Genomic DNA, 71,930 nt, shown 5'->3' with positions numbered 1-71,930 from the left:
TCTTCCATCTTTAGCTTTTATGATGTCACCTTGACTCTGGAACTGTGATGACAAATGCTTACACACCCTGGAACAGCTTCTTCGAGTCACTCCTCACTTCTTTGGCTTCTCTCACGTTTTTTGTCAAGCCAGGAGCTGTTATTTTTCCAACACAACTTCTTTATCTTTTTTTCTTCCTTTGCATACTCCTGTAGCAGAATGCATCGCTCTTCTTGTCTCACCTGTGTTTGCCTCCTTTTTAAGGCTTTTCTTTCTTTAATCAATTTCCATGTGTGTGGCTATATCCGCTCTTGTTTCCTTGATCATGTTGGTTCTAGTGAAGATGCGGCAGTTTCTCAGCAGACATTGCTAAAGTGAGCCCATTGTTCCTCTATGTCATCATTCATTACCCACTGCTCTTGGAATCCATTTGAGAGCTGGATTTTAAAGTCCCTTCCGATTCCTGGGTTAGATGGTTTTGTCACATCAAATTCCAGCTCTCTTTTCTTATTAGTTTGCCTTTTGAGCTTTATTCTAACTGTTCCAATGACAATCACTTCCTACATCAGCCCTTGTAAGCGATCATGTATCCAGCAGTGATCTTCACCATCATCTGCTGATGGCAATGTGACCCAGTTGTTTCTCAGTATCATCTGACTTCCATGTTAGTTTGTGTTTCCCGTGTTGAGGGAAAAGTGTCTCCTCCAGTGCACAGGTTATACATACTATACAGCTTGGTAAATCTTTCACTGTTGTCTGTGTACCCCTCAATTCCACGTTTACCCAAGCAATGCTCATATCCGAGGTTATTGTTATCAACTTGGCAATTCAACTCACCCATAACCAGAATGATATCACAAGTGTAGGCCTGGTTTAATACATCTTGCAACTTCTGTAGAACATCTTTTACTTGTTCAGTAAGTTCACTGGAAGGTGTGTAGGTGGAATGGAAAATCCCTCCATTCACTGAGCTGCGTCCATTGTCACAGGCATCCATGTGCTACTGTAACTGTAGACATTGATCTGGGGAGTTAGGATCTTGCTTCGTTGACAATAAACCTGGCTGGCTGCCTTCATACCTTTAACGGATCTTGTAGTCATTGGGCGGTTCACTCGAGGTCTACTGTTTCGGCTGCCTGTGCAGAGGTGGGACAGCACACGGGGAGAACACACACTTGCAGCTGAACATCTGACGACACTTACTTTAGCATGGGTTCCCATTCTTGTAGCTCTTGAGTTGCCTTTTTGTCGAGGAGTACTCCAGTTCCCTCTGTGAGACCATCTTGCCTTCCTGAACAGGGTACTGTGATCCCATCTGAATGGAGTCCACAACCAGTCCAGCTCATTTCACTCGCCCGAGAATATTAATATTGAACCAAGTAATTTCTCTAACTACTTCACTCAGTGTCCCACATGGTTCTCACATTCCAGAAGCCAATTTTAGTTTTAGTTTTAGCTGTTAGGATCTCTTGTTTCAGGCGATGATCTCCCACACAGGTTTGGTCCACCCCTTCATACCGCCGTTCAAATTCATTTGTTGTTGACTCAGTGATTCTGAGAGGCTAAGTGAGACAGAGAGGCTGGTTAATTGAGACAGACTCTTTTATCAGGGTTGTTTCCATAACTGTGACTTTTTAACATGGACAGATATTTGGCCTGACTCACAACCATAGGTCCACACCGTGGCTCTTTATTCAATAAATTCGGAGCAGCCCATATTATGTATGGGGTTCCCTCATCCACTCCACCATCTGATCAGTGAGGCTGGAGGACAGGTCTGAGCAGAAACAGGTCAAAACAGGTGCATAAATATTCACACAAGCTCATGGGAACAGAAACCACCAGTATCTCATGCTTTCAGTAAACGCGTCTTCCAGTGACAGATCCAACATATAATGTAGCGCTTAAAATATCCCTCCTCCACTTAATCATGTTTCTTTTTTCAGATCAGTTTTTTTAGAGGGAAGTTAACCCTTTGCACATTAAAGAAACCTGCCTGAATTCGTAGCTGGTAAAATTGTTGCTTTTATTGGTCATTTGGGCCATGAATGTTATTTAATGCCCCAGCTGAGATCAGGGCTTCTGGTGGTAGGAGTTGAATGCACACAGGTTATGTCTACACTGCTAGCTAGGGGTGTGAGTCCCCTGCTTGTGTACACATACTTGTGGGTATAAATAGCAGTGTAGCCACAGGCATGGTAGTGGAGGCCTGGCTGTGTGGGGATGAGTACAAACCCGCCTGAAACCAGTGAATATGTCCTCAACACGACTCAGCCATGAGTACGCTGCTGCTACCGTGTTTGTGCTGCCATTTATACTCATGCTAGCTCCATGAGAGCTACTGTGACCATGTGTACGTGAGCAAGGGAATCACACCCCTAGCTTGCGGTGCCGACGTAGCCACAGAGACCAACAGTCTTTGCCACAAAGAATTTACAATCTAAATACAAAGGGTCTAAAGACACAGGGTCGGAGGGAAGATTATTTTCTTCACTTCACAAATGGGAATTGAGCCAGAGAGATTAAGTGGATTGACCAAGCAAGTCTGTGGCAGAGCCAAGAATTGACCTGAGATGTCCTGAGTCCGAGTCCTACTCCGGTGTCTCCACTCCACCTATCCTCCCTTTGGAACTCACCTTGCAATGCTTGAAGCAGTCGAGTCATTGTCATGTTAACCGTTCCATGCTGTTACCCAGAATGGTCATGTATTCCCTCTCCTCGATTTTTATGGGGAGCATTTAATGTGGAACATAATCCAGATTCTGTGTGCTTTGCATAATGAGAAATGAAAAGGCATGACTTTTCCCCATGGAGCTGTGAGCATGATTAATTCGCTGTTAGATATAATACCGTACTGGACACAAAGTCATGATCATGTTGTCACAATATATTAGGTGACACAGCCGTCCAAATGTATCCCCAATATAGATCCAAAGCAATTATACCAGAGTGAATTTGGCCCACTGTGTTTATTAGCTGATACTCTTAGTACATGTGATACACTCTTCATAGGTTTCAGAGTAGCAGCCGTGTTAGTCTGTATCCGCAAAAAGAAAAGGAGTACTTGTGGCACCTTAGAGACTAAGATATGTGAATTTGGACACAGTTGGCAATGGGCTTTCTTGCAAGGATCGGTTCCTGGGTTAGTGGTTCTGTTGTGTGGTGTGTGGTTGCTGGTGAGTATTTGCTTCAGTTTGGGGGGCTGTCTGTAAGCAAGGACTGGCCTGTCTCCCAAGATCTGTGAGAGTGATGGGTCGTCCTTCAGGATAGGTTGTAGATCCTTGATGATGTGTTGGAGAGGTTTTAGTTGGGGGCTGAAGGTGACGGTTAGTGGCGTTCTGTTATTTTCTTTGTTGGGCCTGTCCTGTAGTAGGTGACTTCTGGGTACTCTTCTGGCTCTGTCAATCTGTTTCTTCACTTCACTGGGTATTGTAGTTGTAAGAATGCTTGATAGAGATCTTGTAGGTGTTTCTCTCTGTCTGAGGGGTTGGAGCAAATGTGGTTGTATCGTAGAGCTTGGCTGTAGATCTTGGCTGTAACACCACCCGTTGCCAACTGTGTCCACATATCTATTCAGGGGACACCATCATAGGGCCTAATCACATCAGCCACACTATCAGAGGCTCCTTCACTTGCACATCTACCAATGTGATATATGCCATCATGTGCCAGCAATGCCCCTCTGCCACGTACATTGGCTAAACTGGACAGTCTCTACGTAAAAGAATAAATGGACACAAATCAGACGTCAAGAATTATAACATTCAAAAACCAGTCAGAGACCATTTCAGTCTCTTTGGTCACTCTATTACAGACCTAAAAGTGGCAATTCTTCAACAAAAAAACTTCAAAAACAGACTCCAATGAGAGACTGCTGAATTGGAATTAATTTGCAAACTGGATACAATTAACTTAGGCTTGAATAGAGACTGGGAGTGGATGTGTCATTACACAAAGTAAAACTATTTCCCCATGTTTATTTCCCCACCCCCCACCGTTCCTCAGACGTTCTTGTCAACTGCTGGAAATGGCCCACCTTGATTATCACTACAAAAGGTTCCCCCCCACCTCCCGCTCTCCTGCTGGTAATAGCTCACCTTAAGTGATCACTCTGGTTACAGTGTGTATGGTAACACCCATTGTTTCATGTTCTCTGTGTATATAAAATCTCCCCACTGTATTTTCCACTGAATGCATCCGATGAAGTGAGCTGTAGCTCATGAAAGCTTATGCTCAAATAAATTTATTAGTCTCTAAGGTGCCACAAGTCCTCCTACTCTTCATAGGGAATTTGAATTTTTATGTAATCTTTTAGTAAGGTTATGAAAAGAAATGTAGAAGGCTGAGTTACAGTCTCACACTTCGGATTTTTCTAGATTTATTTTTAATACAACAACAACGAAAGAACTTTCTTTTTAAAATTGATACTCCCTATTCGAGCAGCCCTTCTACTTCTGCAAGGTGCGTGAGACACCATACCAGCTAAATCCAGGCAGACGGGAGCAAACATCATAAGAAGAATGATGTTCTGGAAGGAAGACGCAATACTAAATGGGCTCAGGGTCACAAAAGCACAGAAGAAGCATTATGGAGCAACTTATGCTCGCGGAAATGGTTGCAACGTTTGTGTCCAGACGCATTCTGGCAATGGGGACCATAGAAATACCATAGATGGCTACATAAAAAGGGGTTTGCTTGATGCACTATTGCAGTTGTCAATTTCTAGCATTAACGGACATAGTGCCGGCTGCGGCAGTTCTAACTTCATGGATCAATGTATCTCAACTCTGCAGGCAGCCACTGTAACATTGGTAGGGTGACCAGACATCCCGTTTTTAAAGGGACAGTCCCGTATTTAAGCTCTCCTGCAGATGTCTCGATTTTTTCTTTAAAATGCGCAAATTGTCCCATATTTTCTGTCCCTCCCCCATTAGTATTGGTGGGTCCTGCTGCTGGCTGGATCCCTGCTTGCCAGCCGACCCCTCACCAGCTGTGAGTTGGGGGTCCAGTGACCAACGATGGGGGTGGGTGTGTAAGGCTGGAGGCGGGGCAAAGATGCAGCACATTGGGCCGGCTGCTCCCTCTCCTGGTCCACCAGCGCAGCCCCTGCTACATGCCAGCTGTTGGCCAACAGGACCCCACTCCCATCCTATTTCTGGCCAGCACTGGCTGCGCGCTGCGAGTTTGGTGAGTGTGGGCAGGTACCAGGTGGTGGCTGGTTACAGGTCGCCTCTGCTGCCCACCCATCGGCACTTTATGTGCTCCCCCTCTTGCAGTCCTCTTCCTGCCTTGCCCCTTCACCCCCAGCCCCAACCCTGCTGCTCATCCATATCCCCCCGCCCCCTGCCCCAGTGGAGCATGTCCTGCTCCCAGCACTGTGCGGAGAACCAGCCCCTGGTCAGAGCACTCAACTCCCCAACAGCCTGCCCGGCAGGTTCCTTCCTTCCCCCACTGCCTCTGGCTGGGTTGGCGCCCCAGGAAAGCCCAAGATCCTCCAGCCTGGGGCGCTGGCCAGGAGGCGCCAAGCCCTGCATGTGCCAAAGCCCCCGCACAGTGCTGGCACAGGGAAGCCTCTCTGCCCCTCAACTAAGAGTGGAGTGGTGGTGGGGAACTGATTTGCAACCTGTTCATGCCCCGAACCTACAGACTCCACAGCAGCCCCCGGAGCAGGGGCTTAGAACCCTCTTCACCTGCCCCTCCCGCTTACCCTGGGTCCTGCCCTCAGGAAGCGTGGGGCTGCTCCTTCCTGTAGGCACCTGCCCCTCCCTGCTGAGACACCTCTCTGGCCAGGTTTGCTGAAGCCCCTGCAGTCAGGTTCCCTGGGCCCTGGTGCACAGTACATCCATAGGGCTTAACCCCTTCCTGCCCATACTGTAGCCAGAGGAGGCTGGGTAATGTTGGCAGCCAGCAGCAACTTGGAGGTGTTAGCTGCCTTTCGACACTGTGCGGGCAGGAAGGGACAAGCCGCTTCCAGCAGGGGGTGGGGGGTGGTGGGGAGGGGCAAGAGGAGGAGGGGGTGGAGAGATCAGCTCTGCAAAGACAGGAGCCAGGTCACCCTTTCCCCACCCCTCCTCCCCTGAGACTGGAAGCAGCTCCTGTCCCTTCCCTCCCACAGTGCTGAAAGGATGTTGCTGGCCACTTTCTGGTGTGAACCCTGGCAGAAATATGGGAGGGAGGGCATGTGATCCTTTGTCCCCCACAAGCTATGTGTTGCCTTGGAAAGACGAGATGCCAGGTACCAGGAGAGGTGGGTCCATCCTGGGGGCCCAGCCAGGCATAGAGGAAAGAGAGCGCTGGGCAGGGAGGGTCAGCTCAGTCGGTCAAACACTCCTCCTTTGAGAGAGAGGTGTAAGGGAGTGTGTGTGTGTCACCTCTCCCGGTGGGGGTGGGTGGGTAGGGGTGTGTGTGTGTTGCTCCTCCCTATGTGAACCCTAAAGCCTTAAAGATAAGAAGGTAAATTAAAATAATCCAACTACGCAGTCTTTCTTTTTAAGAGGGGCTCAGTCAACTTGATGTTAATTTGAATGTTTGTACTGCATAGTTCTGATTGGTTTCAGAGTAACAGCCGTGTTAGTCTGTATTCGCAAAAAGAAAAGGAGGACTTGTGGCACCTTGGAGACTAACCAATTTATTTGAGCATGAGCTTTCGTGAGCTACAGCTCACTTCATCGGATGCCATTGCACTCACTTGAATACGAGTAATTTTACTTGGTGTCCCGTATTCAGCACAGGGAAATATGGACACCCTAACTATTGGGGCTGGCTGCAGGGTGAAGGTAGAACCCTTATTTGTATTGATTTTGGTGTAACTAATAATAGAGGCTCTAAGTGCCCTGACACATCATTAATAACACACTAAAACCCCAGCAGCATTAACTCATTATGTCAGCAGGAATCAGAAGCCAGAAACACCACCCTTTCATCATCTGGGAAACCCACCATCAGCCTTCTTCGAAGGCCAGGTGAACAGATGGATTTATGACAACTCAGCCCTTATCACAGAGCAGACGCTATCACTTGGGATTTTAAAAAGCGCTTGATTTCCTGTGTTATTTATTATTATTATTATTGCCATGGTTATGTCAGTTCTATTGTGAGGCAGTTCTCAATCCACTGGCCGTGCATCCTATCCCTCAAACCCTGGCAGGCCAGTGGTCCATGGCATTTACAAACCCGTGTTTTCTCCTCTCCTCTCCATCTGTTATAGATGAATGACAGACTTCCACTGTTGTTTGGGCCCTCCATGCCTGCGGGGGTAGCTTAAGATGAACAGGATAAAGGTCTAGGAGCCTGATCCTGTAAGGTGCTGAGCCCCGTGTTGGGAACTGAGGGTCCACAGCACCTCTCTGAGTCGCTCATGGTCTTGCCACACTCAGGGCTGGGTTCCCAAAGATGCTTTGATGCCCAAGGCCCAGTTTTAGACACCTCTGTGATCCACAAAACTCCCACTCAGCATGTTAAAACATGTTAAACCATGTAGGTATCTCAACTCACTTGGTGCCTCAATTTTCAGGGTAAAATTTCCCTGTTTCTGCTCCGGGGCATGTGCACTGGTGCCTCCCTCTAGGCACCTGGAGGTCTGTCTCTCACCCCAGCCCCAGAGTGATCCAGCAATCAGGGGAAGATGGGCAGAGGAGCCCCGTCTCATGTGTCGGGCCCGATCCGGGAGGCGTGCTCAGAGGATGCCTAACTCCACACAAAACTGAGCAGCAGGGGAGGATGCAGTAGCTTGCCTTACAACCTTTAGCCCAGCAGTTGGGGTACCCATGCAAGCTATGAAAGACCCCCCCAGTTCAAGTCAGTCTGGGGGTGCTGGAACAGTTTTTATAGTGGGGGTGCTGAGAGCCATTGAACCAAACTGTAAACCCCGTTTATAATGGAATCCACTTCAAGCCAGGGGGTGAGGCAGCACCCTCAGCACCCCTTGCTCCAGCATGTATGCAAGTCACCCCTCTTTCTGAGAGGGAAGAAGGGATTTCAGTGGAGAGCTGCCACCTCTCAAGAGAGTGCCACTGGGCCATAGAGTGTCTCTCACTTTTTCTCTGGCCTAATTAGCATTCAATTAAAGTGTAACAGCTTCAATCCAAGAGACTGTGGGAGAGCTGGGTCAGAATCTCTCATAGCTCAGGGGTTAGCACGCTCACCTGAGAGGTAGTAGAGATTTCTTCAAATCCTACCGCCCTCTCAAACAGACAGGGGGCTAGAACTGGGGGGGTCCTCCTCACCCCAGGTGATTGCCCTGACCCCAGGGCTAAAAGTTACCTCAGCTGCTTCCTCATCACTGTGTGTGAAGATGGGCAGGTGCCTACCTCTATTTGGCAAGACTTAGGTGCCTAAACCACCTGACTCTAAGAGTGGGGTTCCCATTTGCAGCTCTCACGCAAAGATAGGTGCCTGCCCGCAGCCTGGATTTTGGTGCTGAACTCTGTGAGAGGGGAGAGGTTTCTCATGCACCCCTGTCATCAGCATCTCCTGTTGGCTTGGGAGGGATAATGATACTTCATTTTACCCAGGCTTCATCTCTCTCGCCTCTCTTTCTTTATATAAGGGAAAGCCCCTGCTCCAAAGAGGTTATTGTGCAGACAGTCCTATGGTATGGAGCCAAGCTCCACACCTTTCTTCTTTCCTGTTTTGGAAGTGGGAGTTCCTCCTGACACACACACTCCATTTTGATAAAGCAGCAGGTTCCCAGCCTGCAGTCCTGTGAGCAAAGTGTTGCTTTTCTGGAACTGAGCCATCTCTTTACAAAAATCCCCATTTTCCAGGTGGAGAACTGAGACCCAGGGTGATTACATGATTTGCTGCAAGTCATACAAAGAGCCTATGGGAGAGTCAGGCACTGAACTTAGATCTCCCGAGCTCCAATCTAGCGCCTTAGCCATGAGATCCTCCTGCTTATAAAATTGATTGATTTTCCTTTGTTTAACAAAAGAATCTCAGTGCCCCATCAGCTAAACCACCCTCTGCACTGAAGAACTGCGGTGCATTCTTCTTTTCTTTCAGAAGCAAAATGTGTGAAGGTACCAGGTTAAGAGCTATGTGCTTTTCTCTGTGAGCTGCATTCTCACTGCCTGTTGAAGACATTCAGTTCAGAAATAGATCAGTAGTGAACAACAGAACAACAGTAGCACATTAAAAAGACTCTTTGATCAGACTCAAATACAGCACTGAGGGCACCATAGTTTGACTCATTAACAGCCTCACGGCAGCTCACATTTAGTTTGTGTTGGCCCATTCATCTAACATTTCACCAAAACCAAAATCATTTCCTGTCTAGCACCCAGCCTCTGCCCTGACTGGAAATGCACAAGAAATCTATGCATTTTATCAGATTTCATGGCTCTTCTGAGGGACTATTTTCAGTTCTGGATATAAATTACTATTCAAAGCAGAGCCACCGTCTGGCTTCCTAAAACCCACCAAACATCAGGTCCATTTATAAAGTCAGGTGCTCTGGTCTGTGTTGGAACATTTGAATCCTCTTAGGCTATGCAACAAAATCCATCTCTGTGTGTGTGATATAGCCAACAGATTTTAACAGCTTTATTGTGGCAGATAATTAAGCCAAGAGGTTTAGGAACTCTGAACCCTCTTTCAGTAAATGAATAGTCGGGAGCACAATTAGTGGTGATTTAATTTAAGGTAGGATATTGCACCATTTAAATTTTGGATCCATGGGAATATGCTCCTATGGAAGGATGATTAATAGATTCCAAGGCCAGAAGGGACTATCATGATCATCTGGTCTGACCCCCTGAATAGCACAGGCCAGAGACCTTCCCCAGAATAATTCCTAGCAGGGCACATCTTTTAGAAAAACATCCAGTGGTGAAGATGCTCCACACTTGGACTGCTGTGATGCATCTTCCAACCCTGTACTCAGTGCTGGGGTACAGTGATGGGTGGTTGCTTTAGGGCTAGATTGTGCCTTTAGGTGCAGCACGGAGCCTGGGACAGCGTATAAGCTGCATCACCCTCAGAGTAGTCCTGGGAGGCATTGTGCTTCAGAGACACCGCTCTGGGTCACAGCTCCTCCCCAGTGGCCTATATCAGCAGTAAACGACTACTCGCCCCACACTGGCTCAGCATGTTAGGAAGGCACATTGCACAGTTAAGGCACAAAGATTGCACATGCATGGGGTCCACAAGGGGGAAGGTTCTTAGCATATGTGCCAAGTTATACTCTAGCCCTTAGAGATTAGCTTGACATATTATTAGCTAGACTGTAAGACCTTCAACTCCTAATAGCCTCCGTTTAGCTAGTCAGAAGTCCCAACCAGGGCCCCCTTCCCAAAGTATTCACTGAGTCTCAGTGTTTTGAGCAAAAAGAAAAGGAGTACTTGTGGCACCTTAGAGACTAACAAATTTTGAGCACGTCCCATCCCTGTCCCCGTATCAGTCCATTGCACAAAGACTCCTTGAGTCCTGGCTGCTACAGAATAGTGTTTTATTTCTCAGCTGCCCTGATGTTGGCTCCAGACCGGGGAACTGTTTACCTTCTTGGTGATTATTTACCTTCCTGGCATGGGAGTGGCTGCCAGCTTTGCTGTTATTGTGTTGGTTTGTCTTTAAGATTGCAGGAAAAACAAATGATTAAACTGGGAAACCTGATGTTTCTTGCTGGCTTTAGCCACAGGGTGTGAGTGCAAGAGGACCTGCTAATCGCAAAAGGAGTAAGATTAGCTGGCATTGAGGGGAACATACATTTAGACAGGGAATTCTATTATTTGTTTTACTTTAACCACTAGATTCCCGACCTCAGACCAGGGTGCCATTGTGCTTGGTGCTGTACAAACATATGGTAGGAGACAATTCCTGGCCTAAAGCACTTACAGTCTAAACTGGCCATAGAAGTATTATTATCTTCATTGGACAGATTGGAATGATGCATAGGGAGATAGTTTCACCTCAGTCTATACTAGCGCTGGGAATTGTACTCCAAATTCTAGCTTCTGGCCCAGGCCAGGGGCTTAACCATAAGCCCATTGTTCCTCATAAGTATTGCACTGGTGAAAACATAGAGGACCAAAACTTACTAGCTTTACTCCACTTTTACTTTGGCAGAGCTCCAGTTGCAGCCAATGGGAGTTTATGCCTGTGCAAAGCCAGAATAAAATGTGTGCATGGACTTCAGGATGCAGCCCATATACTGTAGACGATAGCAGGATGATTATTACAGGATCAATTATATGTTATATTCAGTAACAGCCAACAAGTAGGTCGTTCCCCAGCAAGAAATGAAAGGGACATCCAGAAGCTTCATGGAAAGGTGACAACCTCCACTGGGGGCATGGCCGGGCAACTGGTCATGTTGTTACGGTAGCTATGGGTCTCCGGGCGAGGTGCAGAGAGCACTCTGGGTAACACTGTCAAAAGGCCTTAAGTGACTTAGGTGCCTAAGCCACTTGTGGCCAGATTGTCAAAGGGATTTAGGCACCTGTTCATGTAGCTAGGCGTCTAGTAGGATTGTCAAAAGCCCTTAAGCAGCTTAGGTGCCTAACTCCCCTTTCCATCACCACTCAGACACTTTTGCCAATCGCAGTAGGTGCTGATCTGCATCATTTGGAGCCTAAATAGCTTCGACACTCTGGCCTTTAGGCTCTGCTGGATATTTTACTCTACGTTAACAGTGGCATTAACCTGCAGCCACTTCAGCAAAGGAACAAAGTGTTGTTATCCCCTTGCACAGATGGGGAAACTTGAGGTCCAGAAGGTCCATCATATAGTGCACTCCCTAGCAGACCTGGTTAATTTTTTAACCCTCTGATAGATGGGCAGACAGTTTAGTTTTGCTGTCTACAGCCAATAATGGTGCTAACCAAACCTACTGGAATTATCCGTGGGGTTTAAGTACTAGACTGTTTGCACTGACGTAAGCTCTCTGGGGCAAGGACTGTCTTTTTGGGCTGTGTTTGCACAGCACAGTGAGGTCCTGGGACTGCTAGTGGCTACTGCAGTACACATTATACACACTAATAATAGTGCTTGAGCTAAACGACCTGCTCTCCCAATGCACAGCTGAAATATTGTCCGTAGCCTTTTCTGCAGACTAGCCCCTCCTCAAGCAGGACAAAGACCCATCTCCCAGCCTAGGTATGATGGGTATAAATCTCTTTCATGACATTTGTATAGATCAGTGGCTCTCAACCTGTCCAGCCTACAGCACCCCTTTCAGGAGTCTGATTTGTCTTGAGTACCCTCAGGTTTCATCTTACTTAAAAACTACTTGCTTATAAAATCAGACATAAAAATACAAAAGTGTCAAAGCACACTATAACTGAAAAATCGCTGACTTTCTCAATTTTACTATATAATTATCAAATAAATCAATTGGAATATAAATATTGTATTAAGTATCGGGGGGTAGCCGTGTTAGTCTGTATCCACAAAAACAACAAGGAGTCCGGTGGCACCTAAAAGACTAACAGATTTATTTGGGCATAAGCTTCTGTGGGTAAAATACCCACTTCAGATGCAGATGCATGGTGCATCTGAAGCAGTGGGTTTTTTACCCACAAAAGCTTATGCCCAGATAAATCTGTTAGTCTTTTAGGTGCCACCGGGCTCCTCACTGTTTTTATAAATATTGTACTTACATTTCAGGGTATAGTATATAGAGCAGTATAAACAAGTCATTGTCTGGATCAAATTTTACTTTGTACTGGCTTTTTATGTAGCCTGTTGTAAACTAGGCAAATCTCTAGATGAGTTGATGTATCCCCTGGAAGACCTCTGTGTATGCCCCAGGGTACACGTACCCCTGGTTAAGAACCAATGGTATAAAGCTCTATCAGTAAGCCTGAACCTGCTCTGTTCTCTCACCTTGCCCTGAATATTAAGTCTGATATATTGAAGCATTATATCATGTTTGTTGCTTTCCTCTGAGCTCTTTCCTGTTTGTCTTTGGTAGTTGGAGACTGATTCATTAACAAGCCTTTTCTATCCAGGAGACCAGGCCAAATCCCTGATACAGAAGACAGCACATGCCTGATGCCAATCATTCATTCACTGCCAGTTCAAATAGATATCTGCTGAAGGAACGCTTTCAGCCACACTGGCATCTAGTTTACAGGGGAGGGCATGAACAAGCAGCAATACACCTGCAGATTGCTAGGAGAGCCAGAACCTCCTCTCTGCTGATTTCTAGGGCTAAATTCTGCTCTCAGACACGTGTGCAGCAGGTTGAATTTGGCTCATAAATTTGGGATTTTTCATTTAAATTCAATGAGATTTGCTCTCCTAAGGTGCTTTGAAAATCCCACCTTTAAAGAGCTGTTCTAATCTAAACAGCCAGTGTATGGGGATCTATGTTTATTGTCTCTCAGTGTTTTATGTATCAAAGGTGATCAGTTTACGAGTGAAAAGATTTTGTTGTGACTGCCGAGCCTGCAAAGTTCTCCTGGGATGTTTGGGTCAAGCTGTGTTTGTTCCATCTCATGCATCCTCACCAGCGATGAGTTCTGTGGGTCAAAATGGGCCCTTAGCAACATATGGGCAACCCCATTGTCTGTAGCTGATGTCTTGATGATGTTATTAGTAATAGTATTAAAATATCGCCTAGAGTTCCCAACGAAGATCAGGGCTCCATCGTGCTAGGTGCTGTACAAACACATAGCAAGAGACAGTCCCTGCCCCAAAGAGCTTGAAATCTCAATAGATAAGAAAGACAAAAGCTGGGAAGGGAAGCAAAGTTGAAGTGACTCTTGTCCACGGTCACACAGCTGCAGAGCCGGTTGGAAATTTTTTGACTCTGTGTTCTCCATGGAAATGCACAGATGAGATGAGCACGATTTGGAGTGTCACTCGTACAGCTGGGAAAATAATTGATTTTTCAGTGTGGTGGCAGTTCCGGGTGGGTAAAAGGTGCAGGTCAAAGCAATCTGGACTGCCCGGTGAATTGAAGAAATCCATTTTGTGTTTGGATTGGGGATTCCAGCCTGGGTCTTCCTAACCCCCAGACTAAAGACTGTATGGGGGATGGGAGGGGAAGAAAAGAGTGTCACCAGCACCACAACCACTTCTTCCTTCTCCTCTAACTGATTCAGGAATGGCCAAAACTATTTGTGTCAAATTTGCACATAGTGTTGGGTTGACCAAAACTGCATTTGTCAGAGAAATAAACTATATGTCTGAAAAAGTTCACCCAGGTCTAGCTACTTTATTCCTTTATTGCTTGCTTGTGGTCCTACTTGCAAACATGATTAGCTATAAATGGAATCTTATTACTTGGGGAATCTTCTCTCTATATTTTGCTAACTTGAGGGGAAAAATAAAATTTTAACTGATTTTAACTCCCCTTAGCTCTGCAGAGCTAACACTGCTCTGGGAGTACAAGCAGGAGTCTATTTCCCTTTCATGCATTGTCAACAGCACTGGGTAATACATTCCGATCAGTTTCCCCTGTGCAACTTTAATTGACTGCTAAAGTGTATGGAAAGCACACTTTGGCTGGCCAGATCTTTATCCCTGGAAATGATGTGCAAGAAGGAAAAAATCTGGCTAGACTCTCAGATTGTTTAGGAGTTTGCAGGGCCAGCAGTTAGAATCTTTTTACTTGCAAATAATGCCCATCTGATCTGGAGTCAGTGAGTTAAAATAAACCTAAAACCCCACAATGGCATTTTTAACAGAGTTGCTTTTAAGAGGAAAGCTGCTCATTTGCTATGTTCCTCCAATTGCAAGGATAGCGCTCTACAGAAGCCAGACAGCCAGGGATTGAAGCCATTAGCTTTTTATTTAAACTCATTTTTCAAATCACACAAGAAAAGCAAAACCACAAAGACTTGGAGGTGTAAAATGGCAGAGCAATATTGTAATGATCCCAGCGCTTCCAACAGCCAGATCACACACTCTAACTCAGTAGCATAGGCTGGCAGGCTGAGCACCGCACTGCAGTTCACTTGGAATCACCTGCCTTTTGCTGATCCTTTTCCCATAGGACTTCATTAAAAGCTGCTAAATTTCAGAATTGGGCTCTCTCAGCAAAAAGCTTTTTTCGGTTCTACTTCCTATTCTGCAAGTCCAATTCTTCTCTCAGCTAGAGAGGTGTAAATCGAGAGTAGCTCCTTGGAAGCAAACCGAGCTGTGCTGGGATGAAACCAGCATGAGAGGAGAATCAGATCTGACACTTCTATTTTCACAGCAGAAACTGAGGTTGTTATGAGCTCCAAGTCCGTTGAACCAGAGTGAATCTGGTGCAATATAAGCACGCTATCACAGTAACAGAGGCATTATTCAGTGAGGCTGACTATCTGCCAGTTGAGGCACAAGAGCTAAGAGGCATTCATAGCAGCAGAGACGTCTTCCCATCTCAGTGGCTGGGGCTTAAACTCCTGAGTAGGGCGGTGGTGACTCCTTGGAGGACAGTTCTACGGCTTCCTCGTATGACGGCAGCATGACCTGGGAGGCAGAAATCATTATAGTCCCAGACTTGCTCTGGAAACAGGAAAATGTTTCAATTGGATTTTACCTACTGTGTAAAAAGGAGGACTTGTGGCACCTTAGAGACTAACCAATTTATTTGAGCATAAGCTTTCGTGAGCTACAGCTCACTTCATCGGATGCATTCACCGAATAATGTAGCTCACGAAAGCTTATGCTCAAATAAATTGGTTATTCTCTAAGGTGCCACAAGTCCTCCTGTTCTTTTTGCAGATACAGACTAAAATAGCTGCTACTCTGAAACCTACCTAGTGTGTGTTTCTTTCCCCAGGGCAAAGGAGTGGGGAGGGAGCGACAAGGCTTATGAAGGACAGAGGACTGGAAAATGAAGGCATGTGGTAAGGGCTGAATCCAGAACCTCTGAACCAACAGACAGAAAGCTGCTACAGCCTGAGCTCTCTTAGTGCAACAACAGTAGCAAATTCATAAGCCTCTGTGTAGTCCAGCCACAAGAGTCAGAGCCACGGTGTCTGGACTCCACACGCTCCTGGCGGGACAGTTATTAGAACTGGTTGAAATTTCCAATTTGAGACATAAAAACAACAAAAATGTTTCAACTCAATTTTTCACAACTTTTTTTTGAGGGAGGGGTTTTTTTGTGGGGGGTAGGGAGGTTACTGCTTTTCAACCATCTTGATTATCGATCTATTTTTATGGCGTGTCCTTATGTTTTTGGAGTGGCCTTTCAGCAGCTACACACACAATCCCAGAGCAGCTTCTGCTAAAATGGTCAGCTGTGAAACACTTGAAAATATTCCAGTTAGACTTTGGCATTAACACCCCATTGAAATGAATGGGGAAGTATCACAGCTCGCTTAGATGCCTATCCAGCAAAGTACTTACCTTTGAGTTTAAGCACGTGCATAGTCCTAATGAGTACAAGCAGGAGTCTATTTCCCTTTCGTGCATCATCAACAGCACTGGGTAATACATAGTCCTAACGAGTGCATAGCCCTAACTGCAGCGAGGCTGCTTATATTCTCAAAGTTCAGCATGTGCTTTGCTAGGGCAAGGCCTTAGAACAACTGACTCAGGCTGCCCGTAGATTCAGCAAGACAGCTCTGCATTGGTTCACATGCAGTATCTTCTATAATAGAGAAGCCTTGATTCCGCACTACAATATTCCAGTTTTTCATGCATCCCAGTGTAACTCCACTGACTTAAATCGTTTTACACCACATTAAAACTGGAGTAATGTGGGGGTGAATCAGAGCTCTAATGGTGGTTAATGGAAGCTTCAATTCTGCCTGCTGCTGCGCCCCACCTCCATCCAGACCCTGCCTTTTTGTGATGGACACCAGGAGCTGGCGTTCGGAACTTCTCACCTTCTCAGCAAACTCTGGCATGACTTTCACCTCCTCCCTCTTGCTGCCTTTAATGTACTTGTAGCATCTCAAGACGCATTTGAACATGCAGGCCTGAAAATCAAAGGGGAAAAGAGGTCTGTCCTTGCTTTACTGCCTTTTCATTCCTGACAGCAATCAGTCACTGCTGTACTGCCCTAGATCTGCCACTGAACTGCTGCTATTCCTGTGAATTGGAGGCCCTGAAGTACTGTCCACCACACTCTCTGGAACCCTGATGCAGCTGTCTCACCGTGGGTCCATTGCTCTGTTGAATGCTCACCTCTGAGTGGCCCAAGGAGTGCCGAAAGCTCCCTAAAAGTGTGTGTGTGGAGGCGCACCGACGCCTGAACCATGCCCCCACCTCCTGCACTGCCCCTTCCCCTGAGCCCCTGCATCATTCCTTCTCCCCAAGCCCCCACCCTCGCACCACACATTCACCTCAAGGTCCCGCCCTTGCACTGCTCCTTGTGCTGGAGCCCCACCCTCGCACTGCTCCTTCCCTCAGGCCCTGCCCCCACCCCACCTCTTCCCCCCAAGACCCTGCCCCCCCACGCTCCTGTTCCACCCCCCCCCCCGCCCATCGCTTGCCCTTACAACCGGTGAAAAGTGATGGGACCATGGCCCCCTGGCGCCCCCTATTCTGGTGCCCCTGCCACACCGGTCTTGATTCTGCAAGGTGACATGGTTAAAGTCAAGCAAGCGCTTTCAGGCTTTGATGGATCAGGGACAAGATTGGCCAGCAGAACTGAACCCAAAATTGGGAGGCAGGTCAATGTATTTTTCTTTGATTTTTTTTCCTGAGTGGGGCAGTCGCCCAGAAAAAGCACCGTGGGCCATAACCTTTGCCTCTCAGTCCTCCAGGAGAAACACGAAGGACACTTTCCATCAGGAATGGACCTGAAGTTCTGCCCATTCCATTTATTATACTTTCATTAGTTCCACTTTTCTGGTAAAATAGCCTCTGGCCTTGGAGAGTTTTACAAGATGAAATAAATAGAGTTTTTCTAGGAAAATGGATCAATGGACAGACTGCGGCCCAAGACAACCTACCGTATTAAATAAACTTTTGCTTTACTATGTGCAGTGAGGCGAAGTCATGCATCTCTTATTTTTATTGGCGTGTGTTTTAAAATGCACTTTGGAATGTGCTTTGAAATAAACCCCAAACAGAGTGTCAGAAAAAGACTAAGGATGGGATTTTCAAAGGAGCCTGAGGGAGTTAGATGCCCAAATCATAAACCACTGAGATAAATGCACTTTTCTGGGACAACGCAGATCACAAAGCTGAGGCCAAAGCATGTGGGAGCTGAGACCAAACATTCTCAGTCAAGGGGATCCAGCTGTGGTACAAACTTCCAAAGGAGATCAGGTGAATCCAGAGCCTGAGCATCTCTAGGAAATGCTGCAAAACCCTCTTCTTGGAAAGGCCTTTGTGCTGTAACAATGGCACTTCACAACCCTGGTGTTAAGATATAGATATTCAGGCCTGTCTGTAAAGGCCTAGACTCTAAGAATTTAGGTGTATTCTTATCACTTAGCTAGTTATAGAGGTATAAAAGAAAGAATCAAAATCACTGTCTGCCGGTGTAAGGGCCTTCTCTTACTGTGACAGTCTGAGGCTAAGGCCTTTGGCTAAGCAGCAGAGGCAGCCATAAGCTGGGAAGCGACCGGTCACATCCTCGCATTCCAACCTAATCACGTTGAAATATGGTGCTATTGGGCTGTTAGGAATACAATCCTGTCCTGATAATGCCTATCACCTCCAGAGAAAGGGAAGTGCCTAGAAGATGTAAAAGGAAACTTAGTTTGATAGCATCCTGTCTGGCAAGAACTCACTTATCAATAGCTGGGATGTGAAATCCTCATTTCTGTGGCTGTTCTATCATTGTAGTCCCCATTTCCCTATTGTTTGTCTGTATAATCTCTGTCTGGTTCTGTGATTGTTTCTGTCTGCTGTATAATTAATTTTCCTGGGTGTAAACTAATTAAGGTGGTGGGATATAATTGGTTAAATAATCATGTTACAATATGTTAGGATTGGTTAGTTAAATTTCAGTAAAATGATTGATTAAGGTATAGCTAAGCAGAACTCAAGTTTTACTATATAGTCTGCAGTCAATCAGGAAGTATTAATTGGGGGGGGGAATGGGAACGGGAATGGGGGTGGGGAAATTGGAATCATATTTAGCTAAGGGGGTGGGGAATGGGAACAGGGACACAGGTAAGGCTCTGTGGTGTCAGAGCTGGGAAGGGGGACACCAAGGAAGGAAACTGGAATCATGCTTGCTGGAAGTTCACCCCAATAAACATGGAATTGTTTGCACCTTTGGACTTCGGGTATTGTTGCTCTCTGTTCATGTGAGAAGGACCAGGGACCAGTAAGTGGGTGAAGGAATAAGCCCCCTAACATCTTGGTGCTGTGACTCGGATGCATCGCATTGGATAAGTGAGTGGCAGCCTATAAGTCCAGCTCCCCAACAGTCCGCAGCTGCTTGGAGGGGGTATAGCGAACTCTCGTGATGGTAGTTGCGGGTTCTGGCAAGCCAGGGTAAAGGATTTTTTTGATAAATGGGTAAGGAAGAACCAGGGCCCATACCAGGTGCAGGGGTCAACCTGGGATGAGATTAAAAAGGAAATGGAGGCAGTGTTAGGGGACCCAGAGGGATGGGGGGTGGCTGAGGAGCCCACCCTCCTTTGGTATATGGGTAGTGAAAGAAGGTCCCTGCCCATGGGGACTGAATGCCTTCCAGGGAAAGGAGGCACTTCAGCCTGCTTGTGAGAGGTTTGAAGTAAGGGCAGCATTAGGGGAAGCTGCCAGGAATCTTTCAAGTTAGGTGCTGCTTCAGCAAGGGCTGCTGAAGGGTTGTAAATTAGTTAGGGGTGGTTAAAGATGATTTGGCACAACAGGTTTTAAAGTCAAAAGCAGAGTTAACAGACGACCTTTAGAGACTGGAGCTGGGACTTGGTCCTGGGGGAGTGGAGAGAATGAAGTTTCAAAGTGCAAAATGGCAGGGTTTGCAGGAGCAGGTAACAACCCCCACTCTTCTCCCAGAGCCAGAATGAGAACCTGGGGATAAGGGTTCCCAAATGTTTCAACCCAGGGAGCCTACTCTTGGCTCAGAGCTAACTATATCCTTTTCTTCTTTTCCTTCTTCTTTTTCTCGGTTTACTTAATTTGCTGCTGGTAGCCTATACTTTAAACTGACCTGACAGGCTTAATTGGCTTCTTTCCACCTCTTTCACCTCCTCTCCCCCCGCCTTTCCACACTTTTGTTTTTCTGAAGTTTTAATGGACGGTACTTTGGATACTTATGTGAAAAGTTTTTGGTTATTTTGGACAAAGTATGATGGAGGTCTGCTGTATTCCACTGGAATTTTTGGAGTAAAAGATCCATGGGCATCCATGGAGACAAATGTTTTACTGCCTCTTTGAACAGTCTCAAGGTAAAGACAGCACAGGTTAAGGCAGCTGTGTGGCAATAATTGTACTTGGTGGCTAAGTTACAGACAAATTGCACTACCTTAAAGAACTAAATGTAGGAGTAAGTGATTTAAAGAAGTGAGTGAAAAGTTACAAATACCTTTTGCAGGAATTGATAATACAGGGTTTGCAGGAAAGTAAACATTTGGGAGTTGTGGAAATGGTAAAAGGTAACTGTTGTGAAGATGTTAAAAGAGTAACAGTTGTGGTGTTATAAGAAGGAAGTTTTTGTTTAATGATAAAACCCAGTTATATAAATGTAACTGTATGTGCAACTCTGTGCAGTCACTTTGGATGGAAGCTTGGTAATTAAATTATCCAAGGGGGTCAGGTAGAGTGGCTACTACCACCACTATGCTTCTGTCCCCAGAAGCCTTTACAGCTATTCTGAGGGAAAATCGGCCCTTTTCCCACAGAAATGGTCTATAAGGGATTGCTGCAGGCAGCAGGCGGAGAGATAATCTGATCAAAATTATTTGACTATTGGGTAATGTAATCAAAATCACTGAAGGAATGTAAGGGGTTTCTATTGGAACTTAACTTGGCTTCTCCTGGTTGTGCCCAGTTGTCCAAGATGGGAGTGTAATCGGGGAACAGTTGTGTAAAAAAGAGTAATCTGATTACCCTGAAAGGTATTCACCGTCTTGATTACAGAGGTGATTCTTTTACTTTTTCTTTAATTAAAATTCTTCTTTTAAGAACCTGATTGCTTTTTCATTGTTCTTAAGATCCAAGGGTTTGGGTCTGTGGTCACCTATGCAAATTGGTGAGGATTTTTATCAAGCCTTCCCCAGGAAAGCGGGTGTAGGGCTTGGGGGGATATTTTGGGGGGAAGACGTCTCTAAGTGGGCTCTTTCCCTGTTCTTTGTTTAACATGCTTGGTGGTGGCAGCATAAGGTCCAAGTACAAAAAGTAAAACTTTGTACCTTGGGGAAGTTTTAACCTAAGCTGGTAAGAATAAGCTTAGGGGGTCTTTCATGCAGGTCCCCACATCTGTACCCTTGAGTTCAGAGTGGGGAAGTAACCTTGACACCCCCTAACACCTGTCCCTGCCTGCTGCTCATAAACCCCACCATTGACACCCCTTCAACCCAATACGCCCACCCAACCAACCAACCAAAACAATTACCCTGAAACAAATCAACCAATGCCACCCCCCGTCCCCACAGATCCCACCCTTAGCAGAGTCTTTACCCCAAAAAGGGAAAAGTGCCAGATGCTCCATGAATTCCACTAAGGACTTTGCTATTGATTTTACATGGAATGTGCTATGCTAGTGAGTGGCAGTATAATACCCTGAAATAGAGAGGGTGAGAGAGAGAGAGACTCCATTGAAATTCGGAGGGACTTGAGCACCTAAATCTCTTAGATTCCGTTGCAAACCTCGCCTATTGTACAGAGCCTGCAATCCATGATATCAGCCCCACCTGGGATATCTGCACTAGAGGTGATGATGGAGTTTGCCTGAATTTCAGCCAGTTTCAGTGACAGCGGAATCTTCCCCTAAAAAATCTGACTGTGTCTGAAAATGTCAAGTATGCCCAGGTTAGGCTCTGAATTCTGGGTCATCCGTTCTTAAGATCACTCAGGGAAATATCAGTTTGCAAATAAAGAAGGAAGCAAAATTCGAGGCCTGCCGCTATGTCCTTGAAAATGGAGTTCGAAAGGGGGTTAAAGTAGGACGAACCAATATGGAGCCCAAATGCCAAGTGTGACGCTTTAAATTCAGGCCTGCAGCCAACTACCTCTTGTAATTGCAGGGTGGCAGAGGGCAGTTTTACTGGTGGTTAGAAACCCAGTTAAAACCATCTTTCAGCCTAACAGCAGGATGATGGAATATAAGCCATTCAAGCCAGGCCAAAGGGAGTTAGGCACATATCTGCCATCCAAATCAATGGCACTTGGGCACCTAACTCTCTTAGGTGCCTTATGAAATCCCAACCTAAAGCTCCTTTGCATTGTGGGTGAGGGTCCAACTGGAGGGTGCTGTCAGCTGTCGGGCAGTTTGGTTACGGGTCAGGGAGCTTGTCCTAGGAGTTGTGGGACTCAGGAGGTTGTGAACGCTTGGTGGGAGGAGGATGAACTGGATGATGTGATGGGGTGTGGCCCACCCCCAGCCCTGACAGGGTTAACGAGAGGCCAGTTAGGTTACCTGGCATCACCTGTGAGAGTGAAGGCCAGTAGGGGAAGGGTTGGGATACAGGATAAAGCCAGGACACTGAAAGCAGAAAGAGGACTGCAAAGACAGGAGCCTACAGCTACTCCTCGGGAGGAGGGTGGTCACCCAGAGAAAGCCAAGTGGGAGGGGAAGCACTGGGATCCTGCCCTGGAGTAAAAGGTCTGACACAAGGCTAGGAGGGAGTGACGGCACCATGGGAGTAGGGTAGGCTCCCATGGTAAACCCAGAAGCTGGAAAGAAAATGTAGAGAAGGCTAAAGGGTAGGAAAGAGCTCAGGGAAAGATGGGGACTGAGGACCTGGATTGCTGGTTATAGGGTCCCCGGGCTGGAACTCGGTATGGGGCAGGCTCGGGTTATTCTGCCAGCCCCTGGCTTAGTGGCATAAAGGCCTGAGCTGGGGCTGAACACCAGCTGGGGACGACATTCAGACAATTGGACTCCATAACCCTGGAAAGGGTGACCTGGCCGGAGGGCCAAGTTACCAGCAAGGGACCACTTGACACAGCGAGAGCGGCATTCCCCGACCTGGCTGCCAGGAGGCATGCTAGGCAGGAGTGGGGCCTTGTGACAGTCACAGGAGGCAAGGAAAGGGCTGACCACTAATCACTAGCTGATGGACTGGTGGAGGGAGATGGGAGCTATGGGAGAGTGTAGGGAGCTGTGAGTGAGGAGATGGGACTGGCCAGGTCTATGACATTTGGATCAAACCCCTCACTGCCCAGCCACGAGAACAGGACTGACCCAGCAAACCGGAACAATGCCAGCAGATTCAGGATCTGGTCACTCTAGCCATTGAGGAAGAGAGAAGCATGAGCACATGTATCTGCACACATTTATTTGCAAGGAAAAGGCTTGCAGGGCATAGACCTGTGGGTGTTGCTAAGAGACAGGTCTGGCCCTCAGTGTCACTCAGAGCCTCCACACTAGGGTCTCATTCTATATGTCTACACAGCCGACGGAATCGAGCCTTCCAGCCTGGGTCGACAGACTTGAGCTCACGTTACCGTGCTGAAAATATCTATGTAGACAGCGTTTTAAGCTCCAGCTCAGGCTGAAGTCCATCCCTCTCCCCAGGCTTCAGAGCCCAAGCCGCACCATCTACATGGCTACATTTAGTGCCATGGTGTGAGCTCAAGTCTGTTGGACCAGATGATTGCATGGTCTGTGTAGATGTACCAACTGAGTGAAACTGTGGAGATGAACCTGGGCAGGAAAGGTAAAATATTGGCTGCCTTCTTCTTAGGCAGCTGGTGCATAGAACATTTCTGGCATGCTCCATCTATCCTGGGAATATGGAGCTATAATGCTCACAGCACAGAAGCAAGGAGTCTCATCTGGTTATGGGGCAGATGGTGCTTGGCCATGGGGTAGGTGGACAACAGGAAGAAAGTAGGGGGAGCTTCCCCCTCCTTATGTCCCCCCACAAAGGGACCAGCAACAATTGCAGTCCCTTCTAGCACCACCAGGTGTGCTGACCACCCCAAAGAAGCAGGGAAGGAGCCTACCAGACAGGTCAGAATAGCTTGAACATCCTTCCAGGACTGCTCTTGGAGAGTGCAGATCCCACTGATTTCAGCAGGAGCGGTGTGCGTGTATCTCAGGGCAAGATTTCACTCTAGCTGTATGTACAGCCCAATATTATAGGCCTTACTCTTCCTTCAGGCAACTGACTTAATCTGCAGTAGGACAAACTGTAGCCCTTTAAGGTCTGTGCCTTGCTGGGGTGCTGACGGTGCCTAGCAACTGACAAGAGCAGGCCCTGAACCTGTGAAATCTCTACAGTCTAGGCCCCTAGAGCAACAGAATCAAAGCAAATGTCCTCTCTCACCCAGACACACCAGAGGTTTTTCAGGTGGATTCCACAGGAGATCTGACACAAGCTCTTTGGTATCTCTCCCCCGGCTATGTCAAATATTGCTCATGACCTTACCGGAATGTTTAGAAGGCCCAAACATGGTCACTTCAGCACTTCATTCAGCTCCGACTCTTGCTAAAGTTGCAGGGAGTTACCTGCATTTAATCTTAAAACCCAGGCAGCATTCTACGTGTAGCTGTCTGCATCGTGTTTATAGACCCCTGCTCTGATTTGCAGACCCCGGGTGCTCAGAGCATGGATGCCAAAGGGCAATGGCTGTGCGGCTCAGTTCCTTCTCAGAGTTACATTGCCACTTGTAGCTCCACTAGGCAGTGAAACGAGCACCAGGCTCACAGTCCCAGCTGGTGACCCAGTCTCTTCAAGCCATCCAGCAGCACAGCACCAGCCGCAGGGAGAAATAATACAGAGCAAGCACCAGCAGCCATTTGGGGAAGCCAAGGTGCTGTCAGCTGTAATGGGACATGGCTCTACACCACCATGCCCAGATAGCATTGGACTCAACTGAGGGGGAGGCGTGCCAGGAGCACGGCAATTGCGGTGAATGCATGTCATGTAATTCTCATTGTTGGCAATCTGGCAATAGGCTGAATCATAGAATATCAGGATTGGAAGGGACCTCAGGAGGTCATCTAGTCCAACCCCCTGCTCAAAGCAGGACCAATCCTCAACTAAATCATCCCAGCCAGGGCTTTGTCAAGCCTGATCTTAAAAACCTCAAAGGAAGGAGATTCCACCACCTCCCTAGGTAACCCATTCTAGTGCTTCACCACCCTCCTAGTGAAAAAGCTTTTCCTAATATCCAACCTAAACCTCCCCCACTGCAACTTGAGACCATTACTCCTCGTTCTGTCATCTGGTACCACTGAGAAAAGTCTAGATCCATCCTCTTTGGAACCCCCTTTCAGGTAGTTGAAAGCAGCTATCAAATCCCCCCTCATTCTTCTCTTCCGCAGACTAAACAATCCCAGGTCCCTCAGCCTCTCCTCATAAGTCATGTGTTCCAGTCCCCTAATCATTTTTGTTGCCCTCCGCTGGACGCTTTCCAATTTTTCCACATCCTTCTTGTAGTGTGGGGCCCAAAACTGGACCCAGTACTCCAGATGAGGCCTCACCAACGTCGAATAGAGGGGAACGATCACGTCCCTTGATCTGCTGGCAATGGCCCTACATTTACATCCCAAAATGCCATTGGCCTTCTTGGCAACTGTTGACTCATATCCAGCTTCTCGTCCACTGTAACCCCTAGGTCCTTTTCTGCAGAACTGCTGCCTAGCCATTCGGTCCCTAGTCTATAGCAGTGCATGGGATTCTTCTGTCCTAAGTGCAGGACTCTGCACTTGTCCTTATTGAACCTCATCAGATTTCTTTTGGCCCAATCCTCTAATTTGTCTAGGGCCCTCTCTATCCTATCCCTGACCTCCAGCGTATCTACCTCTCCTCCCAGTTTAGTGTCATCTGCAAACTTGCCGAGGGTGCAATCCACGCGATCCTTCAGATCATTAATGAAGATATTGAACAAAACCAGCCCGAGGACCAACCCTTGGGGCGCTCCACTAGATACTGGCTCCCAGCTAGACATGGAGCCACTGATCACTACCCGTTGAGCCCATCAATCTAGCCAGCTTTCTATCCACCTTATAGTCCATTCATCCAGCCCATGCTTCTTTAACTTGCTGGCAAGAATACTGTGGGAGACCATGTCAAAAGCTTTGCTAAAGTAAAGGAATAACACATCCACTGCTTTCCCCTCATCCACAGAGCCAGTTATCTCATCATAGAAGGCAATTAGATTAGTCAGGCAGGACTTGCCCTTGGTGAATCCATGCTGACCGTTCCTGATCACTTTCCTCTCCTCTAAGTGCTTCAGAATTGATTCCTTGAGGACCTGCTCCATGATTTTTCCAGGGACTGAGGTGAGGCTGACTGGCCTGTAGTTCCCCGGATCCTCCTCCTTCCCTTTTTAAAGATGGGCACTACATTAGCCTTTTTCCAGTTGTCCGGGACTTCCCCTGATCGCCATGAGTTTTCAAAGATAATGGCCAATGGCTCTGCAATCACATCCGCCAACTCCTTTAGCACACTCGGATGCAGCGCATCCGGCCCCATGGACTTGTGCTCGTCCAGCTTTTCTAAATAGTCCCAAACCACTTCTTTCTCCACAGAGGGCCGGTCACCTCCTCCCCATGCTGTGCTGCCCAGTGCAGCTGTCTGGGAGCTGACCTTGTTCGTGAAGATGGAGGCAAAAAAAGCATTGAGTACATTAGCTTTTTCCACATCCTCTGTCACTAGGTTGCCTCCCTCATTCAGTAAGGGGCCCACACTTCCCTTGACTTTCTTCTTGTTGCTAACATACCTGAAGAAACCCTTCTTGTTACTCTTAACATCTCCTGCTAGCTGCAACTCCAAGTGTGATTTGGCCTTCCTGATTTCACTCCTGCATGCCCGAGCAATATTTTTATACTCTTCCCTGGTCATTTGTCCAATCTTCCACTTCTTGTAAGCTTCTTTTTTGTGTTTAAGATCAGCAGGGATTTCACTGTTAAGCCAAGCTGGTCGCCTGCCATATTTACTATTCTTTCCACACATGAGGATGGTTTGTCCCTATAACCTCAATAAGGATTCTTTACAATACAGCCAGCTCTCCTGAACTCCTTTCCCCCTCACATTATTCTCCCAGGGTATCTTGCCCATCAGTTCCCTGAGGTTTTCAAAATCTGCTTTTCTGAAGTCCAGGGTCCGTATTCTGCTGCTCTCCTTTCTTCCCTATGTCAGGATCCTGAACTCAACCATCTCATGGTCACTGCCTCCCAGGGTCCCATCCACTTTTGCTTCCCCTACTAATTCTTCCCGGGTGTTGAGGGGGTATTGAACTGCCCATGCCTGATCTCACGCTAATAAAGAACTAATAGTCATAAGAAATGACACCGACAATTGATTTTTAAAGTACGTTAAGAATCCCCACCTGCCTCCCATCCCCCACCATGCCTGCAGATTTGTTTCTGATAGCTCCTCTGTGCTTTTCCCTGTGGGTGGTGGAGGGGAAGCTAGTTAGCTTTATGATACAACATATTTAAGTCTTCATCAGACCCAGGTATCTATTAGTGTACATGGCTGGGGAGGAAATATACAGCTCTGGAAGGGGATGCTCTGCAATTCTGGCCCTCTGTTTTCCTCCTCTCCTGTACACCCGTCATCTCCAGAAAAGCCTGTATAGCATCGCTTGAACAATAGGCAATAATTTTAATAATACCAACAACACTTTGCATCTCTAAAGCTTTTCTTCATCTGAGGATCTCAAAGCACTTGATAATGATCGCCTCTCCCTGCCCCAGGGGATAGATAAGTATAACATCTAGCACTTTTCATCTGTAGATCGCTAAGCACTGCCCACCTTTAATATATTTAGCCTCCTGTGCTCCATTTCACAGATGGGTAACTGAGGCTCAGAGAGGCTAAGTGACTGGCTCAATGTCACACAGGAAATCTATGACAAAGCAGGGAACTGCACCCATGTCTTCTACATTGTAGGCTAGTGCCCTAACCACCGGGCTGTCTGGCTCACTTTGCACATGGGAAACCCAAGTCACAGAGTGGTTAAGTAACTTGCTACAGGTCACCCAGGAAGTTAGTGGCATACAGCGGAATAGAACCCATGACTATGGCCCTACCAATTTCATGGCTGTGAAAAACATGTCACAGACCATGAAATAAGCCCTTCCCCATGAAATCTGATCTCCCTGTTGCTTCTGGGAGTGCCCCAGCCAGGGGGCTCCTAGCTGCAAGTCCCTGCTGGGTTGGGGAGAGACAGGACTTGTCCTTCCCTTGCATGGCAGCTCTGGGGGCGGGGGGAGAAGAGGGGGAGATAGGTCCACTTCCGGGTACCTTTTGGGTTGAGACCCCCAGGGTTACAACACTGTGAAATTTTAGATGTAAACAGCTGAAAACGTGAAATTGACCAATTTTAAAACCCTCTGGCCATGAAATTGATCAAAATGGACTGTGAATTTGGTAGGGCCCTAGTCATGACCCTCTCTTCTCTCGCCAATAGCCTGCTTTCCTGCACGGTATGTTCTGTTTTGGAATGGAGTGTAGAGGACAGAGCTATGGGGCATTAATGTCAAGTTAGAAGGCGAACAGATGGCACCAGATATACAGGAACCACGATGTTTGAATGGAAGGACAATAAATGCTTGCAATGGGCCAATAGGCAAGGCAATTGAGGCAAAAAGATACTGGGTTGGCCCAGGGGGCCTTGAGATGCTTTCCTGGAGGGGAACGGTGAATTGAAACTGATGAGCTTAAATGGACCAAATGGCCTTTTTAGATCTACAGTATTTCCATTTGTAACCATGATCCTCATCAAAACTCTCTTGCTTGGAACTTGTCCCTTATTTGAATAGCCACGGCTGCTTCTGCATCCAGCCCTCAGTGTCAATATGCACCAGAGGAAAGTGAAGGGAATATCACAGCATCCGGATTGTGGAGCTCTAGGTGACATGTCTTTGTCAATTTCAGGGAGCAGAGTTGCATTATGCTGTCAGTCAGGAGTAGCAGAGATTCACCTGTCATTGCCATGGCGAGTGAGAGCCCCCTCAAAGGTAAATTTAATCTGAGAAGCAGATGTAACTTCCTAACAGTGAGATCAGTCAAGCTGTGAGATGCCTTACAGGGATGTGATAAAATATATTTATATCTTAGGTCCTTGTAGTCCCCTCTCTGTACCCATCTGTTGTCTCTTGTCTACGATTGTAAACCCTTTGGGCCAGGAACCATCTTTTGGTTCTTTGTTTGTATGGCACCTAGCACAATGGGCCCCTACGTGCCACATGGTGATGATGATGCCAGCCATTCTCAACCTCTTACATGCAGTGACCCCATATTACAACAGGCAAAAGTTTCAGGATTTCCCTTCGTATGGCACACATCGCAGAAATCTATTTGTGACACTACCCACCTCGTAGGGCCCAAGTCTCCTCTCACTAGCACCAGAGTACCTCTATTGACTCCACTGAAGTTAATCTTGATCTGTACCAGCTGAAGTTCAACCCCAGGGTGTTTTGACTCCTCTCAAGCACAATGACTCGTTGAGCAAGTGGCCATGTTGAATTCAGTTGCTACTATCACATCCCCCAGCAAAGAAATCAGATACTCACTGGGCACCAGCCCTAGCCATGCACAACTTAAGAGTTATTCATGCCACTATGGGCCAGATCTTCACCTGGTGCAGACTGGCATAGCTCCATTGAAGTCTGGATTTTACTGGTGTAACACACACACACACTGGCATTATACTGCCCCATCTCAGAGGAGTTGAGTCACATTCACATACCCTTTTGTCTATTGTCTCCAGCACACGAGGAGGAAAGCTTTGTGGTGAAAATCCATGATATGTTGCATACCCATCTAGCTAACCATGTAGTAAATTCAAGCCGAGTTCTATTTGCCAGGGGCACTAAGCCTTCTGCTGGAATGCCCCTAGTGCTATGCCAGTCCTGCCAGTCAGATTTCTACACTGCCCTCAGGCCCCACTCCCTGCTCTGCTAGTATTAAAAGATATGATGAAGTCATGTCAGAAGTGCAATCAGATAAGATATTGTGCTTCATATTGGCTAGTCTGGCTGCCTGGGAAGAATCTTAATAAAAAAAAATCTCCACTTGAAAATAGCATTTTCATTCAGGTAGCATCTGCTGGAATAGCTGGAGATGTCTGTGGTTTTCTGAAATGGTCTGAAACTAGTCAATTAAAAACCTGTTCGCTGAGCCATCAACAGATGACTAGAAAACTCCACTGCAAAAGGATTTTCTAAAAGGCCAGGGGGGTTTAGGAGTGGGTGGGCTTTTAATTACATGTTAGGGCAACCCCAGCCCCCCCAGCTCGGCTGGTGTGAACTGGAGTAAGCTCCACTGGTGTCAGTGCAGCTACACCGATTTTAATCAGCCAAGAATCTGACCCACTGTGTACTGATGTGATTTATTTTGGCACACAACAGCCGAACTGCCCCTCATCTTTTGTTCCCAACTCACGAATCTCCTGGAGGTTGATGTGCTGGTGTCATCTATAAAGAGTGGGGAGAGATGGAGCCTTGGAGAGGTTTTGTTTCATGTCTGCAGTCTGCAGAGGTAGGGAACAGAATCATTTGAATCTCAGACCTCTCTCCTACACTTGTCTCCAGTATCTAGGCTCTGCTTTACGTGCACAGCTCCTGTTGAGCTCACTAAGTGCCTCTAATGGCAGGACTGGAGAGGAGGAGCAAATTCCTCATGTCTCATGAGGCAGCAAACATTTGCTTGGGACACCAGGCAATATAGAATCATAGAATATCAGGGTTGGAAGGGACCTCAGGAGGTCATCTAGTCCAACCCCCTGCTCAAAGCAGGGCCAACACCAACTAAATCTCCCAGCCAGGGCTTTGTCAAGCCTGACCTTAAAAACCTCAAAGGAAGGAGATTCCACCACCTCCCTAGGTAACGCATTCCAGTGCTTCACCACCCTCCTAGTGAAAAAGTTTTTCCTAATATCCAACCTAAACCTCCCCCACTGCAACTTGAGATCATTACTCCTTGTTCTGCCATCTGATACCACTGAGAAAAGCCTAAATCCATCCTCTTTGGAACCCTCTTTCAGGTAGTTGAAAGCAGCTATCAAATCCCCCCTCATTCTTCTCTTCTGCACACTAAATAATCCCAGTTCTCTCAGCCTCTCCTCATAAGTCATATGCTCTAGCCCCCTAATAATTTTTGTTGCCCTTCGCTGGACACTTTCCAATTTTTTCACATCCTTCTTGTAGTGTGGGGCCCAAAACTGGACACAGTACTCCAGATGAGGCCTCACCAATGTCGAACAGAGGGGAACGATCATGTCCCTCAATCTGCTGACAATGCTCCAATTTATACAGCCCAAAATGCCATTAACCTTCTTGGCAACAAGGGCACACTGTTGACTGACATCCAGCTTCTCGTCCACTGTAACCCCTAGGTCCTTTTCTACAGAACTGCTGCCTAGCCACTTGGTCCCTAGTCTGTAGCGGTGAATGGGATTCTTCCATCCTAAGTGCAGGACTCTGCACTTGTCCTTGTTGAACCTCATCAAATTTCTTTTGGCCCAATCCTTTAATTTGTCTAGGTCCCTCTATATCCTATCCCTACCCTCCAGCATATGGTGGGTTACCTTTAGGAGGAGGACAGCGATGAATGTGATGGTGAAGGTGATCATCACTTTGGCATACTCCTCGGAAGACAACTTCTCCTGGCTTGGCAGGAAGCTCTGAAAGGAAAGGGAAGTGCCCATGATAGTCATATGTCTTTATTCCAACATCAAGGGCCAGATGAAATCAGTTGACAGTTTTGGTCTGATTCCTTGGAGACACATTCCTTGTTTTCCCTGTTATCAGGGAAAGCTTTCATGACTTAAAGGACCAAACATTCTGGTTCTGCTGAAGTGGGAAAGTAGTAATCCATAAGGGACAGTTTTTCATTTCTTGTTGATAACCAGGTGTCTGCCAGTGCTTCCTGGCCTGAATCGGGGCTTTGATTAACCCTGGCTGGATCCAGCCCCCACCTTTAATTGCACCCACTCTGACAGGGAAATGTGTAATGGCATCTCCATGGGCAAAATGCCTTGCTCTGATCAGCAAAGGCAGATCTCGAGCTGGTCAGAATGCCCCTCCCACCCCAAACAGAAAATATCAACAAAAATGAAACAAAACAAAAAAATGATCTACATTTTCAATGGAAAATTTCAAGTTTTTGGACGGGGGGGGCAGGGAGGAATCAATCCCCAACATATTTTAACCAAAAAATAAAATATTTTGGCCAAAACCAAATATTTTGATTCTGAAATGCTGCTGCAGTGCCTCCTGGGAGCTATAGTTCAGGTGCCTCATGCTCCCAGTCTCTGCAATAGACCAGGCTCCATGATCAGACTCCCATCATGCACCTTGCTGTCCCCTCTGTGTATCAGAAATAGTTCCGGTTTTGGCTGAAGTATTTCTTTTTTTGCCAAAATATTTCAGTTTTCAGATTCTCTATTTTTCAACAAAAAATTTTCTGCAGAAAGCAGACACTTTTCATGAAAAATCTAGTTTCACGAAAACCTCAATTTTCCACAGGAAAACAGTTTTGATGGAAAATTTTCAACTGGCCCGAATATTTTCACTTAATTTTAATTCATTGATTTGTTATCTAAAAGCTGATCCCAACCCATTGAAGTTAATGGCACTTAAGCTTGTGGCTAAAGTTAATCATGTTTAATTGGTTTGCTGAATAGGCTTGGACTTGGTATGTGCTTAGGTTAGGGTTGTCAGGTGTCTGGTTTTTTACTGGAATGCCTGGTTGAAAAGGGACCCTGGTGGCTCTGGTCAGTCCTGCTGACCAGACCATTAAAAGTTTGGTCAGTGGCGCAGCAGGGCTACGGCAGGCTCCCTGCCTGCCGTGGCTCCCTGCAGCTCCCAGAAGCAGCGGCCTGTCCCCGCTTTGGCTCCTACATGTAGGGGTAGCCAGGGGGCTCTGCATGCTGCCCCCACCTCAAGCACCGGCTCCGCAGCTCCCATTGGCTGGGAACCACGGCCAATGGGAGCTGCGGGTGCGGCACCTGCGGACAGGGAAGTGCACAGAGCCACCTAGCCGCACTTCCATATAGGAGCCAGAAGGGGAACATGCCGCTGCTTCTGGGAGCTGCTTGAGGTAAGTGCCATCCGGAGCCTGCACCCCTGACCCCGTCTTGTGCCCCAACCTGCTGCCCCAGCCCCAATCCCCCTCCCGACCTCCAAACCCCTTGATCCCAGCCTGGATCACCCTCCTGGACCCCAAACCCCTCATCCCCAGCCCCACCCCAGAGCCTGCACCCCTAGCTGGAGCCCTCCCCACCTCCGCACCCCTCTCCCCTTCCCCATCCTGGAGCCCCCTCCTGCACCCTGAACCCCTTGGTCCCAGCCTGGAGCAGACCTCCTACACCCCAAACCCCTCATCTCCAGCCCCACACCAGAGTCTGCACTCCCAGCTGAAGCCCTCACACACTCCCACACACCAACCTCCTGCCCCAGCCTGTTGCCCCCTCCTGCATCCCAAATCCCTCATCCCTGGTCCCACACCAGAGCCCGCACCCCCAGGCAGAGCCCAAACCCCCAACCCTGCACCTGAATCCCCTGCCGCAGCCTGGAGCCCCCTCAAGCACCCTGAACCCCTAATTTCTGGCCCCCCCCGGAACTCACACCTCCAGCCCTCAGCCTCCTCCTGCACCCCAAACCCCTCATCTCCAGCCCCACACCAGAGTCTGCACCCCCAGCTGGAGCCCTCACACACCCCCACACACCAACCCCCTGCCCCACCCTGGAGCCCCCTCCTGCATCCCAAATCCATCATCCCTGGTCCCACCCTGGATCCCGCACCTCCAGCCAGAGTCCTCACCGCCTCCCACATCGCAACCCCGAGCCAGCCCGGTGAAAATGAGTGAGTGAGTCAGGGTGGGGAAAGCGAGAGACAGAGGGAGGGGGGAGTGGAGTGAGCAGGGGGCATGGCCTCAGAGAAGGGGCGAGGCTGGGGCATCAGAATAGGGGCGGGGCAAGGGTGTTCAGTTGTGTGCAAGTAGAAAGTTGGTAACCCTAGCTTAGGTGCTTTGCTGAATCAGAGTCTTAGTGAAGGTATGTCTCAGGGAGGCCGATTCCCAGCCTCCCAGTTTTGCCGATTTAATTTACACCCACAAAATTCGCCGCAGCAAAATGAGTTGTGCTTTTAAGAAATGATGACTGCACAACCAAACTGTCAGGGAAGGGCACAGTGATGTTGATTAGAAAGTCCTACAGACAGAGATGAAAGTAAGCTGGTACGGTCCGAGCTGGTATAAAGCCGACCGTACTGGCAGGGGGCAGCTTCCCCGGGGCCCAGCAATTTAAATCGCTGCCAGAGCCCCAGGACTCCCCACTGCTGCTGCCACTACCATGGGGCTCCGGTGGTGATTTAAAGGGCCCAGGGCTCCCGGCTGTTGCTACCCCGGACACTTTAAATTGCTGCCGGAGCCCAGGGGAAGCGATGGTGGCAGTGGCCGGGAGCCCTTTAAATTGCCTCCAGGCCGCACTGAAGGGCTGGCTGGGAGAGTCTGTCCCAAGCCCCGCCCCTTCCGCCCGTGGCCCCACCTAGGGTGACCAGACAGCAAGTGTGAAAAATCGGGACGGGGGTGTGGGGTTATAGGAGCCTATATAAGAAAAAGACCCCAAAATCGGGACATCTGGTCATCCTAGCCCCACCCCTTCCGGTTGAGCCACCCCCTGACCTTGCTCAGGACCCCGGCCCCCCTGCGTACCGGTAAGTCCCTTAGGTTACTTTCATCCCTCCCTACAGATGACCTTTGGCACTGAGCAGAGCAGAGCTGGGGGTGCTGCTCTAACAGCAAGTATTAAAGAAACATTTTTCAAAACAGAAAAAAACTGGATGAACATTTTGCTGATTTCCCTAATAGGCTAAAGCATAACATGACACTTGTTGTCCAGGCTCATGCTTGTCGTTCATTTATTACCTACCTCTTGGTTCGCTGAGTGGAAGCTGAGGTAGCCTGGGACCTCCATGTAGGAACTACAAAGCGTTAAGACGCTCAGACAGAAATCCAGTAATTGCACGGCCAGGAAGGGAAACTTCATGTGTGCTTTCTACAGAGACAAAAATGCCAGAGTGATCAAGGCTTTATTTTTGGTTAAATGAAAGAGCCAAATTTGTGGATGTTTCCTTAGCTATAAAGGGCCTGATTCTCCTTTATCCTGCACTTGGGCCTTACTCTCTTTTATGCCACAACCCCTTTATGCCACTCTGACAGTGTAAATAGACCTTCAAGTGGACTCAAATTTAAGTGGCACTTGAAGGTGCCTTTATGCTGCTGAGGTGCTCCAGATTAAGTTATGTCTACACTGCTATCAATATGTCAGACCTTAAGGTTTGTCTACACTGCAATCAGAGGTGTGACTGCAGCATGTGTAGACATACCCATGCTAGCTTTCATCTAGATAGCTTGGGTAACAGAGCAGGGAAGTCATGGCAGCATGCGTGTCAGCATGGGCTGTACAACACCCCCTATGCCTGGGGCCCTGGATACGTACTTGATCAGCGAGCCCACGCTGCCGCAGCTTCAGTGATATTCTTATTGGAGCTAGCTAGATCAAAGCTAGCTTGGGTATGTGTTAGTCATACCTCTGACTGCCATAGAGACATACCCTGACTGCCAATGGGGAGCTGGTCCCCTGCATGATTGTTAACCCCAGTACAAAGTGGATGTAAAATGTGGTGTTTTACCCCTGTTTTGCACTAGGGCACCTGATGGCACAAGGGGGAAGGGCAATGGTGAATCAGGCCTGTCACCCATAAAAGTTTTCCGAAAAACAGTCTAGAAAGTGTAGTATATAAGCAGGCCAAAATTTTTCAGACTTGGGGTGTTGGGGATGTAGGCAGGAGGGGCAGCAAAATCCATATTTAGGCACCCAATAAATGGGCTGAATTTCAGGCAAAAACCAAGTTCTCAGAGTTTCTGGGCTCCTGCTGATGGGAGCTGCTGGCTTTCAAGATCTCTGAAAATTGCTCCTGATTTTGATGCCTAAATATCATGTTTGATGCTTACTGTTTAGGCCTGAAGTTTGACTTTTGACCAGAGATGAAATATATGTATTTAGTTATCAATGGCATGAGAGGAGAATTCATCACTACAGTTTCCCTTTAAAGTACTCTCTAGTTCCACTGTCAGACCTCTCTCCGGTCCATCATCTTAGACACAAATGTTCCCCTGGCCAACCCTCAACCTGCTGTCACTTTGCTTTTATTACTCTAAATAAATTACATTGAGTGTGATGAATCAGGCAAGTGAGGTTATAGGAAATGTGATGAATATTAAATGAATGATTCCTGCAGTGGGGCAGAGATTCCAGTTACACAGGGTTGTAAGATTAGCAGTGGACTTTGGGGGTGAAATCCTGGCTCCATTTAAATCAATGGCAAAACACCCATTGAGTTCAGTGGGGCCAGACATTCACCCCTTGTTCATATAGCGCACCAAGTATCCTGCTAGGGGTCCTATGTCAGAGTAGATCATTAGCCTATCTGCCTTAGGGTATTTATATAGCCCTAACACAGTAGCTTCGGAGCAGCTCATCATCTTTTTAATGCAGTTATCCTGTGAGGGAAGGAAGTACTAGTAGCCCCAGGGTACAGGTGGGGAGCTGAGGCACAGGGAAACTAAGTGACTTGCCCAAGGTGACAAAGGAAGTCTGTGGCGGAGCAGAGACTTGAACCCATGTCTCCAAAGACCCTGGTGACAATCCTAACTATTGGACTAGCCTTCCTGCTTCTCTGGGGCCTTTGTCTAGTCCATCAAGTTTAGTTTCAGGTATTGTGCTATATATCTGCACCCCGGCAGCCTGAAAGTGGGCTCATGCTTCTTACTTACCACATGGCTAATGGATGCAAATGACAGCATTTCAGGGACTTGAATATAGGAACTGAAGATTGTGAAGAGGGTGAGGAGAAAATCCATGATTTGCAAAGCCAGGAATGGAATCAAGAGGCGTTCCCTATTCTGTGAGAGAGAGAGCAGGCAACTGATTATTTCTATTCAAGTGGGATTGATTAGAAAGGGCTATTATAGTGCTATTGTGCTGTTATAGCTAGAAAAAATTACACACACACACCCCCCAGCAAGAAATTCCACACCTAACTCTAGATATTAATGTGACAGGTGTGTTATAAATCTACCTTATAGACATGAGAGCTGTTCAAAAAATAGGGTTTGTTTTTTTGTTTTTTTGCCATGGAAAATTTAGATTCTTTTATGGCAATTTGAAAGCTGAAATATTTCAATTTGGAAATTCTGCCACTTTGCCTCATGGGAATTGTAGTTTGGGGGCCTCAAGCTGCTGTTCTCCTCTCTAGGCTAAGCACCCTGGTCAGACTATATCTCCCATGATTCACCATGGTTTCTCTTATTGGAGAGGGGGGACGGTTGCATCATGGGAGTTGCTGACTATGGTGCATTATGGGAGATGTAGTCTGACCAGCCCATATAGGAGAACAACTGCAATTCGGCACCACGGCAGCATTTCCAAATCAACAATATTTTAGGTTTCGGCTGAAATATTTCAACAAAAAATCTTAATTGTCAGTGGAAAGCAGACTCTTGGCATGAAAAAATCATTTAATTGAAAACCCAATTTTCCATTAAAAATAATTTTGATGGAAAATTTCCCCCCTAGCCCTAGTAGGCACAGCCAGACTTTGAACAAATTTGTGAGTGACCAGTTCAAAGGGTTTGAAATTGTAAATAATCTCCTCCCCCACATCCCTACAAAAACAAGACTGAAAGTTATTTTAAAATGACATACCTTCACCACTCCATAAAGAAGGTAGAAGCTGATGATAAACAGCATGAAGATCAACAGGAAGCTGGTGGTGATGTCCGCTAATAAATAATAATATTAAGATCCCAACGCAACACAGAAGCATTTCAAATCATGGGCCAGAACTACTTAGTCAATCAGTGCTCAATGGAAATTTTAACTGAGTTAAAGACTGGAGGATTTGGTCCCATAAGTCAAAGCTTTTACTTCAACATAATGACTTCTCCTCGGGCGGAATTGAACGCAGGACCTTCACTGCTAAATCCAGTTGCCTCCCTCCCATGAGCTAAAGAAGCACCTCTGCCATGTGCCACGAGTAGTAGGCTCTTACCCTCTATACGGAGCAGCTGCTAGCCAGGGACATGACACAGTTAACCAGGGAATTATATAAAGATATGTTGTCAGTGGAAGATAAATATTTTGCAAGGGGTGTTAAGCTGGGCAAATTGTCTCCCAAAAGAAGTAGCAGAATACCCATTGCGTGGGACATTTACTTCTGTGGTGGATGAAGCACTGGAGAATAGACTATAAGGGAAAAGCCTAATACGATCTTTCCATGTCCAACTTCTGTGATTCTATGGACTGAGACTCATTCTTGGGCGTTGCTATATCTGTTCTTCCCTAGACTCACGCTGCACCTGTGGTTTGTATTGCAGGGGGCTTGAATTGATAGAATCATGTCTTTTTTGCTCCCAAACACCCTCACGTGAAGGATCAAATCTGGATCCACAGTGCCAGACCTGAGTTCCTATCTACTCTGCAGAGTTCTCCTTTCCATTCCCCAGGGCAGGGAGCACCTCTACAGGTGCTACAACAGCCCACGGTGTGCGACAGTAACAACAACCTCCTCCTTTGCCTTTATAGGGGTTTCGGCTTTTGGATCCTGCCTCCCACTCACATGGGGGGATTTGGCTGGTGTGTAGTCACAGTCGCACTAGACATGCTTCCTGCCCTCTCCCAGCCCCAAACCCATGGTCTAAGCTGCCATTGAAGACCTCTGTGCATATCTGAAGAGGATAGTTCCCCCCCGCCTGTCCACTTTGCTTGGGGATTTCACTGCTGCTGGTGAAAGCTTCCCCAAATTGCTGTGTGTATCTCATGAGACTGCCCCAGTCCATGATTTATACAAACACACATGCCAGCGAATGAATAAACGTGGTCTCTCTCTCTCGCGCGCGCGCGTCTGTTTCTATGCATCACTGCTTGCTCCCCCAGCTGAGTCTCCCAGAGATACCCAGGAATTTCATGAGCAGGGAGAAGTGTGTTATGAAATAAAAGTCCTCTCTCATTGCAAATGTGGTATCAACAGTGTACGCCACGGTGGTCTGATGAAGCCTACACTGGGCCTTTGCAACCATAGCAAGGGGACTAATAAAAAAACAGGTTTTGTTTGCCAAATGTGTGTTTTGATTAACTTCTGGCCACATCAGAGCTAGTGTGCTGAATGCAGCTAGAAGGGACTTTGAATGACTCCTAATGTTCCCCTTGAATGCAAAGAGGCCTGTTTGTATTTTACGGCCCAATAAACTGGCCGGGGGAATGCAGGCAGGGCTCGTAAACTGTGGTTTTAATAGTCACATTTGCTGATTGCTGGAGATGGATATTTAGGTTGTTGGGCTGTTGATACACTGCAGAATGCTGCTTCTGAACAGCTGGGTTCACGGGCAGGACAGGATTGGCAAGAGAAATAAACCTAACGGTCCTTCAAGCGTGTTCTGCCTCCAGTGCAGGTGGTTTTGGTCCATATGACAAAAGCTGCACGCACACTGTTTTCCTGAAGAGCTCTGCTGCTTCCCCTGAATGAGTCCATCAAGATTGTGATGACAACTCCTAGTCATTATTACTGCAGTCATACATTTTTATATATGAATTAAAACAAAAACAAAGGAACTTAACCCACCACAAATGGAATTAAGGCGTGTTAGAGGTCTGGCCTTTCCAAGAGGCACAAAGACCAAATAAAGATGCAACTCCCACTGAAAGTCAATGAGATCTGGACACCTAACGCCTTTGAAAATCTCCCATGTGGGTTAAAATTGTCCCTCAGCTCTTCTCTTCCACTATTGTTTGTTTTACATTTCTGTAGTACATATCACACATTAGAAATGTGCAAGTTGTTGCTGCAAAGCTTTTGAGAACTATAATGAAATTAAAAGTTTAAATACAAATGTGTGCACTTTTAGTTAATTCTCATGGGAAAGCAAAAGCTGAAGGGGTGTAAATTGACTCACAGGAAATGGTAAAGAGTTTCACAACATTCTAGGGTATTATTAACACACTCCACTCTGGTGCAATTTACACACAGAACAGCAGGCGTTGAGGACGAGTGAGAGAACCAGTTTTTTTTTTTTGGGGGGGGGGGGAATGAATTTCCCAAATCTTCTGCCATTTCTGTATTTGAATTCAAGCTGAGTATTTTGCAGTGTTTAAACACATTGTTTTCACTTCTAATTTCTGGAACTATAAAAGTTGCTCTTTGTGGTATTTCCAGTCTGACCAGAAAAAGAAATGCCAACAATCTCATGAATAGAACTCTGTGAAATATTTGTGATGCACCTTCAAATGCAAGCGTTCGGGATTTCATTGCAAATTTGCAAAATACTGCAACTTTGGGAGGGGAGTGGGTAGAGGGAATATATGCCAAATTTGGCCTTTTTAATTTTGTTTTGTTAAAAAATAGTACTGTTTTCACACAAAATCATTCTGTTTTTAAGCAGAAATCTCAAGGTTTGTGAAACGCAATGTCTAGCTTGGATAACAATTTATTTTTGTATGGAAACTTCATGATAATTTGACATCTTCCCTGCTGCTAAAACTGGCCATTTAATTCAGGGTTGGTAAAATGTGAAATGTATTGTCACTAAATGAATTTTTTTTTCAAAAAATTTTTGGAAACAAATCATCATTTTTATACATCACTACTTGTGGGAACATTTTATATTTGACAGCGGTTCAAAAATGTTGCTAAGCAGCATATACATTTATGTGTAGAACAATGCCTATAGACATGCCAGGTAGCGCTGGTTGAAAAAAATAAAAACAAAATTGTGGGACTTTTCTACTAGTTATTCCAATTTCATTTCCTGCCTCCCACCCCCACCCCCCTGAAATGTTAACATTACAGATCTGGATCATTGAAAAATTTCAATCAGCTCTGTAGCTAATAAAAAACTGATAAAAATTGGTCTTGTTTTGATCAAAAATTGCATTTTTCCAGAAAAACATCATTGAAAATTTAAAATTCAGAAAAATTTCACCTACTTCAGGGCTGTTATGAGATTTAATCAATTAATATTAGCCAGGGGCTTTGAGATCTGTGGTTGGAAAGCTCTCTCCCAGTATACAAAAAAACCAGAGGATTATTACTATTTACTCCCTAATTTCTGTATCTGTTTTAGGTCGGATCCGGGTCTGAAGTTTTCAGCTCACGCCCCTCAGTTCTAAACTGCAGCATCTGACAACTGGTTTGAAGAAGATTTGGAGAAGAAACAACCTTGGATTGAATGCACCCTCTCAAACGCAGCCCTCTCAGCTTCTCCTCTGGCTTCTCTTCCATCTACTGAACCTACCAATTATGTAGTAATCCTTGTCCAGGACTTTGCAGTAGCCTTTCCCAGTAGCCACCTCCATCGAATACTCAATCAAGAGCAGTATGCTCATGACCTAGAAGAGCAAAACAGAGGAGATGGTTATGCAGGCAGCCTGCCAATTTCTTATCAACCAGTTTCCAGAGATCACTACTGCTTGGAATTCCTACTGCACAACCCGCCTCAGAGTCTCCAAGTGCTATACAAACATTAATGGATTGAAACTGCTCTCATTACCACTACAAAAGTTATTTTTCCTCCCTTGGTACCCTGCTGTTAATTGAATTGTCTCGTTAGACTGACCTCACACTTGGTAAGGCAACTCCCATCTTTTCATGTATTTATACCTACTCCTGTATTTTCCACTCCATGCATCAGATGAAGTGGGTTCTAGCCCATGAAAGCTTACGCCCAAATAAATTTGTTAATCTCTAAGGTGCCACAAGGACTCCTCGTTGTTTTTGCTGAAACTGCTCTGTGAGAGACTGAGGGGAAACCGAGGCACAGACCCATGGGACCTCCCCAAGGTCACAGACAGAATTTGTGGGAGAGCGAGGGAAAAAACTCAGTCAGCCCCGGTCCTGTGCTTTCACCATAACACTCTGCTTCTTCCTCAACCCCCTTGTAGGCTCTGTGGTGAGGAATTTATTTCAAACATCAAAGATTGTTGATGTTCAAAAGAGCTTGGTGCTCATGTAGGCCTAAAGAGAAGGGGGTGGATTTTCCAAAGAGCTCAGCTCAATTTAGGGTTACCACCTTTGAAATGCAAAAAAACCCCATCCAACACCCCCCACCCAAGGCAACTCCTCAACCCCCACCCCTTCAACAGCCACTTACAGTATCTAGAGAGATAACACATATAGATAAGATTGACAACATAGCACTTCTCCACCCTGTCCTGTGACTCAAACCTTGTCGCACACAGGGTGCACCGCGTGCGTGTTGCTGGGCAGACAGCTGCTGTATTTTCAACAGTTTTGATCTGTTATTGCTTAAACTGCATTAGTGAGAACAGCAGACACAGAAACTTTTAACATTAGATAACAACACTGTGATAATAATGCAAATCTTTAGACCCACGTAAAAAAACTCCCGGCAGATTAAATTATTTTTCCGGCAACTGGCAAATCTACAAGAAGAAACCCAGCCAGGCCGGTCAAATACTGACCAGGTAGTAACCCTAATCACTATAGGAGCTGCTGGGGGCTGAGAACTTTGACAGTACCCTCCGAGTGATGGCTGCCGCCTGTAGGGCTGGCCAGAGAACAACGAGAATATGGAGGCTTTGGAATTTGTTTTTGTTCCGATGTGGAGCGAAAATGAGGCCTTTGGGATTCTGGCATGAAAAAACACAGGTGAGACAACCCCTAGAACAGCCTGGTGGGTGAGGCACTCAAATGGGATGTGGGAGAGGCAGGTCTGAGTCCTTGCTTCAAATCTATTTGAAAGCTCTTACCAACAGGAGAGTGGGTTTGTGTGGGGGGGGGGGGCGGGGGGGGGGGAGGGGGAGGGAGAGAGAAAACCTGGATTTGTGCTGGAAATGGCCCAACCTGATTATCATACACATTGTAAGGAGAGTGATCACTTTAGATAAGCTATGACCAGCAGGAGAGTGGGGTGGGGGGAGGTATTTTTTCATGCTTTGTGTGTATAAAAAGATCTTCTACACTTTCCACAGTATGCATCCGATGAAGTGAGCTGTAGCTTATGAAAGCTTATGCTCAAATAAATTGGTTAGTCTCTAAGGGGCCACAAGTACTCCTTTTCTTTTTTGCTTCAAATCAGTCAGAGCAGGGACGTGAACTGGGGTCCTCCATATCCCAAGAGATGCTCAACCTGATAATAGCCATCGTAAACTGCAGAAGGAATTTCCAGATTAAACTACATGGGAATAAATGTAGCCTTGCTACCAGCCCCTTACTACACCTGGTGTAGCAGAGAGTTAATGTCCTGTAGTCAGTCCAGAGCTGCATCCCACTACAGATTGACAATGTACAGACATTACATACAGCAGGTGTCTGGGATATCAGACTCCCTCTAGGAAGAGAGTATTTTTACTTGTGGGCTGGCAGTATCATAAAATGAGGACCACAGCAGAGCTCCAGCTGATAAAGCATAAATAAAGCACCATTATTTCTTACCGGTTTGGTGCTTTACTGAAACTTTCAACACCACTGGGTGGAAAAATAGGCTCCCCTTTTAGCCCACTGCTCTTCCTGCCTTTTGTTTCTCTTCCTTCCTTTGTTTCTCTCCCCCAGTCCTGTCGTATTTCTCCTTCTTTCTTATCTCTGCATTTCCTTCTCTGTAGCGACACCCGGCCCATGCAGATTTCACTGCCGTGCCCTTTCCTCACCCCGTTACCAAAAGGTCAGCCAGGACATAATTCGGGTGACATTTAAAGAGCCATCATTAGCTTTCAGAGATAACACCCCAATAGGACCAATGAGGGAGCAGTTGAGTTGACACCTCACAGAGCCATTGCTTCAGGCTGCCTGCAGACTCAGGAAGGAAGTGCCACATTGCTTACCCTTGGAAGGTTTCCTTCACATTCATCAGGGTAAGTAACTTGATGAGGGGGCTGGGCTTTCTTAAAATAGAAATTTAGATTCTGCAGAATTTGAATATGCGGCATGAGCTCCATAAATAGGACTCAGCCTGTAGCCCATACCTGTACAAACCCTGGTGCATGTCGTATGTGGACATTGGGGGCCACGCTTGTATGTTCTGAGCCATGCATGTACATTGCATTATATGCCATGAGCATACACTGTATATTATGGATTCCAGTTAATAAATTACCTCCTGTTTCTCTGTAGCCATTTTGCTATTACTCGCCCAGCTCCTTTGTTATTGGACCTCCCTGCAGCCACTCTGTTCATCTGAAAAAACTGCTTGAGATTTCGAAGACTTTCCCATTCTGCACTGGGACAAAACGGAGACCTTTCCAAAAATGGCAGGGAAACAGAGCAAGAGATCCACCCCAGAATGGCTTTGTGGGTGGGGCAGTCACTTGGAACGTGGGAGGCCAGAGTCAAGTCCAGCATTCGGAGGGAGAAACTTGCAGTCTGCTCTTTCACAGACCCAGGGAGCACCTTAACCACTGAGCTAGCAAATCTCTCTCTGGCCCACTGCATATTGTGGAACAGCTCCAACAGGAGATCTTGAGAAAGCAAGACAGAGACTGACTCTTGCTCAGGCACTCACCGGAGATGTGGGACCCCTGGATTCAAGTCCCTGCTCCAAATCAGGCAGTGCAGGAAAATGAATCCAGGTCACCCCTACTCCGTGTGAGTCCCATAGGCCTCCAGGCAATTAGCAATTTGTGGGGGCACTCTCTGGTTTTGACTAGAAAATTCCATCCCTCATGGGGGAAAGTTTTGTCCAAATGGACCCTTCCCACAAAACGTTTCAGTTTGGATGAATGAGATAGAAAAAACATTTTGTTGAAAAATTCCTGACCATCTCTACCCATAGCAGGACTCAGTGGTGTTCCCCAGAAGCTCCAATGTTCTGCGATACTCCTGGTGCCAGAGGCAGCACGGAGGGACATACTGCTTAAACTACTAGGCTCACAAGGCATCAGCGAGTGCTGAAGTGTTGTCAAGAAGAAGCGTATGAGATAGGCCCTGAGCTCAGCCAGACTTCCCAGATCTCTCTGCAGAGCTGATCATGAGATAATGGACCCTACGACAGGCACAGGAAGCATGATCATATCCCCCACAAGGTAAATAACTGCATACATTCTATCTGGCTCAAACAGCTTCTCAGAGTATTTTGAGAAAGTAGCCTGAAAAATGATGCGGAAGATGACGGACAGGAATAGCTGTGGTTTGTACTTGTGTTTGCAATGGGTGCATACAGGAAACAACACTGAAAGTAGCAAACAGAGAAGCGATCAAGCCTAGAGCTGTGTGTCTAACTGAGCAGAAGAAAAATTACTCTTATCTGTAATATGATAGCACCTGGAGACTCCAAACAAGCTCAGGACCCTGTTTTGCTACGCTGTATATAGTAAGAGACGATTCCTGCCCTGAAGAGCTCACAATCTAAATACACCGGGCAAAGAGTGGGAAAAAAGGAGGATTATTGTCTCCACTTTGGAAATGGGGAACGGAGGCTCAAAGAAACTAAGTGGCTTGCCCCAAGATCACACAAGAAGCCTGTGACAGAGACAGGAATCGATCTCATATTCCCTAAGTCTCAACTGGTGTGAATGCAAGAAAAACAGGATATATATTTATACATGGAAGAAAGAATCCTGTGTAGATGACACCCATTTGCTTTCTCCTGGTCTATCACATAGATACATCCGTCTGTACTGTGCAATATCCCTGAAGTTGTGAGTTCAATCCTTGAGGGGACCATTTAGGGATCTGGGGCAAAAATTGGGGATTGGTCCTGCTTTGAGCAGGGGGTTGGACTAGATGACCTCCTGAGGTCCCTTCCAACCCTGATATTCTATGATTCTATGAAGTGCTAACATTACATGCTACTTTTTCTGTGTGGGAACGAACTTTGCAACTTTGTTGGGAGGTGTTTGAGGATGGAAGAGCCGCTCAGAGCTTTCTCTTCCCTTGTTGCTGCTGCGAGGTCAATGCCTCAAGTGCTATTGTGGGGAACAGAAGAGGAAATGACTTTTTTAGATTTCTGTGCAACAGAAACTCAAGTGAAACAGTGGATCTGAAGCCACTGAACATTAGGGGAGTTCACTTTTGGTTGCAGAACTGAATTTTGCAAATAGGCTGAACTGTGGGGTCATCAAATCCAAATGGACATGAACTCTAGTTCCCAGTTGGATTCAAAATTGAATCAGGGTCTGGATCTGAACTTCACAATGCAGGCTCATCACTAATTTCTATAAAAAGGGGGAATTCTGCAGTAAGAGGTCCAGGTTGTCCTCTCATTCCCTATAGCATGAATCAGGAGTAACTGCTGATGTAGCCGAAGGTATATTGGTGTAAAGCCAAGTGTATGTCAGAGGAGAAACCCGTCTTGCTAAAGTGGAAGATTAAGAGCTTGTTTCTCATTACTTTAAAGCCCCTTTATGCTGCCAGAATAGAGCTTCATGGAATCCAATGCCAGAAAGGATCCGTTGTGATCATCTAGTCTGAGGCTATCCTGGATGATCACAATGGTCCCTTCTGGCTTCGGAATCTATACTCAGCCCCCTTTACCCTGCTCTGGAAGTCTAAAGTGGCCTTAATGCAGCAGTTCTCAAACGTCATTGCACCACGGCCCCCTTCTGACAACAAAAATTACTACATGACCCTGGGAGGAGGGACCGAAGCCTGCACCAAAGCCTGATTCCTGCTTCACTGAATGTGGAGGGCAAAGCCAAAGCCTTAGTCCCAGCAGAGAGCCTGTAACCTGAGCCCTGTTACCCTGGGTTGAAGCCCTCAGGCTTTGGCAACAGGTGGTGGGGTTTGGGCTTCAGCTTCAGCCCGGATGGTGGGACTCAGGCTTCGACTCTGGTCTTGGGCCCCAGCAAGTCTAAGCCAGCCCTGGCGATGCCATTAAAATGGGGCCACAACCCACTTTGGGGTCCTGATCAACAGTCTGAGAACTGCTACTTTAATGTAACGAGAATCAAGCCCTTAATCTTTCAGTTTAGTGAGGCATGATTCTCCTATAGCCCAAGCACTGTGATACGTAGCATACCAATGATGTTGAAGCCACCTGCTTTATTCCCTTCTTATTTCCCCCTTGTGGGTTGCTTTGATGGAGACACCACTGCTGGGGGAGGTGGGGAAGTTTTCTCCAAGAGGTGGGTCCTGCATTTGGATCTGCACATGGATAAGGTCATGCTTGCTCTAATGTCTAATGAGCCACAACCCATGCCTACGAGTACCATAGCCATAGGCAGAGACTGAATCTGGGAAACGTAGGCACCAAAAAGCGATGCCACTGCTCCTTGAGCTAAAGAACTTCCCTAAGGGAAAACAAGAGGCAGGTGGTAGGCCTAGCATATTACTGTGCAGCGCATGGTCCAGAACCCACAGCTTTGGTGCACCAAACACCACAATGAAGGGTGTTATTGGGGAATCTAGAAAGATAGAGTACCTTTCTCCCGGGCTTGTACTCAGCTGTGTCCTCTATGAGCTCCCACTCTTGCTCATGTTTCCAGCATCCGTGAGTGTTTCTACATCAGCAATTTCGAGAAGCAGCACAGATGACAAAGCAAGCGGTGAGATTTCACATGGAAAAGCCGTAGGGAATAAGGAAGCATCTGTAAGAGAAGCAGCTGAAACCGCTGTATAGGTGTGGCTCTGTCACACGGCCTACTCTCACAGCATTGTAACAGCATGTGCATGGGAGGGTCTGGGGGCAGGGAAGCAGCACCTCAGAAAAGCTGGGGAAATATTGGGAAAATTGTTACAAAAATTAAAGAAGAGAAGAAAGAGCCACATGCAGCCTGTGCTGGGGAGGAATCAACAGAGCCCCCGAAGAATAAAGAAATGTCCTATTATTATGGTATCCCTGATAGGCCCCCATGTGTTACATGCTGTGCAAACACATTGTAAGAAACAGTCCCGACCTTAAAGAGCTCACTATTTTGGCCATTGGGATTGGAGACACAGAGAAATTAAGGGTCTTAGCTAAGGAGTCAGTAGTGAAGCAGGGCACTATATCAAGATCACCTCCAGTGGAGACCAGCATGTTAACCGCAAGCCCAACCTTCTGCTCTAGGCCTTGCTTTTCCTTCATTAATTACTCTTGGAGAAAATAAGCCACGAAGGCAGCTTGAGAACTTCCATTTCATATGGACTGGCTTTAGCTTTCAGGGAATGCAAGAGCTTTCACCATGGAGGGCAACTAGAAGCTGGAAGGTTGAATGGATGGAAGCTGGAGATGGGAGCCGTGAATGGGTTCCAGCAGCCAGAGGGACCTTTATCTGGGACCAGGACCCACACTTGAGTTGCATCCCTACTATAGCAGCGGAAGCTACCAGCGAATCTAGATAGAGTGCATGCCTGCACGTAGTTTTTTCTGTCATGCCCACCTCAGGATGTGCTGGAGGGGACAGTTTGTGGTGGTGGGGATGCAGGTCCAGCAGGAAGTATTCTGGCTGGGCATGGGGATTGGAAGACGGTTTGGGGAGGAAAGGGGAATCAGCAGCTGATGGGAGGGTTGGGGCGCTTTAGAGGGAGGGAGGTTGCTGAAGTGATTTGGTTTTAACATTCAGTTCCTTGGTGTAATTTTAAGGGTGAAGGCTCCCTTGATACTACCATGGACCTCATCCCTGTCGCCTCTGAGTGCCTCACAACGCCCTCAGGAGGCAGAGCAGTGCTGTTATCCCCACTGTACAGATGGGGAATTGGGGCAGAGAGAGAGAGAGAGTGATTTGCCCACAGGAAATCTGTGCCAGAGCACTGAACTGCACCCACATCTCCAGAGTCCCAGGCTAGCTCCTTAATCATGGGCCCATCCTTCCCTCCTAGACAGAACCTGGGCAATATTTCTTTTCACCAGCCCAACTTCCCCATCACCCTCACTCTCCCTACACACACACCCTGTTCAAGTGGGTAATGAAAAACCTCCCTCCACAGACTAACATGCAGGGGTCTAGGTGCCAATGAATCCCAGCTGCTGTGCTTGTGCAGTGTGTAGAAAGCAATAGTATGCCTGGCTCGGCTGCTGGTGTCAGATAACTCGAGCCTGTGCTTCCCGGGGGAATTAACACATCCGTGCTTCTTTTTAAAACAAACTGTGAATCTCTGTGCTAAGCACCATGGCCTCTGTTCAGCATGTGTTAATCCCGGGCCTGGGCTCTGTCTCACATTCCCTACATCTTCCCATTCATTGGAGAACATCCACGATTTATTTCCACAGTCTGTGGAGAGCTCAGCAATGAGACAAATCTAATTTACAGGAGTACAAGACACTGCCACAAAGCCTCAGTGCTGGTGTTTGATGGCGTTCCTATCACCAAGCATCACTGGGATTCATCACGGGGATCCACAGCAATAATTTTTACTGATATTGATTCAGCAAATCATCCAAGTACTGTACTTGCCAAGCTATAAATCCTCTTTCCCTTTTCCCTGTGCCTGGCTGCAGACATACGATGAAAAACAAGGGAAAGAAAAAAAAATCTGCTTTCATATTTTACCTTTAAAAGTGCTGATGCGAGAGCCTTCTCTGCAATGAGACAGCATTCAGTGTGAAAGAGACACACCGTGACAGAGCTGTCAGTGCAGACAAACTAGGGATGGGATGGGATCACTGCGCTGTGTACTCTTACGTTGTGGATTGATTGGCATCCTATAAGTGACCACAGATAGAGAAATAAATGGATGACCATAGAGAGATAGATAGACAGACAAGGTGGGGATGGAAATATGTTTTATTGGACCAGCTTTGTTGGTGGAAGGAATAAGTTTTCGAACTTCACAGAGCTCTTCCTCAGGTCTGGAGAAGGAAAAGATAGCTAGCTAGATAGCTAGCTAGATAGCGGGGGTGGATGAGGATAGATAGATAGCTGGATGGATAGATAGATAGATAGATAGATAGTGTGACAGGGTCAGGCCAGATGGCTACAGGAGAGTAATCCTATTGGGATCCGGGAAGTGGGTGGGTGAAGCCCATCCACTGCTAAAGGATCCCCCCCCCAGCCTAAGAGGGGGATCCACAGGACCTGGATACCAAATAAATCTGGGGGACAATTAATGAAATAACAGGGACAGGAGTGTGGTCAAAGGGTCAAATGAAGGGAACCGGACAGGGACACCAAGCAGAGAACCCCGGACAGTGCCCACTGCTCCTCAAAGGCGTCAAGGGAGTCAGTGGATGCTGCCCAGAGGAACTCTGCCCGGATACGTGAACGGACCGAGGATCGGAAATAGGCCCCACAGTCACAGGAGACTCCATCAGCCAACCTTCTCACTCTGTATGTGTATACACACACTCCTGTGTGTATAGATGGCCATTTTAGCTAGGGCCAGGAGGAGGTTGACCAGGAGATCTCGTGACTTTGTGGGGCCACAGATAGGGAGTGCGTAAATAAGAAGGCGAGGGGAAAAGTGCAACCAAAAATGTAATAAAATATTTGTGAGGAGCCGGAATAGGGGCTGCAGCCTGACACACTCCAGATATATGTGTGCCAAGGTTTCCCTCACGCCGCAAAAGGGGCAGGTGTCTGGGATAGAGGTGAACCACGCCAAGAACACGCCTGTGCTCACGGCTCCGTGAAGGAGCCGCCAACTGATATCCCCGGCGGGCCTCGGGACCAAGGTGGAATATAGGCTGCCCCAATGGCTACAGGAGAGTAATAGAAGGCAGATATATTAGCCCCAGGCTAAGTAGGTCCCTTTTCCCTGGGTAACGTAACAGGGAAGGTTCCAGAACAATCAGGAACCTCCTGGAGACAATTAAGACAGGCTGATTAGAACACCTGCAGCCAATCAAGAAGCTGCTAGAATCAATTCAGGCAGGCTAATTAGGGCACCTGGGTTTTAAAAAGGAGCTCACTTCAGTTTGTGGTGTGCGTGTGAAGAGCTGGGAGCAAGAGGCACTAGGAGCTGAGAGTGAGAACGCGGACTGTTGGAGGACTGAGGTGTACAAGCATTATCGGACACCAGGAGGAAGGTCCTATGGTGAGGATAAAGAAGGCGTTGGGAGGAGGCCATGGGGAAGTAGCCCAGGGAGTTGTAGCTGTCACACAGCTGTTCCAGGAGGCACTCTAGACAGCTGCATTCCACAGGGCCCTGGGCTCGAACCCGGAGTAGAGGACGGGCCCGGAGTAGAGGACGGGCCCGGATTCCCCCCAAATCCTCCCAACTCCTGGTCAGACACAGGAGGAGTCGACCTGGACTGTGAATTCAGAAAAACAGCCAAGCTGAGGGCTGCTGTGAAGCTCCAAGGCAAGCAAATCCGCCAATAAGCGCAAGACCCACCAAGGTAGAGCAGGAACTTTGTCACAATAGATAGATAGATAGATAGATAGAGCGGGTGGATGGGCGGGGAGAGAGAGAGAGAGAGAGAGAGAGAGGGAAAAGCCACAGAGTTTGTGAAAAAAGAAGCATGCAGGGAGAGGTGCTATTGGAAAAATAACCATGTTTTCCATACTCTGAATTGGGCAGTTTCTTGTGTCAACCCAGCTTTGCAGGGGGCTGTTCTGTTCCTCACATAAAAGCCAGGCTTCCCACTAGCTGTGACAACATGTTTTTTTGTTAAAGTCACCCTTGAAAATCTGCAGAAAATAAAATTAGAGGAGAGGCTTGCAAGCCCAAGCAGCCTAGGTCCAGAGTCTTGCCCATTACCCTGCCTCCGCAATGCACAGGGGCACCCTGGCAACTGGTTAACTGGCATACATACGGCAAGACCTGTGGCTTCAGAACCGCAGGCCCCTACGCCCCAGTGGGACAGTCTCAGAATCACAATTCAGTCCCTGCTTCCTGGCACCAAGGAGGAAGTAAACTGTACCAGCTGTTCCCCGGCACAGCTGACTTCCTCCTCCACAACAGCTAGCGCAAGGGAGGTGGGAAGTGCCCCCTGCCCACTCCACACCCTGCCCTGCCCACTCCCCATACACCTGCATGGAAGAGAGAGCAGCAGCCCGCCCCATCATGGAGCGTCTGATGATGCAGGTGGTCTATGCATGGGAGGGGAGGGCGATTTATTCCCCCTGACTCCCCTGCATGTAGGCAGGAAAAATCCTATTCTGAACCCCACCTCCACCCAGAGGCCTGGGCAGGCTGCAGCATTGTCAGCGCCCTTGGTCCTTGTATTGGTATCTGGTGAGACGCTCAATTGCTTCACCTCAAGCTTTGTTGAACACTCAGAGCATCAACTATGGAGCTATTCTCTGAAAATAGCTTTTTTCATCATTGAATAACAATCTCTGAGATCAACTGATGAAGAGTCAAAGAGCTTTACAAAGGAGGTCAGTATCATTATCCCTGTTTTACAGATGGGGAAACTGAGAAACAGGATGGCAAAGTTACTTGCTCAAAGTCACCCAGCAGGCCAGTGGCAGAGCCGGGACTACAAACCAGGTGTCCTGAGTGCCAGGCCAGTACTCCATCCACTAGGCCACGCTGCCTCCCCCAGTATTACATTTTTCCAGGTGACCACAGCACTGTGCCACAATTACTGTTTTCTGCCCACCATCAGGACCACTGATCACAGCTTTACAAATAAGCAAATAAATATGGACTTAATTGTAATCCTAAAATGTCCCCTGAAATGACTTTGAGCTTGACTGAAATCCCAATGGAATCTTCCCACTGGCTTCAGTTGCATTAGGATAAGACTCTATGTTCACTGACCTGTTGGAAAAGGGGAAAATGTTCACAAAAATTTTGATATCTCCTGGATTCATGGATTATATCAATCTCATCTTTTTCTTTTCTTTTTTTTTAAGCACCCACATAATAGCGGAGAAAAGCCAAAAAGCATGATGGGCCTGTACCCTAAAGGCCCAACAACCCGAATGCAAAGAAACTGATGTTTTAAAATCTCAGGATTTTTAAACCAGTCTCAGGGTATTTTGGGGCCTGATGCATTGTCTGTGAGCACTTGGCTTTGGCAATGCTGCTACAGAATCCGACAGCTCAATAGGTTGCTTATAACCATCAACGTCACCTTCTATTGATGAGCTTATAACCATCAATAACACACACCACTCCTGTTTGTAGCATGCTTATAAAATCTGTTCTTCACGTATTAACCCTTTATAATCCGTCTATAAACAGAATCTTAGTGACTGGGGCAATTCAAGCTTCCACAGTGACTTCCCATTAAACGTGGGCCAAATCTCAGTGGGTGCAATTCAACATAGTTCCCCTGAAATCAATGGAGCGACACCAATTTACACCAGCTGAACATCTAGCCCTATACTGGGATGACTCCATAGATACACTGTGGACCTGAAAACTGTGGACCTGTGTGTTGCTTTTAAGCTGTGGCTTTGTGCTGGGAGGGGTGACGCAGCTGCAGAGCACTGGGGAGTCTGGCAAGCCAGCCAACCGATGCAGTGCTCGCGGGTGGCGCACCCATCAGCACAATGGAGGAGTGCTGTTCCGGCATGCTGCACCCTGCCAATGGATGGCGACACCCTATCTCCGGCAGAGGAACCAGGACACCCACTGCAGCGCAACCACCCCACCCCTTCCCAGTGCAACAAGTGGCCTAAAACCCACAGTGTCCCGCTGCCAACCGGGCGACCTCTCGAGGCCCCGCTCCTTGGTTGTGCTCAAAAGGTGTGCAGGGCAACTGGGGAGGTGATTTGAAGCCATTTTTGTACTCCCCCAATCCTGGGCTGACTATGCAATGTGTCATAACCTCAGCATGAGTTACATCCACCAGAAAGCTACTCTAACTATGCCACCAAGCAGCACTTACAACAGCAGAGACGCCCCCCAGCCACACCCTATTCCCCCCCCCCGCCCCCGCACACACACACAGAGCTAATCCTCCCAGGACAGCCACGGCAACTTAACAGAGACTTAAGATTCAAAGAGAAACCAACTGAGAACTGGGTACAATGTCTAAAACCTGTTAGAGAAATTAAAGACATTCACAATTTTACCTAGATACTGTTTATAGCTCTGATCCATACACACACGCATGCCCACACCTCACTATAGATTCCTAACCTTAACTTTTACACAACCCTTTGTATTGTCATCCCACTGTACAATTTGCAACCAATGGATCCGCCTGTCTACACTGAAAGCTTGTAGGATTCACAGCGCCGACTGCATGTGCAAAGGCTGATACTCGAGCAGCAGAGGAAAAACAGGAACTGCGGTGAATTTCCATCGGCTCTGGCAGAAGAACCTAGTTCAGAAAACTATCAGCACAGTATGTTTCTTTTTTCCCCTCTCTTGTCCATTGCTCTTAAATCATAGGCCTCCCCCCACCTCTCAGGAACACAGAAAAGTCAACACTTCGGGAACTGTTTGATTTCCCAGTTTATAGCTTTCCTATCTGTCCTTGTATTTCGTAACTTACCACGTGGTAGATGCCAAGAGTGACTGTTCCAGTCTTAATGTTGAAACAGCAACATTTCGGGGGCGTCTGGGGGGACATTTTTGATCCCTTTCGACTGTTGTGGCGCTCCAGCTGCTGAATCTGAGGCAGCTGCACTAGAGAGACCAAGCACTGCAATGTAACATCTTGTTGCTCAACTTCCTTCCTGGTCTATAAATGTGTCAAGTCATCTCCAGAGTCACATGAGGTCTTTGAGATTTCCAAATGCAAGAGAAAACAAAATCATGTTGAAAGCAGCTGATCTCTAAATATTGCCTTTAAGTGATTAAATAAGGATTTAGGAGACTAATTTGAGGCCCCCACATTTGCAAACCTTGGCCCAGACTATGAAAATGTCAGCAAATTCCCCTTAAAAGAAAATCTATTATTGCAGGGTCCAGAGTAAAGACAACAACAGCAACAACAAAGCATCCATTCCACCAACCCTGCAGGTGCCCAGACATTTTTGCATGGAAATCGGAGGAGCATTCACACACACACACAAGTAGCCATCTTGCAAATGATTTATGCATTGTGATCATCCTTGAAAATGTGATTCTCTAAGCCTCACCATGGTAGTTTTGTAATTGACCTAACCCATGTACAGCACAGTGCACCCAGGTGCCCAGTGCTGGGTATATTATAAGCCATCACCCTCTACATGAACCCTACCCTCAGTATGCATGTGCCATAATGGCATGTGGGCTTTAGGGCAATCTTGTGGCTTTGGGCCATGGCTGGCAGAGAGGGTGAGAAGGTGGTTGTCTATCATCAGCGCAAGAAAAATGGGCCCAATTCATGGCTGCCCTAGGTCACCCTAGGGTTGCCAACTTGGTAATATTTAAAAAACAGACACTCCAGCAGGAGTGCCAGAACTTCCCCTTCCCCGCCTTTTCCCCCCAAAGCCCTGCCCTACCTCTTCCCCTGAGGACCCGCCCCCATCTATGCCTCTTCTCACCTCCCCTCTGTCACTCACTGCTTTTCCCCTTCCATCCCCCCACCTGGGTCAGGAGGGACCCATCTGCAGAGCCGGGGCTGGGAGCTGCAGCTGCCCAAAGCAGGTAGGAGGCAGCCCTTGCTAAGCAGGGGCTGGTGTGGATGCTGACTTGGGGCCTTTCCGCCTCCCCCGACCTCAGTAACTGGACTTGTGTTTCCGGTCAATAGATCTGACCAGACACTGTCAGGCAGGGCCAATCAGAGGGGTGGGCCAGGAGGGCCATTTGGCTTGGGCCTCAAGCTCAAAGGGGGCCTCAAATTTAGACACTTGTTAATTTTTTGACATTTGATAAGTTTCGCAACTTGTTTTTATGAGCATCCCTGTCCGACCAAAATGTGACACATGCTCTCAGCTTACAGCTGCAAATTTAAGCAAATAAGAGATGTGATTTGGTAAAAGACATACTTTTTTTGTTAACTGATCTAGATTTTGTCATATTAAAGAGTTTAATATGTTCATAAATATTCATAAAAATATATTGGTTCTGATGACAAAAGATTAGACCGTGATGAACGTGTCCTCTCAGACCAGCTGATTATATAAACAAACCACTACTAGTGGCTGGTGCTGGGTCAAATGCGTGTTGAAAAGTAGAGAATTGTTGCATTTTAGTGTCTTTATAGTTTTACATGTAGTTGACTAAGGAATTATTTATATGTGAGAATTCGAACTTGGACGCTCTGGGGTGTTTCCTAATATTACAATTGCATTGCGTATTTTTGTCAGTTTGCCTGCATCATTGGCTTCAGGTGAACGCACCTTCAATGTGTTGAAGCAGGTAAAGAACTATCACTGTTCCACTATGGGACAAGAGCGTTTGAACGGTCTCGCCATGCTTAATATCAACTGTGACATTGCACGAAAGCTAGATTTTTCCTCAATAATTAGTGCATTTGCACAGAAAAAGGCTAGAAAAGCATTTGTTAACTAAAAAAATATTCAAATTATGTCTCACTCTTTTTTTGGTGCCTTATTTTGTTTTCATGTGTCATCATTTTTTATTTTTGTTATGGCTAGGGACCTCAAAATCTGGAAGCAGCCTGGGCCTCTCTGGACCTCTAAGAGGGCCTGCTGTCAGGTCTTGATCAGACTTTCCGGTTGAAAACCAGGCTCCTGGCCACCCTACCTGTGCCAGAATAATCTGGGTGGGATCTGCATGGGGATCTCTGCAGCAGCGAAGGCCTTTCCAGGGCATGTCAGAGGTGCCTGGGGTCTGGGAGGGGACATGGCCAGTGTAGCCCTGCAGAGTGGCCAACTCTCATGGTTTTATTGTCAGTCTCACAATATTTGGTGTTTTTCTCAAACCTCCAGCTCTTGGAGTCATGTGATTTTAGTAGAATCTCCGCTTTCATTTTAAAAACCAAAGAAAGATTCCAGGCTTTTTGGTTGCAGAGCAAAGCTGGAAAACATGACCCAAGTGGGACTTAGCGGAGCAGGAGACAAAGAACCCAACAGTTATCATTATTTTTAAATCTCATTATTTTTAAGCTGATCTCGTTTTGGGGGGCCTTACTTATGAATTTTGAATGGCTGGGGTTGGCAGTCCTGGTCACATGTCCCTGCATTTCCCTGACTCCCACATGGGCTTTGGGCAGATGGGAACAAATTAGGGCAGCCCGCAGGGTCAGGATCGGGGGTGCACTGGGTACCTCACCTACTGTTACATCCATTAACAATACCCCTTCCTGCTCTGGCTTCGCTCTGCTGGCTGGTTGGGTGGGAAGAGGGCAGGGCCTTGCAGCACGGGCAGTGCCAGACTCCTTCTCTCCTCACACAGTGGGAGCACCAGGAGCAGAGTTGTGCCCAGCCCTCTGTGCAGATGCACGAATGCTGGGGGAAGCTGCTTGCACCCACCCCATGCTTTGCACTCCCAAGCAGAGCTGGGAGCCCTCAAAGCTTGATTTAGCCAGGCTTCATTCATACATACTTTCCCGAAATACAGCGCAGGTGTCGATCGTACCAGAGAGCAAGTGCAGTAAATGGCAGGAACCATTAGTGCGTCAGAGGAGACACGTGAGGAGGTGTGACTTAGCTCCCTTTATAGCCAGCCTATTGGTCTAGGGGATGGTCTTGCCTTCTGGTTCAAATCCTGGGGCAAAAGTGGAGAAGGAAGTGCATCTTAGCCTGTGTGTTATACAGAAGGTCAGATGACATGGCCCCTTCTGGCCTTCAGATCTAAGAATTCTCATGTAGACACCCTTAGCGCTATATACACCCACTTACTGATACATAAGGGTGTCTCATTTCAGCTGCGCGTTTGCCCTTAGGTGTCAGTTTAGTACTCAGGAGCTCTATGTTCCAGTCCCTGCAGTGCTATAGACTTCTTGGGTGTCCTTGGGGCAGCTCATTTAGTCTCAGGGTGTGTCTATACTGCAATGTAACACCCACAGTTGCCTGGGGCTGACGTTGCAGGGCTACAAAATTGCAATGTAGACCTTTGGGCTTAGGCTGGAACCTGGGCTCTGGGACCCCACGAGGGTGGAGGAGCCCAGAGCCCAGGCTCCAGCCCGAATGTCTATACAGCAATTTTATAGCTCCATGAGCCTGAGTCAGCTGACCTGGGCCAGTTGTGGGTGTTTCATTGCAGTGTGGACACACCCTCTCTGACCCACACCCTGAAAGGTGTTGAGGTGCCTAACTCCCGTTGGTTACAGTGAGGATCTCTCCTCAGTTCCCAGTCTGTAAAATGTGGGTGATCGAACTTCCCTACCTCACAAGGTGTGGTGAGGATAGGTGCATTACAGGTTGTGAAGTGCTCAGATACTATGGTAATAGGGGCTATAAAAGTACCATCGGTACAGGGTAAAAGATGTATATTAAATTAATCTGGGGGCTACATTAATTTTTTCCTTTCTCCATCCAGTTATAAGCTGCTGTTCTTGCTGCACTCATTTGTTCTGGCCCCAGGTGTGTTGTTTCATTTTAGACTCCTTCCTCCAGCTCTTCGGTGTGTAAAATACCCCAACATATAATGCAGAGGGGCCAAACTCTGTAGTGACTTGTGTGACGATCTTTGCTTGCACTTATGCCACGCTGCCACCAGGTGTCTCTGTGCTGTATTGAAAGTTCCATGAAGGGGAGCTGTGTCTGGCCAGAGACAAAAACAGAGAAGTCATTGGGTTTATAGCTTCTCTCTGTTCTCTCCAGTAAATGCCTCTTGCTTAAGAAGTACTGGGGTTCCATATGTATTAGGACAACCTGCACGAGCCCTGCAAGATACGCGTTGGTGGGTGGAGAGGAGTCTAAATAAGGGTGTCAGAGTAAGTGTAAAAAGATTCTTGATGCCTGAGAGCGCTGGAAGAAAGTGGAAATTGCACTAACATACACTTTCCCTCTGAATTTAGCTAACTGTGGGGTGACTCCAGCTCTGGGCAGCAGCTCGGTAGAAACCAGCCCTTGCTGGGGTTCCGGGTGAAGAGGAGCAGTCGTCTTTGCGAGGGTTGCCACCTGTCTGGATTTTTCCAGGATCATCCTTTTCTTGAGGTGCCATCCTGGTAAATCTGCCAGGGTGCTCAGTGCATACAGCCAGCGGGCAAGTTTTAGGAGCTCAGGATCGTCCCGGATGTGCCCAGTTTTTGTATCTCAGAGGCGGGAACCCTGGTCTCTGCTCCCCAATAGACAGTCTCCCCTTGCTTTGCCTTCTGCCTACATTTCATGACAAAACTCAAACAGGGCCCCACCTCAGCCTGCAGGAATGTGGGCCCATCCAGATGTAAACACCATCTTCGTTTAGTTCTTCTCCAAGCAGGGCCGGCCCTCGGCACCAGCGAAGGAAATCAGAAGGGGCGGCACGCTGGCCGTTCTCAGGGCGGGGCACGCCTCCCTTGGCGGCATACCGGCCGTTCTCGGGGCGGGGCACGCCTCCCTCGGCGGCATGCCGGCGGCAGCTTTTTCATTTTTTCTTCTTCGGCAGCCGCTTTTCTTTTTGCTTTGCTGCTTGGGGTGGCAAAAAAGGTAGAGCCAGCCCTGTCTCCAAGGCTCTTCACCCACAGACCTCAAAGAGCTTCACAAAGGAAGGGGAATATCCCCATTTTACAAATGGGGAAACTGAGGCACGGAAAGGTGACCTGACTTGCACAAGCTCACACCACTGGTCACAAGCTTACTATGGCTGAGCAAATAATGGATTTTTTTGGTTCAGGGGCCATTTCAAACAAAACTAATTTCCCTCTGCTGATACCCACACCTTCTTGTCAACTTTGAAATGGGCCACCTTGATTGCATTGGCCTCATTAGAACTACAAAAGTGATTTTTCCCTCCCTTGGTATCACCCCTTCTTGTCAACTGTTGAGAATAGGCCACTTCCACTTTAATTGAATTGGCTCGTTAGCATTGACCCCCCCCCCGCCACTTGGTAAGGCAACTCCCATCTTTTCATGTGCTGTATATTTATACCTGCCTACTGTATTTTTCACTTCATGCATCTGATGAAGTGGGTTTTAGCCCACGAAAGCTTATGCCCAAATAAATTTGTTAGTCTCTAAGGCGCCACAAGGACTCCTCATTGTTTCTACATACAGTGTTTTTTTCGTATTGTGTTACCAGACGTGAAATCCTGGCTCCACTGAAATCAGCTAGGTTTTGTCTAAGTTCCACTGGAAGCTTGGGTCCATTCTTATTTGCTAGGAACCAATTCCCAAGTGACCAATATTCCACAGTAACTAGTGATTTTGGATGCCTCAATTTTTGGTGTGTGCTCTGTGCTGTCTGAGAATCAGGCCCCTTTAATATGTTTCAATTTGGACCCCTAGAAATTGAGGTCCCTAAAACCACTAGTTACTTTGGAACATTCATAGAAAACAATTTTCATCCATTGACTTTAGGTGGGTTGGCACTATCATTCCCATTTTACAGACAGGGAAACTGAGGCACAAAAAATAAAATGACTTATTCAAGGTCACCCATCAAGCCAGGAGCCAAGTAGGAAATAGAACCTTGATTGTCTGAGGCTCAATGTACTATGGGAAAAAACCGCAGCTACAAAGACTCAGCGATAGATCCATACTAGAACACTAGATCCAAACTCCTTCAGACTGCAGGAAAGTTCTGATCCAGATCCTAACTTTGAGGGTAGGGCCCGACTCTACTAACTTTTAAGATAACAAACCACAAGGCCTGGTAGATTTAAGCCAAGCCACAGTAATGGCTGAAGTGTCTCTGTGGATATATTCTGTGCTTGAGTTTAAAAAAAAAGCGTTGATCTTATTAAACTTCTTCCATTTAAAAATTAGTTGCAAATGGAGATTTTATGTTTCTTCCCCATTTGAGGCCTTCTATTTTCTGTCGAGATTCCTTCCCCATGCCTTCCTACAGACCAGTTTCTGGGCCCATATGAATGAAGGTTCAAGAAGATCAAGTAGTTGCTGATCAAATAAAAAGCTTATTCATTATGTGAACCTGGCATCCCTGGGAAAGCATGTTTTCCTTTCGAAACCCCCTTGTCCTTTTAGAGGCAGACAGAGGCCTGCTTGTGTGCTGCACCACGCTCAAACATACTGTAACCAAACTTAGTTCACAACGTGTAAAAACAAATAGAAAGTATGGCCCAGGCTGAGCCATTGGCTTCAAATAGTCCAGCGCTGACTGAAAGCCACTGAATATTTGGACTATGGATCCCGGGAATGGTATTATCCTGAGGGGCCCCTTTCAGCAGTCTGCATTCCGAGGCTTTCAGACATCTGGAGGGACAAACAGAGACATTTTGCTGGAAGATCAGTGCGGTAGGAAGTCAGGGTGCACAGAGGAAACACAACACTGTTTTTGTAGCACTAAGGATATACATTTTGTACTCTCTTTCGGGGCCCTGTTACCTGCTTCTCCCTGGAAGGAATTCAACTCAAGATGAGCTTTCTCAAGCAAAGGATGCTGTTGGACAGAGTTTGAATTAGCAAAGCCTCAGCCCTGAGACAGCGCCTCACCAAATTCTAAACAGATCCAACCCCCCCTTGAAGTCAATGGGAGTCTTTCCCATCAGGCCTTTGGTGAGACCCCGCAATGGCAGAATTCTTAGGTGAGAGCCTTGACACAAGGAAAGATTAAACCCAATGAACCACATGCTGCTCTCATAGACCAATATCACTGAGTTCAGCGGAGCTCCTCTGGATTCACACCAGTGTAGCTGAGAGTGGAACCGGAGTCAAACCCTGTGAGAAGGCCAGAACTGCAATGTTGCCTTGAGCTTATTTTTTTTCCTGCTTACATTTATATGCGTCTTTCACAAATAGTCACATGGCCGCACCACTCTCTGAGGTAAATCCCTGAAGAATGCAGGAGATCTTCTGGCAAGCGTTTAAAGTGTCGGGAGACAAAAGCGAGGCTCACTATCCTGACTTTTCAGATGAGGAAATAAGGTACAGAGAAATTACACCACGTGCCCAGGGTCACATGAGAAGCCTGGGACTGAGCTAAGAAATGATCTGGAGGATGGTGTGGATTGCACTCTCAGCAAATTTGCAGATGATACTAAACTGGGAGGAGTGGTAGATACGCTGGAGGGGAGGGATAGGATACAGAAGGACCTAGACAAATTGGAGGATTGGGCCAAAAGAAATCTGATGAGGTTCAATAAGGATAAGTGCAGGGTCCTGCACTTAGGATGGAAGAATCCAATGCACCGCTACAGACTAGGGACCGAATGGCTAGGCAGCAGTTCTGCGGAAAAGGACCTAGGGGTGACAGTGGACGAGAAGCTGGATATGAGTCAACAGTGTGCCCTTGTTGCCAAGAAGGCCAATGGCATTTTGGGATGTATAAGTAGGGGCATAGCGAGCAGATCGAGGGACGTGATCGTTCCCCTCTATTCGACACTGGTGAGGCCTCATCTGGAGTACTGTGTCCAGTTTTGGGCCCCACACTACAAGAAGGATGTGGATAAATTGGAGAGAGTCCAGCGAAGGGCAACAAAAATGATTAGGGGTCTAGAGCACATGACTTATGAAGAGAGGCTGAGGGAGCTGGGATTGTTTAGTCTGCAGAAGAGAAGAATGAGGGGGGATTTGATAGCTGCTTTCAACTACCTGAAAGGGGGTTCCAAAGAGGATGGCTCTAGACTGTTCTCAATGGTAGCAGATGACAGAACGAGGAGTAATGGTCTCAAGTTGCAATGGGGGAGGTTTAGATTGGATATTAGGAAAAACTTTTTCACTAAGAGGGTGGTGAAACACTGGAATGCGTTACCTAGGGAGGTGGTAGAATCTCCTTCCTTAGAGGTTTTTAAGGTCAGGCTTGACAAAGCCCTGGCTGGGATGATTTAACTGGGAATTGGTCCTGCTTCGAGCAGGGGGTTGGACTAGATGACCTTCTGGGGTCCCTTCCAACCCTGATATTCTATGATTCTATGAACCCAAGCCTCTTGAGTCTTAGCTCAGTGACTTAACTATGCGGCCTCTAGACACCCTTCTTTTAAGGGTCACTCAATTTCCACTTGACCCCGATCATGTTCAGTTCCAGCACGTGATCCCAGCCAATCAGAAAAGTGTCTTCCATAGTTCCTGACCAGCTTGCTTCACAGCATTGACTGATGTATTTGCATTTAGAGGCAGCCAAATAACAATGTGACAGCAGGAGCCAAAGAAGCACCACGGCACTCCAGGAGAGCAATAAATCTCAGTCAGATGCTGGCACTCGGCTCTGCCACTCTAAATTCCGTTTGAAGTGAGTCAAGCTCAAGCTTCATCTATTGCTGGGAATTGATGAGGGTTTGGTGAACCGAAAACTGGCAAATGACTCCTGCCTATACATTCTTTTAATTAGAAAGATAAATGCATTTTCCATTCACATACAGTGAGCAAGAGCAGCTCGGGAAGATGCAACTGTCCAAACATTCAGCAGAAATGAGAGGCCCCTGCAGCTATGCAGATACAGGTAAGCAACCGTTTTCATGTTCTCTCCACAGGTACTCATGCGGAGAGTGGACTAGATGATACACCTGAGGGAAGGGAACAGAAGGAGACTCCGCCGATTGGAAGGCATGAGATGCACTGTCCTAGGGATGGGGGTTCCACGACCACCGGTCCCAAGAGAAGGATGCGGGTGGTGGTGGTCGGGGACTCTCTCCTCAGGGGGACTGAGTCATCTATCTGCCGCCCTGACCGTGAAAACTGAGAAGTCTGCTGCTTGCCAGGAGCTAGGATTCATGATCTGATGGAGAAACTGCCGAGACTCATCAAGCCCTCGGATCGCTACCCCTTCCTGCTCCTCCACGTGGGCACCAATGATACTGCCAAGAATGACCTTGAGCAAATCACTGCAGACTACGTGGCTCTGGGAAGAAGGATAAAGGAGTTTGAGGCGCAAGTGGTCTTCTCGTCCATCCTCCCCGTGGAAGGAAAAGGCCTGGGTAGAGACTGTTGAATCGTGGAAGTCAACAAATGGCTACACAGGTGGTGTTGGAGAGAAGGCTTTGGATTCTTTGACCGTGGGATGGTGTTCCAAGAAGGAGGAGTGCTCGGCAGAGATGGGCTCCACCTAATGAAGAGAGGGAAGAGCATCTTCGCAAGCAGGCTGGCTAACCTAGTGAGGAGGGCTTTAAACTAGGTTCACCGGGGGAAGGAGACCAAAGCCCTGAGGTAAGTGGGGATGTGGGATACCGGGAGGAAGCACAAGCAGGAGCATGCGAGAGGGGAGGGCTCCTGCCTCATACTGAGAAAGAGGGACGATCAGCGAGTTATCTCAAGTGCCTATACACAAATGCAAGAAGCCTGAGAAACTGTAAGTCCTGGCACAATCAAGGAATTATGATGTGATTGGAATAACAGACTTGGTGGGATAACTCACATGACTGGAGTACTGTCATGGATGGATATAAACTGTTCAGGAAGGACAGGCAGGGCAGAAAAGGTGGGGGAGTTGCATTGTATGTAAGAGAGCAGTATGACTACTCAGAGCTCTGCTATGAAACTGCAGAAAAACCTGAGTGTCTCTGGATTAAGTTTAGAAGCGTGAACAACAAGGGTGATGTCGTGGTGGGAGTCTGCTATAGACCACCAGACCAGGGGGATGAGGTGGACGAGGCTTTCTTCCGGCAACTAATGGAAATTACTAGATTGCAGGCCCTGGTTCTCAAGGGAGACTTCAATCACCCTGATTTCTGCTGGGAGAGCAATACAGCGGTGCACAGACAATCCAGGAAGTTTTTGGAAAGTGTAGGGGACAATTTCCTGGTGCAAGTGCTGGAGGAACCAACTAGGGGCAGAGCTCTTCTTGACCTGCTGCTCACAAACCGGGAAGAATTAGTAGGGGAAGCAAAAGTGGACCGGAACCTGGGAGACAGTGACCACGAGATGGTCGAGTTCAGGATCCTGACACAGGGAAGAAAGGAGAGCAGCAGAATACAGACCCTGGACTTCAGAAAAGCAGACTTTGACTCCCTTCGGGAACTGATGGGCAGGATCCCCTGGGAGAATATCATGAGGGGGAAAGGAGTCCAGGAGAACTGGCTGTATTGTAAAGAATCCTTATTGAGGTTGCAGGGACAAACTATCCCGATGTGTAGAAAGAATAGTAAATATGGCAGGTGACCAGCTTGGCTTCACAGTGAAATCCTTGCTGATCTTAAACACAAAAAGGAAGCTTACAAGAAATGGAAGATTGGACAAATGACCAGGGAAGAGTATAAAAATATTCCTCAGGCATGCAGGAGTGAAATCAGGAAGGCCAAATCACACTTGGAGTTGCAGCTAGCAGGAGACGTTAAGAGTAACAAGAAGAGTTTCTTCAGGTATGTTAGCAACAAGAAGAAAGTCAAGGAAAGTGTGGGCCCCTTACTGAATGAGGGAGGCAACCTAGTGACAGAGGATGTGGAAAAAGCTAATGTACTCAACACTTTTTTTGCCTCTGTCTTCACGAACAACATCAGCTCCCAGACAGCTGCACTGGGCAGCACAGCATGGGGAGGAGGTGACCAGCCCTCTGTGGAGAAAGAAGTGGTTTGGGACTATTTAGAAAAGGTGGACGAACACAAGTCTATGGGGCCGGATGCGCTGCATCCGAGGGTGCTAAAGGAGTTGGCAGATGTGATTGCAGAGCCATTGGCCATTATCTTTCAAAACTCATGGCTATCGGGGGAGGTCCCTGACTGGAAAAAGGCTAATGTAGTGCCCATCTTTAAAAAAGGGAAGAAGGAGGATCTGGGGAACTACAGGCCAGTCAGCCTCACCTCAGTCCCTGGAAAAATCATGGAGCAGGTCCTCAAGGAATCAATTCTGAAGCACTTAGAGGAGAGGAAAGTGATCAGAAACAGTCAGCATGGATTCACCAAGGGCAAGTCATGCCTGACTAATATAATTGCCTTCTATGACAAGATAACTGCCTCTGTGGATGAGGGGAAAGCAGTGGACGTGTTGTTCCTTGACTTTAGCAAAGCTTTTGACGCTGTCTCCCACAGTATTCTTGCAGCAAGTTAAAGAAGTATGGGCTGGATGAATGGACTATAAGGTGGATAGAAAGCTGGCTAGATTGTCAGGCTCAACGGGTAGTGATCAATGGCTCCATGTCTAGTTGGCAGCCGGTATCAAGTGGAGTGCCCCAAGGGTTGGTCCTTGGGCTGGTTTTGTTCAATATCTTCATTAATGATCTGGAGGATCTTAGAATCATAGAATATCAGGGTTGGAAGGGACCTCAGGAGGTCATCTAGTCCAACCCTCTGCTCAAAGCAGAGCCTATCCCCAATTAAATCATCCCAGCCAGGGCTTTGTCAAGCCGGGCCTTAAAAACCTCTAAGGAAGGAGATTCCACCACCTCCCTAGGTAACACATTCCAGTGCTTCACCACCCTCCTAGTGAAAAAGTTTTTCCTAATATCCGACCTAAACCTCCCCCACTGCAGCTTGAGACTATTACTCCTTGTTCTGTCATCTGCTACCACTGAGAACAGTCTAGAGCCATCCTCTTTGGAACCCCCTTTCAGGTAGTTGCAAGTAGCTATCAAATCCCCCCTCATTCTTCTCTTCCACACACTAAACAATCCCAGTTCCCTCAGCCTCTCCTCGTAAGTCATGTGCTCCAGCCCCCTAATCATTTTTGTTGCCCTCCGCTGGACGTTTTCCAATTTTTTCACATCCTTCTTGTAGTGTGGGGCCCAAAACTGGACCCAGTACTCCAGATGAGGCCTCACCAATGCCAAATAGAGGGGAAAGATCACGTCCCTCAATCTGCTGGCAATGCCCCTACTTATACATCCCAAAATGCCATTGGCCTTCTTGGCAACAAGGGCACACTGTTGACTCATATTCAGCTTCTCGTCCACTGTAACCCCTAGGTCCTTTTCTGTAGATGGCATGGATTGCACCCTCAGTAAGTTTGCAGATGACACTAAACTGGGAGGAGAGGTAGATATGCTGGTGGGTAGGGATAGGATACAGAGGGACCTAGACAAATTAGAGGATTGGGCCAAAAGAAATCTGATGAGGTTCAACAAGGACAAGTGCAGAGTCCTGCACTTAGGATGGAAGAATCCCATGCACTGCTACAGACTCGGGACTGAATGGCTAGGCAGCAGTTCTGATATTCTATGATTCTATGAAGAGCTCTCTTCATCCTTGCTGGAACAGATCACAGTTCACACTGGCCCAGTGCTATAGCAGTGGAAGCCGTGTTAACATTCGGACTCTTCCCTGGCAAAGAAGGGCACTTTTTAACTTATAGCTGAGGTTATTATTATTATTTATTATTTATATCATCATAGTGCCTAGGTACCCTAGTCATGACCATCGTGCTAGGGGCTGTTCAAGCATAGGACAAAAACATAGGAAGCCAACATAATGCAGGGCTGAGTTGAATCTGAGGAACCTACTGATGTCTGAGGATTATTATTAGATGCCCCAACCAAGGTCAAGAGCACTGCACAAACACATCGCGCGAGACCCTCCCTGCCCCAAAGAGGTAACAATGAAACAGACAAAGGGTGGGAGAGGAAACAGAGGCAAAGTGACTTGACCAATGTCACACAGCAAGTCACTGGCAGAGCCACCACAAGAACCCAGGTTTCATGGGCGCAAGCCCAGGGCCCCATTCACTAGGCCACACTAATAACCATCTGAGGGGGGGTACATATCCCAGCTTGCAACAATCATTACTATAGGAAATTTGCAGTAATATGTATATGGGGGAGCACCACACTTTTTGTCATATTCCCAGACCAAGGTGACATTCAGATGGAGTTAAGGTAGGAAAATGGAGCTTTAATGATGACTAGGGAAACTCTTGAAAGGCCCCAGTCACGCTGCCAGCAGCTCCCTCACTCTGATACTGAGGGAGCTCCATACAGAGTACCCTCTGCTGATCTCAGCTGTCAGGGCGTCCCATAGGTACAGGGGTCACGTCTCACATAACCTGAGTGGCCTGAGATGTGCCTAACACCTTAAACTCCATGCGGAAACCAAGAAGTGTCCAGTGCAGCCAAATAGCACATAAGCAAAATGGACGAGGTAGCTCATTTTGTTAGTTACCTTTAATTTCCTTTACCTTCCCCTACCCCTTTCCCACACTCTGCCCGGTGTCGAACCTGCCTGCTCTGCCATTACTAAGCCCACATGCCCTTCTACCCCACCCCCCGTCTTCAGTGCTTTCCTACCCACCTCCACACTGGCGCTTTTGAATACCTCCGCTTGCTGCACATTCCCCACTAGACTGTAAACTCTGAGGCATGGACCATCTCTTCTTTCGGTGTTTGTATAGCGCCTAGCACACCGGGATCCTGGCTCAAGACTGAGGCTTCTCAGTGGTACTTCAATACCCATCATAAATAATAATAACAATAGCATTCTTAATTCCCCCAGATTTCTTCTCCTGAAACCAAATGCCCTCATCCTGCTGCGTTCTCTGAACCCATTCTTTCCTATCTGGAGTTCAAGCAGCTAGGGTCACTACGTCCGAGCTTCCCTATTAATTTTATGGCTTGTCTACACTTGTGGCACTACAGCTGTGCCACTGAAGTGCTTAGTGAAGATGCTACTTATGCTAACAGAGGAGGGTCTCCCCTCGGTGTGGGTACTCCACTTCCCCGAGAGGAGGTAGTGATGTCAATGGGGGAAGCCCTCCCGTCGAAGTAGCGCTGTCTACACTAGGGTTAGGTGGATATAGTTCATAATGTAGACCAAGCCTTACATTCCCCATCTCTTCCTGTTTTGCTAAAATGCTAGCTGAGCTCGCCAACAAGGGTTTTAAACCCAACAATAACTTTTAGTGAAAGGTATTTGAAAGTGTCAGACTGTTAGTTTCAGCACAAGGAAACCGGAAACCCCACGCCTCAGCTTTGCATGCCAATGAACCCACGGAAGGCGCAGAAGACAAAGATGATTGCCTCAGTTACTGTATGTGACAAGAATGATCTATCTATTAATGTGACTTTCATCCATCAGTTCATTATGCTTTATGTGTATGCTGATGTGTGTTTTGCCATTTGCTACTTTTTCTATCTCCATTATGTGACATGCTTTATTCATCTCACTAGGATTTATGTCCATCCTGTTACCTGCTTCATTCTTTTCATTATATTTTATATCAGTTTGACTAAGCTTCACGTCCACATAGCTGCGCTTTATATGTGCCTTACTATATTTTATACCCTGTTTTACATGCTTTATGCTTTAACTAGCTGCAGAAAAGTTCCCTGCATGTATTTAAGTGATCACAAAAGTGATTCTATTGTTTTAAGACAGTCAGAGTGCAAGAAGGTGCTGTGTAAGCTTATGCTGCTAAAGCAATCCCAGAACCATACTATACTTTGCCTTTAGAGAAGGCAGCGTTTTCATCTTGCAAGTGCTTTATAAGGAGGAATGAATGAATCATGATTCCTATTTATTTATTATTTGTCTTTCAGTAGTGCTGGGTGGACCACTGAAAATGGGGCCGGCCCCCTTGTGCTAGGCAGTGCCCAAACACAAAGTAGTGCACAGTTCCTGCCCCAAAGCGCTTACAATCTAACTACACGAGGCAGGCACATGTTGGGGGAAAGGGTGAGACACACAAATAGAGGAACAGAGGGATGGTTTGCAAATGTCATGTTAATTCCATGACTTTTTTTTTTTTTTTAATTCTTAGCGTGGGGGTTTGTTAAGAGGGGATTAGCGAAATGGAAACACAAAGGGAAGGCAGTCATCCCCAGCTGCTCCTGCAGTGAGGTAAATAAGTGATTTTTTGTATTATAGTACCCAGGGAGGCTCCATCCAAGATCAGGGCCCATCATGCTGGGTGCTATACAGACACACAAGAACATGAAGTACCTGTCCAGGAATAGTTTACAAACTAAATAAACTCAGGGTAGGAGAAGAAACAGAGGCAAAGAACAGGAGAGTGCCAGTGGTGGAGCTCGGAATACAACCCAGGCATCCTGGTTCCCATAGCAGCGCTCTCCCCCCCAACCCTCAGAATTATTATTATAGGCCCATTTTTCAGATGGTCGAAGAATTAGAACACAGGAAAAGTATCTGGGATCTCTGGCTAGGAGAGTGTCTGTGGCCTTGAGCAAATCACCATAGGTGATCCTCACTCTGGGGCAGAGGGCCAGAGAGAGGCCTAGGCAGTGATTCAGCATTAAGGATCTGGGTTTTCGGGTTCTTTTGTCTGAAAATTGAAAATGTTTCATGCGAAATATAAAAACAAAAAGCTCATTTTTCAAAAAATTTCTCACCAAAAAACTAAGTGGCATTTTTGACCCAGGGTAAAACTTTCAAAAGCACCTAACTGACTAAGGATTCCACGTCCCAGTTTCAGAAGTGACTTAGACCCAGATCCTCAAGGGTATTTAAGCGCCGACCTCCATTGGTTTCAATGGGAGTTGGCTGCCTAAGTTCCTGTGAGGAGCTAAATCTGAGGAGCTGAAGTTTCACTGAAAGTCAATGAGACTGAGACCTGGTCTACAGCTAAAATTTAGGTCAAGCTGGCTATGTCACTCAGGACTAAGAGCAATTTACACCCTTCAGAGACATAGTTATGCCAATCTAAGCCCCATTGTAGACACCCCAGGTCAACGGAAGACTTCTTCCATCAACCTAGCTTCCACCACTGACGGGAATGTGTCACGGGGTCCACTCACTGCTAGCCCACCTCCTCCTGGCCACTCTGGGGATTAGCTCTTGCCAGGTCAGACATCCCCTTCTGCTGCTCATTCGCACCCCCTGCCATCTCTCTCTCTATATATATGCGATTCAGGGTGTTCTCTCCTCATAGCTTGGCCCCGCGACCAGGGCATGGTGCGTTTTCCCCTTCCGGGATATCAAAGTCTCTCTATACAGACTGTTTCAGGCAATCTTTCCATTCAGTGTTCAGATGGTGCCATTTCCCCAGTGGCTGATAGGGGAACTCAGGCCTGCCCACTACTCCATGTTCCAGCCCGGGGATCTTAAGCTCCGCAACTATGGTCTACTTGCTCCCAGACCTGTTTGCTAGTTCCCCGCTTTCTGCTTCTATCCTCTGGGTTTGCCACCCAACCGAGCTGCCTCCACTCCCTCTGGCTACTTCCCCCTTTGGCTTCTTGCCAGACCCCGTAATCTCCAAGACACCTTCCTGCAGACTACTTCACCCTGAAGTCCCCTGCTGTTCTCAGCCTCTTAGCTTTATAGCATCCCCACCTGTTCCTGTCCAGGTGAGTGTTATACCTGATTAAGCATCATTGAGCTAGCTGGCCTTAACCCCTTCAGGGCTAGGGTGAGGTCAACACCCCATCACAAAGTGGATTAACTACAGCAGTGGAAAAACCCCTTCCATCACTGTAGCAAGTATCTATACTATGGTGCTAGACTGCCACAGCTGCAGCACCCTGTGGCTTCTAAATCACATAGGCACTTTTGAAAATGTTCCTCCAGGTCTATTCTGATCAGCCGCTGGATCTGCAGTTTCCAAGCATATTTGGTTGGTTCAGCCCATTACAAAGGCAAGGTCCATCTGGGAAGTACAAGTCTAAACCCAAATTACCCTTTATTTGGGGGGATTTCTCTAGCCAGGATGGTGGCTTTAGGCCCAACTCATCCCAAACCTTTAGAAAGCTGCCCACCACTGGCCATTATCTGTGGAATACAGAGCAAAAAAAACGTGTCCTGCTGCATTGCTGCTTGCAGCAAAGGGGTAAATAACAAATGTGTGGAACTGTGTCACACTAAAGTCTTGCCTTCTCCAAATCTCCCACCCCCACATTTGTTCAGGGCCTATTCTTGTTGCTCATCGTAAGTATCTGTCATCACCATTCCTTGAGGTGGTTAACTAATTTTGTGTGCAGACCACATTCTAAATTGTCTCATTCCACGCTGCTTACCCACAAGAAATCATTTTGCTTAAGAAAGGAATCAACCCACGACAGCTTATTTAGCTGCAAAAGGAAGAAATCAGCTGTTACATTTGCAATCCCCCCAAAAGATTTATTAGGAGACACCAAAAAGGTGAGTGCTTCCTGACCAGCACTTGGCAGAACATACTGTATGAATAACTGAATGACCTTTCAAATATTTACACATATGCAAAGTCTTGTTTGGAGGCTGCCTCTTGCTCCTTCATTTGTCTGACAACTTCCTAACCAGAAATGATACATTCATTTACAGCCACCAGACAGCTTGTTTTTTATTAGCCAGACACCGCCAAGAACAATAGGCGAGAAATGACAGAACACATGGCACATTTGCTCAGCGCCACGGAGCCCGTTTCATACGATGAATGTCAGCCTTAGTCCTTGCTAACCTAGGAACATAGAGAGCTTTTAGGTGTTAGCCACACT

At 47.1% G+C, this 71,930-nt stretch overlaps 1 protein-coding gene across 1 annotated transcript; it reads right to left on the bottom strand.

Moving 5' to 3' along the window:
• Nucleotides 1-14,770: 14,770 nt before the first annotated feature.
• Nucleotides 14,771-54,371, bottom strand: LAPTM5 (lysosomal protein transmembrane 5). Its single transcript, XM_074934284.1, has 8 exons — nt 54,211-54,371; nt 41,239-41,332; nt 37,655-37,731; nt 36,724-36,852; nt 34,817-34,942; nt 31,471-31,566; nt 16,746-16,838; nt 14,771-15,378 (listed from the first exon to the last, which is right to left on the bottom strand). The coding sequence occupies exons 1-8, from the start codon at nt 54,286-54,288 to the stop codon at nt 15,304-15,306; spliced, it is 768 nt and encodes a 255-aa protein (XP_074790385.1). The 5' UTR covers nt 54,289-54,371; the 3' UTR covers nt 14,771-15,303.
• Between the last annotated feature and the right edge of the window lie 17,559 nt (nt 54,372-71,930).

Source organism: Natator depressus, chromosome 19 (genome assembly GCF_965152275.1).
Source record: "Natator depressus isolate rNatDep1 chromosome 19, rNatDep2.hap1, whole genome shotgun sequence".
Taxonomy (NCBI): domain Eukaryota; kingdom Metazoa; phylum Chordata; order Testudines; family Cheloniidae; genus Natator; species Natator depressus.
This window is presented reverse-complemented; position numbering and strand designations above follow the sequence as displayed.

Bases quoted from the DNA above. Each gene is read 5' to 3' on its own strand.
- LAPTM5 (XM_074934284.1), bottom strand. From the start codon at position 54,288: ATGTCCCCCCAGACGCCCCCGAAATGTTGCTGTTTCAACATTAAGACT. The intron at 16,839-31,470 runs GTAACCCACCAT...TTTGATTTTCAG, and splicing joins TCGCTGTCCTCCTCCTAAAG to GCCTGCATGTTCAAATGCGT. The intron at 15,379-16,745 runs GTGAGAAGTTCC...TCTGCCTCCCAG, and splicing joins TGCCAGAGTTTGCTGAGAAG to GTCATGCTGCCGTCATACGA.